Here is a 71,400-nt window from a genome sequence, read left to right as displayed (position 1 = left end):
TCCAACGCACTGACAAGCTTGCTCCAGGAGTCTTCCCCACAAGTGTGTACTTTCAGCAGCTGATAAAGAGAAATCAACCAGCCCTTGGCAAACCCTTTGAGGTAATGAATATATATTGGAAACTTCATAGGGTATGTATGTCATAAAGCGAGTCTGAGTCACCAAGATGTCATAAAAAATATCGTGGTCTTTTTTTTCCCCCTCTATAAAAGCAGAGGGGAATTTTTTTAATAATTAAATTTATATTATTTCAAAGCCTTCACAATTGAAAAATACTTTTAAAGCTTTGAGAGTAAATAGTCTTCCTTACGTAGTAAAATTTAGCAAACAAATTAGTTTCTCAAGAACTTGAACTAGTGATTTCATATTCTTCCTTTAAATCACTTGTCAAAATGGATTCTCAAACCTTGGGTTTTGATTTAATATCATATTGTAGGTACAAACACAAAAGCAGCCCACAGCCTGTAAACTTTACCGATAAAACCTTTGTACCCTGAAACATCTTGAGGCTTATTTTCCAGTCCCAAAGCTGGACGGCTGAATTAGCCTACCGCAGGGTTGCCGGCCAGTTCGCTACGGAAATGACCGCGCGATGCTGGCGTTTGGCCCAAAGGATGGCGGTGGGAGCGAAGTCAGGCCCCTCTCGTGACTTCAGCAGTAAATGACCCCAGCATTGGAACGAATGTGTCTTCCTTTGTTTGCCCATCCATCCAACTACCCGGGGAACCATTCGTCGATATTTATCAAACTCCTAATATTCCTTTTTTAGCATTCAGTTTTTTGGTGTTGTTACTGGAGGATATTTTTTCCATTGCTTTGTAGAGAGAGTGGAAGGGAAGGGGGGGGGAGAGAGAGAAACATCCATGTGAGAGAGAGACACATGGTGTCTGCCTCCCATATGAGCCCCGACCCGGGCCAGGTGTCAAACCTGCCACCCAGGTACGTGCTCTTGACCCGGATTGGAACCCAAGGCCCTTCAGTGTGGGGGCTGGATCTCTAAACACAGCCACAGCAGCATTCAATGTTTTCCACGTCTTTTTTAGCATGCTATCATACCTTTCTAATTTGATTCCCAGATGTTCTACTTTTTAAACATTAAAAATAAAAATCTACCCCTTCGGACTGCCTATGGAAAACAGGTCCAACTGCAAGCTCCGAGGTCAGACACGCGTGGCTTTCCTCCCGCTTACATTTCGAGATTTATCGCTGTTATTCCACGTATCTCAGATTTCATCCAAATCTTATCTACTCACCATCCCCTAACACCCTCTCGCTTCATGGGCGCTCTCCCTTTGCTTCCACTGTTCTCCTGCTACACAACGGCCCCTACCCCTGAGTTCCTCACACACTCAAAACACACCTCAGCTCTTACCTCCGTAGGAGACTGTCCTCCAGGGGACCGGAAACCACCGTTCTCTGAGGGACCATCCAGTGCCTTTTACTCCTAAGTGGCTGACATCATGGATCACTTTCTACTTAAAAAGAGATTCATCTGCATTCGTTTTATCCCCTCTTCCACGGAGAGGGGACTGGGACCTTGCATCTTCATCTTGGCATCTTGGAAGCTCTTATTACACTGTGTCCCGGTGCCCAACCGTGTCCACCTGACCGCCTGTGACCCGGAGGGAGTGCCTGTCCCCGGCGAAGCCTGAGCCCCCGTATCCCACACTCTCCTCCTCCCACCTCCTGTGGGTCTCCTGCCTCCGGCTCCTCTCCTCTCCTTTTTCATTGGCTTTTCCCATCAGCATATAGACATGCCGACGTCTCCCCTAAAGCCTTCTTTCAACCTGGTAGACTCTTTCCACTCTCACTCTCTCTCCCTAACAGCCGAACTTCTTGGGGGCGTTTCCCGCACACGCGGTTGCCACATCCACAGCTCCCACTCCCTCCTGGACCCTGTGGCCTGGTTTCCATCTCCGTCACTCGGGTGGAACTGTTCCCACAAGGGGCACCAACGGCCTCCTGGTAGCTAAGTCCAAGCAGACTTCCTGAGCCTTGCCTATTGGCCACTAGGCCCCACCTCACACTGTTGACCACTCTTTCCCCTTTCAAGGGCTCTTCCCTTGACCTTCTGTGACTCTGTTCCTGGATTTCTGCCCATCTCCTAAAATGCGGGCTCTGGTCCGCATCCTGTCCTTGGCTTCCTTCCACTGCAAGTCTGCACCCCTTCCCTGAATGTCACCTAACCCACAGCCACAGTGCCCTTAGAGTGGGACCCTTCTATCTACCTGTCTTATCTGCAGCCTCGATTTCCCTCCTGGCTTTACGCCCACATAATGCCACGCGCTGCTCTTCTCTGTTTGGACAGTGCACAGGCGCTCAAACTACAGGATGTCCCAAGACCGGCGTCACATTCTCTCCCTTCACTCCGACTGCTGCCTGTTGATCAGGTTTCCCAAGTCAGAAACCGGAGTTTCCTCCCCGGACTGCCCCAATCTCTTACTCCGCATGTCCAGGCAACACTGAGTTCAAGCTCAGCTGACACTGATATTGGAGCGTCATTCCCGTCGACCACACCGAGCTCCTGGGGAACCACTTTACTTCGTGCCGGACAGTCCTGGTCATTCACAGATCGAGGTGAATCCTTCAGCTAAGTTCACAGATTCACATCGAAGGTACCGTGTTTACCTGTCCGTATGGCTAACACATAAAATAAATAAATAGCTGTGCGCCTCAATCCTAGAAAGCGCTCGGTAGGGGTCCCCTTTTTCCCTTCCTTCATCACCAAGATGAGGAGCCAGCACCCTGAGAGGTCACCCCCATACAGAGCAGCTCGCCCATCGTTGGTGGGATCCCAGTGGGACCCACCGGCCACGCCTTCCCGCTGCTTTCCCGTCTCTGAGCCCCGGCCTGGCGCAGGAGGGACGGCGCTGTTTAGTGCGCGGTGCTCAATGCGGACGGCTCGGAGCCTTGCTCTGCACGGGACCGTCGAAAGTCCGCCCACCGGGGACAGAGCCTGCAGGTGGACCCACAGCTCAGAGCTCTGCCCGTCAGCTCCATCTTATAAAGGCAGACTTTTCGTCCCCGTAGTCCGTCTGCAGTCTGAGCACACGTCAGGCGGTGCGGTGGGACGGACGGGATAATTTAGGGGAGGAAAGCCTTGTTTTCAGCCTGCGCTCCAGCGGATCAGACACTGAGGGAGGCGGACATTCGCAGCCTCAGCTACTCATGGACAAGCGGCAGAGCCGGCCTCCTGGGCCTCACGGAGCGAGTGAAGGAAGTGAGAGCCACTGGAAGCTGTGAGGGAAACACAAATATGAACTAAGCGTGCAGTTGTTTCATTTTTATTTTGAGCAGGAGCTATATTAACTTTGTACAGAATTCAGAAAACACAGATTGGTAGGCATCGAAAGGCAGGCCCTCTCCGCTCCTGACCCCGGTCATTCAGATCCCCACGAGGGGCAGCAAATGTTATCATCTCCTGTTTATGTCCTTCATGGGTATTTAGATATTTAAACACAATCTATTATGTAGCTTTTTATAAAACTCTCCACCGGTCCCCACACCTTCCTCCTGCTTAAGGTCCCACTTAACCCCTTGAAGGCCAGCAACGTCCCAGGCCAACAGGATGCTACAGTTGGCCCACCTGCTCTGTTAACCGCATTTACTACTGAGACACCCCCAGTCACTGCGAAAGACTCTGTCACGAGTCCGACAAGTCCTCGTTCTCGGCACCCGAGTCCTCAGGGAGCACAGGCCCGGGGAAGGCCCAAGCTGTCCCATCTTCTGCTCAGAACCGTAGAAATAGATGGTCCCTGTTCTCACACATCCCAACCAAAGCTCTATCCATTGGAAATCAGGGGTTTCCTTTTATTTCCGACGTGCCTTTGCTCAATTTAGATGCATACAAATGATGTGGGCTTTCCCCCGTATTTGTCTGGAGCAAGTGCACTCGGACAGCCCTCCTTCGGCAAACTTACAGGCGTGATACTACGTCATATCATAGTCCGGAGAGTACTGGGCACAGTGACTAAAAGTGTCAACGTCGCCAAGCTTCTTTCACCTGTAGGTGACAGTCTGACTACAGGAAGTGTGTGGTTTTAATGTTAGAGTCTCTCTAACCTTCAACCACATCAAATGGGTGTGTGAGCCTTAGAACTTCTTCAGAACAGAATTTCTCTAAAGTCCTCTGGTAGGTGCATCCCGAACCGCAAGGGTCACACTTAAATGATCACGTTACTTCATCATCTAGGTTTCTCTTTAGTCGCTTTATTAACAGAATTTCTTCAGGAAGAATGGAGCCCATGTAAAATTTTGAATTTCTTTTCAAACAGGAAGCAGCATGCATCGGTCAGGGTCCAACCAGGAGACAGAAACCATATCTGTTCTTTAAACAAGAATTGAATATAACCAGGCACGGAGGGGGTAAAAGGCACACTAAGGGCGAGGGGGAGGAGCGAGGCCTCAGAGCAGCACTGAGAAGGCAGCGGGCTCCCCTGGGCACAGGGGGGAGGTGACAGTGTCCAACTGAGGATCCCAGGCTCGGAAGCGCGAGGAGCTCGGGGCAGCCGGGCCTCCGCCTCTGAGGACGGGACGGGGCTCACGCGGCTGTGTCCGAGCTGCGAGGGGCCCCGCTGTCCTCTGGCAGCCCACACCCCTGAGGACAGGAGGCCGCTGTCCCCCTGGGCTGGCTCTGCAGGCTTACCTGGGGTGCAGAGATCCCGTATGAAACCAAGGCATTCTGGGTTTGCTTTAGGTTAAAGTAAATTCGGTGGGCCTTGAATTCGGTGTTTCCCATGCCTAGTATAAAATGACTTTCCTGTAACAGACCTGGAGGTGCGCATGCACGTGTGTGCCTGACGACTCGGCTCCCGAGGCAGCTGGGAGCTCCAAGAAGACCCTCCCGGCACTGCCCTTCCACCCGACCTCATTCTGTAAAAGTCAACCCCACGCTTACTGCGTCGTCCGAAGAACATGGAAATGACATTCCAAATTAACATCCCCTCTTCTGGGCTGCGTTGATGACTCTCGGTTGAATTTTTCAGTCTGTGAGTATATGAGCTGAGATGGAAAAGAAATGGCCACAAGTTCTTTACAGTTCATCCATCCAGAAGGGGAGCCCACCCGGCACCCCTTGAATCTGGACTCTTTTGGGGAGTTCATCCCCAGGGGAGGCAGAAGCGAGAGTGCAGCCTTCCTGAAGGCCTCCAGGCCCCACCGCCTCCTCCCGGCCCCCTTCCTTCCAGGCCTCGGGTTCACTGCCCACTGCGTCCTGTGCTTCCTGCCCCCTTAGGGTCTGGGAGGAGCTTCCCCCACCTGGATCAGAGAGATCAGGAGGATCCCGCCTTCCTCAGCCCCCTGCGTGCAGGGCGGCAATGGCAGGAGGCGGGCCCACAGCAAATATTTTATTTATTTTAATGTGTAGGAGGAAGAAAAAACATAACCAGCACATGAAACAGATATTACTGTTTAGGTTGTTAATTTCCTTTTAAAATAAGCTATTTTAAAACAGAAGGTCTACAGTTTAAACAAATCAAGTAAGCAATCGTAGAGGCTGTGTTTAAATTTGGAAAACTGGGGAAATTCTGCTTTAAGGCTTTGGCTCAAATCCCACCCGGTGCCAATACCCAACCCAACGAACTCCCCCTCCTTCCCCCGAGAGGACCCCCTAACTCGGGATCCTTCCCGTTCAGTTTTCTATCACCTTTCCTTTCACTCAAACTGCCATGGAAATCAAGCAACTTTGGCGCTTTCCTCACTGGTAGTGACGTGGAACCCCTTGACACGGGCCACCCTGCCCCCGGTAAATGTCACCGCCCCTACTGCGTTTTGTTTCCTGGCCACGTGAACACTGGCTCTGGGCTGACACCTCTAGAGCTGGTGCCGAGGCTGGGACCCTCGACTCTGCTGTGCTCGCATCTCTTCATTTCCCTACCTCGTCGCTTCTCCATCCCTCAGGCTCCCAGCCCGGGCTGACCACCCATCCTTAACTCTGTCTCACTGCCTCGACTTCCCCGCCACCCTCCACTGCAAGTCCTTCCCCAGCCTCTCTCTCCCTTTCCCTCCTGACACCCCACGGCCGCTGCCTCCTTCCCGGCCTGTGTCCTGCTGGCCTGGCCTGGCCTGGCCCCCATGCATGAGAGGGGAGCCCGGGGGCTTGGAGTGTTTTGCTCCTGTGAAGATGGAGGGTCCATCTCAGCGCCTTGGAGGCTTCCTGCCCCTGGATCCTGCTTGGTTTGTAGCACTTACTCCCTTAGAAACAGTCTCACTCAAAATAAATTATAAAAAATCTGGTCTGGAATTAACTGTATTTTGGTCTGTACTTCGAGTTCTTGACGGAGACTCTTTGATTAACACAAGTGACATGTTCCACATAGGTCAGCGTGCGGTTCCCCACACAGAGAGGCCTCTGAAGAACTTCAAGATCAAAACCATCTTCCTGTTTTGACAGGCACAGGAATGAGTTTTCGGGGGGCTGGTGTTTTCAGTGACCTCGGCGCACCCACCTCTCTGAGTCATCACGATGGTCTTCTCCTCTCTCTGCAGAAAACTTCCAGCCCGAAGACCCGCAGCTTGTTCACCGCAGGCATTGCCTCCGCCTCGACGGAGGGGCGCAAGGTGTGTGGGGGGGTGACAGAGCACCGCTGTGGCGATCACATTAATAGAACTTTATGACTTAACTAGAGACAGAGCTACTAAGAAAATGCTAAGAAGACCAAAGAGAAAATTTCAAGGCTCCATATTGGTTATATTTTACGGAGAGCAAATGTCATAAGGATTAATCTGATATCAGCGAAAATCAAATTTTCCCTTTATGACACCAAGAGTATTCGGTCGCACCAGACTCCTTTGGAATGGAAGCTGTTTTCTCAAAATAGTTTCAATGATTCAATTAAGATCTATTATCCAGAAAAAGTGGCTTTACTCCTTTTAAATGACCCGAACTAAAGCAATTTTTTCTACAACAGACCATAATGAGGTTTGAGATGCTAGGCTCGGAAATGAGAACAGCCTCTGTTTCCCATTACCTTACACGTACAGATGTTGCATTTTATAGGGTAGTGACTCATATTTGATCTCGTTTTATAATAGAATCTGATGTGGCACAATGAAGTAAGTATTGGTCCATTTCTCCTGTAGACGTAGTGCTTAAAGGCAGAAATGTGACAAAACCCAGTGTTAACTGGTCCAATCCCATAAGGAACTTAATAGATCTGAGTCTGATAACACACACTGAGCTCAACAGAATTTTAAAATAATGTTGTTCTTCTACTCAGGAAAAGTTTATTTTCTCAGAGGGAAATTTTTTATACGCCAAAGTAGTAGGGAATAGTTAAAAATAGATGTTGATATGGCTGGGTTTGGCTCACTCCTGAATTCTTCAGTTCGTTCTGCACATCTGTGAGGGACTCCTACGAATCCATTCCAAAGGGGAGGAGACAGCGTCAGGGCAAAACCATCGCCTGGGTTCAGACTTCTTCTGGGCAAGAAATGCGGCCAGTGCCAACACCTCAGTGGCCTCATCTCTAAAATGGGATTCATGACAACAGCTACTGAAGATGGCTCTTGGGGGGGACTTGTGAGCAGTAACAGTGGCAGATGCGTAGAAATCGCTCAGTTGGTAACAGGGATTAAACAGTCAAAAGGTTAATAGGGGATCTTTTTTTTTTAAGTAATTGAGCTCTAGGGCGAACAAGTTCCTTGTAATGGAAACTGGCTGAAGCTAAGATACACGTAATCCTGTCTACTTTTTCTGAGCTGCACACGAGAAGATTTTTAAAATTATGCTAGCCCTCCTCTCCACACTATTTTTTTTTTATAGATAAGCTAATTCAGTATCTTCGGGAAAGGACACACACTACGTCAACAGGATGGAGTTAAATGCTTTCAGGTAAAGGCCTGGGGCAGCTAAATCCGTTTGGACCACCCTCCCTCCCTCCAGTTCAGTCTTCCAGACGTGGGACCTGAGCGGTCCTGGCTCCAGTGGATGAATTCGCACACTTTTGAGAAAACAGTATGTGTGGTTACATTTGCTCTTGTAAAGTGCCAACAAAGAGCCACCAAATTAAATCCTGTGGTGACACCCTCCTTTAAAAAGTGCCCATGAATATGACATCACTGAAAAGGGGGAAAGGGGATCCATGCAGATGCTTCGCGGAGATGTTCTGAGTAAGGCTCAGGGCCGCCTGCGGAGCTGGCTAAGAGCACAGGCCTCGGGAGGCTCAGCCCCCGGCCCGGCCTCTCGGGTCTCAGGCCTCAGTTTCCTCATCTGTGAAACGTGAAAAATTACGTCTTTTTCTCTGGATATTTAAGGAATAAACTAGACAAAATTTGTAAACGGAAGAGTATAAGATATAGTACATTTTGTCAAACACGAAATCACTCGTTTTGGTCATCCTCACGAGCAGGTTCCCAATGACTCCATTCATTTTATTTTTTTCACTTGCCGATGGTTTTCGGATTGGCAGGGACACACGTTTTATGAATTGGGCACTTTACATACTCAGAACAGTTTAATTCTGACAATGACCCTATAGGGAGAAAATTTATTATCCCCATTTTACAGATGAGAAAACAGAACCTCGGGGAAATAGGTCACTTTGCAAGTTCACACAGCCCCAGCGTTATTAGGCAACGAAGGAGACTGTGCCCGGGCCTCTGACTCAGAAGCTGGGTTCCTTCCACCCCATCCGACCCATCAGCTGCACAACACTGAAAAGAACCAGGCTCTGTGTGTGTGCTGCCCGAGGCGGATGATATCACAGGCTCTACCACCAGGCCCTCCGGCCAAATGCCCGCATGAAAGGGTTTTCTTCTCAGTCGTGCCCAAACCAGCCACGGGATGTGGAAAAGGGAGCGACTCTTAAATGATCCCAAGTCATAGGAACATATTAATCACCTCATCGCAGACTCCCTGCTTTCTCTAGGGGCACATTCTGTCCTGTTCCTTTGGGCCCTTTATTCTCGCTCCAGGCTGGCCCGAGCTCCCCGCATCTGGGGTTTCGTGCGCACAGGGCCTCCGCGCCCGGGTGCTGACCCCGCGGCCAGTGCGCCCGGGGTGCTGACCCCCGCAGCCCGCGCTGAGGCCAGAGGACCCCACGGGGCGCGGGAGGCTCACAGAAAACGTCGCATGGACGTGTTAAAAAAAATACGTTAGTTTCCCCATCACATAACTGACAAAGTGTAATATATCGATCAGTAAAAACGTTCACAGGAAATGCAGTGAGTGAGCAGACATGTACTTTGCAGGGAAACAAATAGGGGATTTCGTGTAAGGGGAACCATTGATTCTAATCAAAAGAATGCCTCTTTCACAAGCCCTCCCTCGGCGCCTGCTTCGTGTCTTACCCACTTCGGTTTCTTCCGTTGCCAACAGGGCGAAGCCCAAGCCCTCTTCTAACACGGTCACCCCAATCCGCCCAGCCTACGCACCCGATTTCTCTTTCCGCGTTGGTTACACTCGGGGAGCCCATCCCAGCCAAACTAGTCTCGTCTCTGCCCCTCAGTGCCCGGTGGTGTCCTCTCAGCCTTTCCCAGGGACGCTGCTGCGGGCTGGGTGCTCTTGCTCTCACCCACCCAAACTTCCCCCGTGTGGGGAAGTCCTGTCCCCTCACTTCCACTCTCCCTGGGCGATCGTCCCGTGGTGTGTGATGTTGGGGTGGCTCTTTGAAAGCCAGCTAGCTTGTCACTGTCGTGCTACACGCTCCGAGGGCAGGGGGAATATCTTGTCTTTTTAGTACCACATCCTAAGGCTGGGGCAGGTGACAGCACTTAGCAACTATGCACTGAGCGCCTAAGCGCAGGGAAGAATCCACGTGTGAACTCACCTCTCAGGCGTTTCCTGCAGACACTAAGCTGTCGACTGTTTTTATGTCTTTAGCACTGAGCTCAGTGCCTTGGACAAAGAAAGAATAAAACTTGTTTTTTTTCCAGTGCACTAAATTAACCTTTGGGAAGCCATGCAAAATTGTTTGAGGTTTCAAGTAAAATGTTAAATATTTTTAAAAATCCAACAATACTTTTGTAAGGTCATGGTAGTTCTGATTTACATTAAATATATTTCAATGTATGGTAGTGATTTTAAAATATCACATTCTACTTCTCAAACAAACTAAAACTACAGAAAATTATGTTGGTCTTATCTACACCTTTTAAATGAAGGCAAATTCCTATAGTAATGTGCTTTTTGGTAACATACCCTGAATATTTCATAGTCCATGCTGTTCGTGTTCCTTCAGATGCTTGTTGACTCCACAGCCCCAGCCTTCAATCCAAGACGACGGACCAGCCTCTGGGTCTCCGTTTAGATGTTCCTTTCCCCACGAATCCTCCTTGGTGCCCCACTCCCACCCTTCTCACGGGCTTGGGCAGTACCCCATTGTTTCCTTATTAAGTCAAGTGGCAGTTACCTAATTTGCCACCAGAATACAGATTCCCGAGAGCAAGGGCCCTGTTGACCTTTTATCCCAGCAGCTAGCGTAGTGCCTGGCATATAGCACGTGCTCAACAAATGTTTACGAAGTGAATCCACACCCTCAGAAGGATGAAAGTTGACAAAGGCCCACGGCTAACGCAGGTTCAGTAGGCAGGAGTCATCGCATTAGAGGTAATCATTAATTTCTAAGGGACTTGAGAGAGCTACTTCAGGAATTATGTGACAGCCTCTGCTGGGGAGGGGTGGGGTAGGGGAGGGACTGAAACTGAGCTAACAAACAAAAGAAGGCCCGGTGCTCCTGGCTCCGCAGAACACAAGCTTCAGGATTTATGTGCTGGCTCCCACCAGCTCCTTTGTCTGGTCCCCAGAGCAGAGATGTGGTAAGAACACATCTGGGTTTGGTACCTGTGGAGAAGCGTCTGTTTACATTGGTTCAAAATGAGAACCGGATTGTACAATGCAATTGAGGTGGCGGCCAGTCTGAGGGGCCGAATCCTCGCTAGGCCTCTGCGGATCTCTCAGCCTGTTTTCATGTTTGGGCCTATTCCACACGACGATCTTAAAATCCTCGAGGGCCCCGAGAAGCTTTTGTTTATGTGGGTTACTTCTATCAGTATTCATTCTACTAGGAATTAAAACAGAAATTTAAAAATTATTCATTCAGTTAAAAACTAGAGTAGCCCTAGACCGTTTGGCTCAGTGGTTAGAGTGTTGGTCCACAGACTGAAGGATCCCGGGTTCGATTCCAGCCAAGGGCACATACCTTGGTTGCAGGCTCGATCCCCGGCCCTGGTGTGTCTCTCTCACATCGATGTTTCTCTCTCTCCCCCTCACCCTTCCACTCTCTCTGGAAAGCAATGGAAAAACTATCCTCAGGTGAAGATTAAAAAAAACCCCAAGAATTAGAGTCTGTCTACTACATATTACCATAACTAACAGCATTTTCCTGAAACACCACTTGATGATATTTTCAAAAGAAAACAATTTAGTGAGCAGAATGGCCTTGTTTCACCTTTTTGCAAGTCTCCGACGTCTGCTGGGTAGATGACAGCTGGATTCTCGTACCTGTTTTCAATCTGCCGCATGTTGTTTTGTTTGAAGTCAATGAGGAATGTCTGATTTCACACAGATTTGTAGCTGGAGAACGAAGCAGCATTCTAACAACCCTTTCAAATACTTCTGGATAGTCCCCTTTTATGCTACACCAAAACTCACCCAATGTGACTTTCTTAAACCTTGCTGCAATGTGAACTGGGAAATCACACGTTAACTTTCATGCTCTGTTGCATTGCAATCCATTGGTCTAACTTGTACTTGGAAGGGATCTTTTAACCCTGGCGTGATTTTTTTCACATCCTACATTGTTGGTCATTTGGAAAATAAAGGTTCATCGAGTTACACAGAGCCTCCAAATTCCAATACTTTTCATCCCACAATATCAGAAAACCACCTTAATTAAAAAGGCTGCCATCTTACTAGAAAAGACTTTTTTATGGGGAAGCTGTCAAGCTCACGGTGCGGATACAAGTTTTCTAAACAATATATCTTATACTAGAAAGCTCTCAATGAAATGTTTTATTGACGATAAATCCTTCCAGTTGTTGACCTTGAAGTGATGGGCTCCCTTCATTTGTTTTGGAAAACAGCATCTGTCCAGTGACCAAGTGTGAATAACCAGCTTGTCTGTCAGTGGCTCTTTCAATAAAACTATGTTTCATGAAAAAAGTGGCCAGTTCAGCCCACAGCTCAGTTCCACCGGGGCTTGAGTTCAGGACAAACGCTGTACTTGGGGACACAGCAGAAAAGTTGTATGTGTGCCGCCCATTCTGCCACACAGAATATCAAAAGGACAGAATCGAGGGTTGGAATTTAATAAAATGAATAGGTTTTACTGCTCCATCAAAGATAATCCTAAGTGACCCTGACACCTGTGGCTGTGGAGGTTCCCTAGTGACCGGGAGAGCTGGGGCCACTGCCTTGATTTGTGCTAAGGTGCCAGCATTTTACCCACTACTCCCTTTGTACTAGCAGCGCAAATGTCAACACCGTGAGAAAGGCAAGTGACCATCTCAGAATTAACAGGATACTCGCTCTGGCCTTGCAGACCTCCCTGATAAAAGGGTGTCATGACACCCCCACCCCCACACACCGAGGACCCCACTCTGAGGGATGCTGCCTTAGACCCAGGCTTGAACTAGGACTTCCTAAAGAGACTTAAATTACTCTCTTAATTTTATAATAGGTTATTACTTATAACCGCCCCCAGTTGACATTTCATAGTTTAAAAGTAAATGCAGATATAGTCAAATCTCTGCCAAACACTTGAATATGACACAGTACCTAATCCTCGCAAAACATCTGTAAGTCAGCTATAATTTGTTCCATTTTTATACTTGGAAAAAAACAAAACACTGAAGCTCAGTGAGGTTAATCTATTTGTCTCACAGCAAATAATCATCAGTCTAGAATGAAATGCAAGTCTGTCTGACTAAATACTGCATGTTCTAGCCAATGTGGCGCGTTGCCCAAGTCTCTCAAAACACACTGAAGATATTTACACATATAAATATAAATATACGTGCTACCATTGGTTTTACCAATGGTATTTGTGTGTGTGGGGGGGGGGGGGGGGGGACAGGTATATTGATATATGCAAATCCTGATGTTCAGGGCTATTTTTAGGAACTTTCACAAAAACGTCCTTCACAGAGTTCTTACAGGACTTTCCCCATAGAGCTGGTAGATCACGAAATGGCTGAAGGAACAAGTCACTTGAAGTCTTTTGAGCTCAGTTTCTTCCTAATGGCAGTTAAGGAACCGTCTCAACCCTGGTCTACTGGAACTCCCCGCCGGCCTGTGAGATGAGGGGTAGATCCTGTTGAAATCACTGTGCAAAGGAGGGAACTGACCCTCTGAGACCCTCGACGACTTCAGCCTTTCCCTCCCCACCTGGTTTTCCCTCAGTATCATGCATTTAAGAGACAGAGTCTCACATAAGAAAAACAAAAGTACAACGACTGCAAAACCGCCTTTTCTTACAAGCCTCTCCTTCCCCCTCGGGGCCAAACTGCGAGGTGCGTGAGCTCCTGATCTGGGACCCCAGGCCGCCGCCTTCCCTACCTGCTCCTGTCTGGACCCTTCACACACAGGCCATAAACTGCGACTGCTTGGGTCAGGATCTCTGAGACATTTCCCAGGCCAGCAGTGGCTTTTCGCCTGGTTGCTGAGCCCTGCCACATTCCACCCCGGTCACCAGTCGCTGCCTGCGGTGGCTTCGTCACCCTGCTCTCTCCTGCGAGCTGGTCTGCATCTCTCAAAGGCTGCTCTGCCACCCACCCCAGCGTGCTGGTCTCCCACCGTGCGCGTCCTTCAGTCTTCTCTTCTTGGCCCTGCACCTCTGCGGGTTTCAGGAATGCTGGTTCCTGATGGGTGCCTCCGGCTGGGGTCTTCTCGGTCCTGCTGCCTCCACAGTGCTGCACTCAGGTGCCCCACGTGCACCCCCAACTCGACAGGTTTAAACAGCCCTCACTGCAGCCCTCCCAGAACGCTCCTATGCTGCTTCTCTTGGCAAATGGCCCCGTCGCCTGCCTTCTTGCGCCGGCCAGAGGCCTGGGAGCCCGTCTAGGCGCCTCCCCTCCATGGCCCACCAAACCCGGTCAGCCACGAGGCGCTGTCTATTGTATTTCCTCAGCATCTCTACAGCTGTCCCAGCCTCCCGCTGCCTCGGCGCGGACCTAATTTTCTCCTCTGGAAACCACCTCCTCACGCTCTCTCTTCCCTAATTGTCTTCCAGGGATACCAGGCGTAGCTTTCTAAAACTTATATCTGATGACATTTAAAAACCTTAAAATCTGTCCTTGTTTAAGAAGCTTAATAGTGTCCCAATCACGGAGCACCTTCAGGAAAGTTCTGGTTCCTCCGGCCCATAGAGCCTGGTGACACCCGGCCTTGCTGACTTCAGCTGCAAAGCGGCCACAGCTGACTTCCCCGTTCCCAGGACACGCCGTGCACTCTGACACTTTCCTAACCTTTCCCTTGCTTCTCTCTGCTGTGGAATGCCCTTCCCTCCCTGTCCCTATTTGCTGCCCTTCGGTCCCTCACCCTTCAGAGCACTTCTCTCCAAACTACACTAAAATCTCTGCCCACAGGGCCTTCTAAACAATGAGTTGCTTCCTTTCCCTGCTCCCAGGCTCCCAGAGAACAGGTAAAGACACTTATCGCAGCTCTAATCAACTTCCCATTCCTGCCTCTGTCTCCCCACCAGGCTGTGAGCTCCTTAAAGGTGAGCCCTATGTCTTACCTTGAAACCTCAGCACCAGGACAGACATTGTACACAGCAGGCACTTAATGTTACTCAATGCCCGAATGACCTGCTCCGGGTCACTTTCCAGATCTTCTGGGCAGAGATCCAGGGATCCCTTTTTCCCATGTCATTGCCTCATCTGCAAAAAGAAGTTTGCACAGTAATCTCAATGTCCCCTTTAGTGCTGAAAAATTCTATGGCTTTTACAAACAGATCCTGTGGGTACAAACGGTTTCATAAATCCAACTCCTGCTCTCTTCTCTTCAAGGAGCCACAAAGCTTCAGGTGTCTCATTGGACAGCCCGTGACCAGGTATTTCACAAAAAGGCCCTAGTTTTTAATATGCCTTTGGGAAGGCTGATTTTCGTCTTATTTATTGTCATTTTGCCGTGATAATGCGCAGAGGGCAAACAGTTTTCATGGTCTCAGTTTTTACACTGTATTTTAATAAACCATATATCCTGAGAAATTAAACTTTGAGAGTCTAAACAGCAGGTTTGCTAGAAACTAGGTTTGCAGTTGTGAAAATGAGATCACTAAATCACTCAGTACTTTTTCCCTTCGGTTTTCGGTTTTCCTGAGCCCAGGCCAGGTTGCTAATTAGGTAACTTCTTATCATAATTACCTAGTGGGCCTCAATGGCTTCACACATGCCACTCAGCGGCTCACAGGTCCTGTAGGACACTTTTCAATTTTTAAAACAGCTGCTGAGTTCCTGCCCAGGAGGCTGGGTGCTCCGGTTGGACGGTGGGCAGGCGGGAATTGGGGGGGGGGGGGCACGGGGGCAGCGGGACACGCAGGCACAGTGTGCACCCTCCTCCTTACTCCTCCTACCTCCTCCAGTTCGCTGGTCTCCCACCCCGTCCCCAAATCAATTCTGAGCCCCCCTTATTGTGCACCCGGGTCTCCGTGACGGGGCGGCGCTCCCGCGTCCGCGTCGCCCTGGGTTTTGTAGCTTGGAGAGGGGTCCCGACCGGCCTCGTCTCCTTCCCCCGGCCGCTGGAGGTAGGACCGCAATCTGCCCCCGCGGCGCTGCCCCCGAGGGCCCGGGTTTGGGGAGCGCGGGTCGCGGGGCGCCCGAGTGTGTGCTCGCGCGCGCGCACGGTGGCGCGCGGCGGGAGGGGGGAGGAGGGAGGAACCGGGAGGCAGCGGGCAGCAGGGGGAGGAGCGGGCGGGCGGGCAGCGCGGGGAGGGAGGCAGGGCTCGGGGCTCCGGCGGTGACACTCGGGAGCCAGCACACTCCCTGTTCGGAGCCGCCAAAGAGCGGAGCGAGCCGAGCCGCGCGCCCGCGCCCGCGCCGCCGCCCGTGCGCCCTGCTCCCCGCGCCCCGCCGCACCCGCGCCCGCCGGGCCGAGCACCTCCGCCGCCGCCCGCTCCACTTCGCTGCAACTTGGGCGGCCGCGCGCCGCAGCCTCGCCGCCTTTGAAGTTCGCAGCGCCGCCCGCAAAGTTGGGACGCGCGGGCGGCTGTTCTCTCCCGCTGTCCGCCGCCTGCGCCGTCCCGCGGGTCCCGAGCGCCGCGGGACCTGGACGTTCGGCGCCGACACCGCGGGGACGGAGCTTCCCTCCCCCAGGAAGAGCCAGCGGATTTTCCCCAGGTGAGCGGGGAGAGGAAACCCCCGACGCCCGGCGCCTCCACCCGCGCCCGGGACCCGCACTCGGGGCGCTGCCGCCCCCTGGGAGGGCCACGCGCGTCCCCTCACTGGGCCCGGGCGGGCGAGGGCGCCGGCTCCCGGGATCCGAGGGGCGCGGGCGGGTCTCTGCGGCGTCCCGGCCTCGCGAGGGGGCGGCCCGAGCCTCGTGGACAGGCTGGGACCGGGTCCGGGGAAGCCCCGACTCGGCCGGGACGCTCACTTGGCTCGCCCGCCGGCGGCGGCGGCTCCCTCCGCTCCCGCCCTCCGCGCGCCGTCTGCGGGCTGCCGGGCCGGCGCGTGCGCGGCGCGCGGGGTGCGGGCGGCGGGGCGGCGCGAGCTCCCGAGCGGGCAGCGGGCGCGGGGATCGGGGCTGCTCGGCCGGTCCTCCCCCGCCGCTCCGGCTCCGCGCTCGCCCTCTGCGCGGCGGGCGAGAGTCGTGGAAGTTCCCGAGCTGAGCCGGCGGCCGGGGACCGGTCCCGCTTTGCCGGGAGAGCCCCAGAGTCGCGGGACGGAGAATCGGGCGTCGCACCCAGCCTGGGCCCGGGCGCGAGGCGGGGTTCGCTCCAGCTGGCGAACCTGCAGGACAGAGCTGGGAGCAGCCCGGGCGCCCGGGAACCCAGACTAGCGGTTCGGTTCCAGCTGTGCCCTCCGGCACGTCGCAGGCTGCTGCGCCCGCCGCGCCCTCCTCCCCGCAGCCCGCCCGCCCGCAGCCCCGCGCCCGCGCCCGCGCCCGCTCCACGCGGTGGGCGCCTAGGTCCCCGCGCCCGGCCCAGCTGTCGTGCGGCGGGGTCGCAGTCTCCCTCCCGGTCCCCTTCGGGGCGCTGTCCATCTCCTGCTTTGGGTTCAAGGAGCTGCCTGAAACCAAGACCTTGAGCGGGAAATGAACCTGACCAAATGTCTCTGGGTTTTTTTTTGTGTGTGTGTTTTTAACTGAGTTTTGGAGCAACTTAGTTGGGTTGTTAAAATTTGTTTACTTATTTTCGACTCGGCTAAATCATAAAGAAGAATTTATTTCTTCGTGTAGCTGCTAATCTCGCTAAACACCCTGCCCCCCATCCTGCCGCCCCCGTCCTGCCCGCCCCCTCCCCGCGCCTGGATTCCAAACCCTTTCTCTTCGGAAGGGGGCTCCCCCACCCCTTCCTCTCCTCCCACCAGCCGGGCGCCGGGGGAGCCGGGCGCGTCCATGGAAATCAATAGGACCCGCTCGCTTCTCCGCCCCCCGCGCGGGGCTGGAGGCTCCCGAGCTGCAGCCTGCAGAGCTCGGCCCTCCCCCGGGGAGGTGGCGCGGGTGTGCGGGCCGGGAGGGTGCTATTATCCCGAAGATGGGAGGGACGGATGCCAGAGCAGACAGGCGTGCAGAGCCCAGCGCATTCAAGGCGATCGGTATTTGTTATGATTCATTATTGTTTGTTAAGAGTGATAATAAGGCCCTAACCCTGGCGGACGGCTGGGCTTACATTCGGCTTTGATTATTCGGTCCTCTTACTACAGTGGTTCCAGAAAGTGGAAACCCCGAAAGGGCATTAACTCCTCACACTCATTCAGTATATGCCATGAATCAGATGTCAAAAGATACTGTCATTTTATCAGTTTTAAGTCTTGAAATGTCCTCATTTGCCTCCTCCGTCTGGCTTCTTAAAGTTCAAAAAACTTGGCAACATAATTAATTATAGTCCCAATTCCCATTTTCAATCTAAAGGTATATTCAGGATTATATTAAAATATCACATCATTTATTCTTTAAAAGTGAGTCTGATGATTTTAAATTCTTGGGGCTGGGTCAGTTGGGACTGAGGGGCTCAGAAGTTAGAGAAATTAGTACTTTCAGAATACTCTAAAAAGCCCCAAGTTCTTCCTTAAAAGAAAGAAACGACAAGTGCTTCCTCGGCACAGCTCTTAGCTTCGGTGCGCCGCACACTCGGACGCAAGGGCTGGCAGCTTTGTCCGCGTTGTTGCTTTTTGTCAGGACGTTTTCTGCATTAAACTTGTGTGCTGACTTCGCAGGCTCAGCGTGGTGGGGACACTCTGTTTTAATTAGTAACTATCATAAAAAAGAAGCTAGAACTCTGTAATGGGCCTAAATTGCTATGAATTATGTGTGGTTTAAATTATGCCTTTATTTCAGCAGAAATGAAACCATGAGCATAAAACATCTCTTAATGACTTGCAGATACAGCTTTTATCTAAGATGTAACAACATATATAATTGAAAAATATTCTTCTGAGCACAAGGGCAGCCCCCACTGCCAGTTTATTTGTCCGGGGTCCTGTGAACACCCTGTAGTAAAGCGCGGACGGGAGACAGTAAAGAGAGCAAAGGTAGAGCCTCGGCCGTGGGGCCCAGCGCACGCTGCGTTCCTGCAGCCGCCGCGGCCAGCCTTCCCGAGACTTCACCAGTGACCTTTTCAGCTGCCGTCGTGGAGCTGGCCATTCAGATTTTGGTTTCCTCACTTGGATTTACTGACCGGACTCTGTGGATATGGGGGGGAAATATGTGTTGTAAAGCTAACAAATTATTTGAAATGAAAAGGGGAAAAGTGGAAATAAAAGATATCTGTCTCTTATCTTCCTGTGTTCATTTCTGTAGTGGTTTCATTCAGTCTTTATCCAGAGGTCAGAATTTTCATTCCAAAACCGATTGTGTTTTTGTTGTCATGGTAATTAAGACAGGACTGACTTTTTCATTTTGGTTGATGGATGAGTCGGTATTGGAAATGGAATGATTGTGCCCGAATAAACAGATGGCATAGGGGTAGTGTGAGCTGCACATTATTTGTGCTGATAAATATTATTTTAAACTTTCTTCCGTAGTTTTCCCAGCGGTGAGGTGGTTGATTGCAATGGCTAAGAAGTGCTCTCGCACTTTTTTTTGCTCCCTGTCTTCTTGTCAGGCCTTGCTTTGGGGAGCCGTGCACCCACAGTAGCCACCTGGTAATGGGTGAACCTTGCCGGTGTCCATTGCCACCAGCCAGTCACCAGGAACCCTATCCCATCATCATCTGTATTGGGTCAAAGCAAGCATAGCCTATACAAACCATTCAGATTATTCACTTGACCTTGAAACAATATCTAGAACCTCTAAATATTTATTTTGGAACGATGATTCTGAAGGACATGATTTATTCTTTCCTGTTGGCTCACAATCACTGAGTAGAAGCAACAGCTAAGTAAGTTATAATTGAACAGTAAATCCAGATTTTTGCTTTGAAAACCAGTTTCAAAAGCAAAGTCCTCCAATATTTACTCCATTTAGAAGCACTCTCATCTGTAGCCTGAAGTTAGGCTAAATTCTGCTGTTTTCCCACTTTATTACGAACGCAAAAGGACCCCCAGGATGCCTGCAGTCCCGCCTCCGCTGGCTAATTTTTGCTGCTGCTGTTATCGTTGTTGTTATGAAAGAGTCACATCATATGAATGGAGAAACAGAACGGCCGGTGTTTTATTGCTTCATGGAGTGGTGTGTTGACATACGTTCAGTTGTGTTTCTGGGGAAAACCACACCATCAGAGTGTGCCTCTGCGTTTGCGTGGATGTGGGAACAGATTCGAGCGTCTCTCACCACCTCCGAGCGGACGCCTGGCCTGTGCTGTTCTGCAGCCCGCCGGTCCCCAAGCCGGTGCCCGGAGCAGGTGTATTCTTCACAGCTTCCTTCCTAAACACGCTTCCTGACCCCAAGACGCAAGGCCCGCACCTTCCCCCGCCCTGCTGGTGTTTTACCAACAAATCCATGCATTGCAGCATTTTGAAAAATTTTGAAGACATGAAATATATGACATTAACTCACCCCAAATAAAAGAGGTATTGCTCTTACCGCACTTTAAAAATTAAGCGTAAGGTTTTAGGCCTGTATGGAATGAAGGAGAACTTGCAGTATTTTCTGCAGATTTTCGCCTTTGAGATGAAGAAACAGATTCCACCACAGAACAACTGGATATTGGGTCCAGTTACAATGTCAGTTTTTTAAAGAGCTCACTGAGCTCGACTTGATTTAAACTTCACTCTGAAATCCGCAGATCTTGAGGTCGTCGGTGCAGAAACTTTCCAGCCTCCCTGTCATCGTTCCCTCAGTGATTTCCGATCCTTTGGAAACGGATTTATTTTAGTAAGTTGGTGAATAGTTTTTGGTTTTCATTTGTTAATTTCTTCCTGCAGCAGATTTGAATGTGACACATATTCAATGCTTCATATATTTCTCTGAAGTATTTATTTTTAGTTTCACTTGTGAAAACTCTGGCTCTTTTCTTTAGAAAAGAAAAATGGCATAATGTATACCGTTAGCTTATCAAATGTCTCCTTTAATTATTCTTTTGAAAGAATTAGCTGCCTTTTATATAGTTATGAGAAAAGAAAAACATTTTTTAGAAATAATGGGGTTATATAAAGTTTGGAAGGAACTCAGTAAAAACATGATTCCGCATGATTGGAAATGAAGTTATTTGAGTGGAACTCTTAGCCCCTGCCTCTGCGGTGTGATGTTAAATATAATCGCCAAATAACAGAAAGTGAGCTAGCAACATGCCTGCCTTCTAGGGGGAGTGACTTCAGCCAGTGTCACACGTGGTGGTGACTGAGTGAAGGAGGGGGACTGGATGAGTTTCTGTCTGTTGCTGTTTTTTCTCCCTAACATGAAATCAAGGCCAACACCCGCTCCTGCCAGCTGTGTGCTCCGAGACCACCTACTCCACAGCCTAGAGACAGAGCCAAAAATAGGCACTATATTCAAAAAGGGGTTTTATCACAACTAAAATTCATCATAACTACATCTCGTTCTCCGAGGCAATGTCCCAGTATACACAGATCAAGATAGAATGTGAGGCTGAAATTTTTCAAACGAGTGGGAAAACTAAGCTCAGAAAGACTGACCACGGGTGGTGTCTTGTTCTTCAACCACCATGACTCTCTCCCAAGTTGTAACAGAAACTGAGCAAGCGTCGCGATAGGTAACCGCGTACGTATCTGGATAGCTGACAAGCAGAGTGGGGCAGCGCTGTGGGATTTACTTGAAAATATTACGTCTAAAAGGGAAAAGGTTCGCGTGCAAGGGCTCGATTTCTTTAGGATTCGTTTCTGCAACTTAGATGCCGCAGGAATCAGTGGCCTCCCGGGGTGTAGATGGTTACAGTTCACAGCACATGCGGCGAAGAGTAAACCAGAGCCACCCGCAGCCGCTCGCGCTCGCGCCCCTTCTCCAGGTCACATGTACTCAGCCCATAGGCACTGCCAAGTGTAACAACATGCATTTTATTCCCGTATTAAAATGTGTTTCTGATTAAATTATCAGTCCTTTTTTAAGACAAACACACACAAACATAAATGTACTTAACCCATTTTCGTTATATTGTTTAAAATACATTTAAAGACAAAAAAATAAATACACTTTACTCATAAGGATACACTAGATTTCAATCTAAATAATATTCATATGCTGATAGCGCTCAATAAATGCTGTAATTTCCTATTAAATTACATAAGTCACTGAAGTTCACTGATGTTATTAAAAGCGTCACATTGGGGAGGATTCTGAAGTAATGGATGCTGTCATTGAAGAGATTTGTTGTCAACAGTGGTGACAGAGACCAGACACAGCAGCGCCAGCAGCAACACCTGGCGAACCGAGAAAACAGCGCTCGTTTCCCTCCTGGCCTCCTGAGTCCCGGACAGCCCGTGCTGGGGGATCCCTCAGCCTTGCTTCAGTGGCTGGAAAGATGCATCCCCCTGCATAGGAGAATAAAACTGCCTCTCCAGTGGGAGATAACACGTAACACTCCAACGATCCAATGGCGGGATTGACGCACTGGGGGGTTGAACTCATAGGCGGGGCACATGAGCGATGGGTTGAGGGGTCTGGGGAAGCCGCTTCTTCCCCACCCTGTCACCAAGGTTTCTCCTGGTACTGAACCACCGCCTGCAAAAAGGTGACTTTTCATTTTCAAAGTTCGTTTTTGTTCTACAGTGCCCCCTAGAGATATGGAAATACCCCTGGATGAATGTCAGCTGATGTCATAAAGGTGTTAATCGCTGGATAAGCCAGGCTGGGTGAGGCGAGCTTACGGCAGAGTTCGAGAGAGGGCTGCCGGATGTCTTCAGGCCTCTCCTCCTTTGGACAGCCTGCCTCTAGTATCTACCTGCTTTTTGTTCCCTTCCTCAGATCACTGATTCTGTTTCTAGACTTGAGTATAAATTATACCCGGGGTGGCACGTAGAAAGCCCTGACCTAGCGGATGCTCTGTTGTTGCCGTCTTGAAATTCTTGATTTTTGAACAAGAGGTCTTCTTGCATGAGTCCCACAAATTATGTACCTCACCTTCATCCTACCTTGATGTGAATTTAAGACATCGAGTCTTGATGTTGAGGAGTCGGAAAGGACAGTTGAGAGTAACTTTGCAAAGTTAGGCCCAATGAATACTTGTCTTTTAAGGAAAGCGAAAGATACAGGTAGTCTTTTTAAGCAGTTGGGGTGGAGGTCTCCTGTTGCCTCTAACGTCATGCTGAACAGCTAGGCACCAGCTTCCGAGCGTGCCAGCCTGGCAGAGCAGAGGCCTCTGAACCCGACTGGCCTCTTGCTCCGTGATGGTGCGCAGACGTCTCATTAAGATGAAGGGAGCAAGCATCCGGAGGTCTACTTATATTTACTTTATGTATCGAGAAGGAAAAGGCTTGGTTAATATTATTTTATATATCTATTGACAAAGGCATTCTTGCCCAGATGATCAAGAACAATAAAAAATGGTAAAGGTGGCGGCTCCTGTAGAGTAAAATAATACTCTGATAAGGAGCCATCCCTGCCCACAGATTAACCAGAAGAAGATTTGAAATATACAGTTTCGTCCTCTGTAATAAACTATGATACTTGTTCTATTAGAGAGTGCTTTAAGTTATTTTATATATATCACACATATATAGGATATCCCAAAAAATGTATACACACACTTTGAACAACTATAAAAGCCTTGTTTATTAAAATACATTTCATTTTCACAGTTAAGCTATCAGTTGTTAAAGTGTGTATGCATTTTGGGGGAATACACACACACACACACACACACACGCACACATAAAACAATTCTAAGGGATTTGGAAACAACACGTTAGAGTCAGAGGTCTTGAAAGGAGGTGGACAGGAAGCTAGAAGGGCCCCCAGATAAATCAGTCACCATTGTCTTCAGGAGTGTTCTTAGTCATTTATATAAGAATTTCATAATTCTTCATTTACCAATACATAGATGCCACATTCCATTATGTTCTGAAAATTTCGGTATTCTAAGAATTAGAAAAAATGCTACCCAACCTTCTTATGCCCTCAAAAAATATATATTGTATTACATTTGAAATTTTTATTTGGAACTTTACTGATTTTCGGAGAGTTCTCAGTTATTCACTTACGTTGGAGATGTGTCTGTGCTTTGGATTTCACACTGTGAATGAAAGTGGTTCTGTTTATTAATAATGTTATAACTGTGTGTAGCCCTGCGTTGTTTACAAGGCTTTTCCACACCCGTCATCTTCCTTAATCTCCCCGGGAAGCCAATGAGGAAGATATTGCGCCCCTCCCTCCCCAGAAATGCCAGTCCCGGAATAAGAGACTCACCTGAACTCAGAAACCTGCAGAATAAAGTTGATAACGCTTTGATTTCAGAAGTAAAATGTATGGGAATGTCTAAATATTTTAAATTGAGATTGTCAAATTAATTTGCAAGGACACAATTCGCTTAGATTTTTTATAATTTAATGATTCAAAAATATCATTAATTTAGTCTAATTCCCCAAGACCTTAATCGTAGGCTGCTCATGTGCCAAGTGTTGTTTGTTTGTTTTGCTAATAGTGAACTTATTAGGGACTTCAGTATTTGAGGTCCTGCCTGAACAACTTGTCTCTGAGAGTGAAAATATTCTGGTTCAGAATAGCACAAAGGGCTACGTAATGCCCCCGCCTGCCCTGCGAGAAGGTTGAAGACGTTTTAAACAGGGGACCTGGTGAAAGTGACATGGGTATCAGTTTCTGAGTATCTCCAAGTCCTGATGTGAGCTCCACCCCAGCCACCATGCACGCAAATTCTACCCCATCACTAAAGGTAAACTAGTTTGTCACTTTGCTTTATTAAGTTTCCAGGTAGCCAGGGAATCAACTCTTGGAGGCAAATCTCTTCTCCTTTCTTTAGCCCTCCTCTTAATTAGTCCAGTGGACCCGCCGTTCAAACCTGGGTGTTCAGATGCCCTAAGACACACCATTTGTTGAGTGAGTGAGTGAGTGAGTGAGTGAGTGTGTGTGTGTGTGTGTGTGTGATAGATAAGCCATGAACACACTTTGGAGAGAAGTCGCCAGAAGAGAAAGTAATAAATCATATTTTCTTGGAAAAATGAGTTACAAGTTTGTTAGAGACAGAACCCATTATGGTTTTGAAACATATTCCAATTATGCTTGGTAGGCACCAAAGTAAAAAAGTCGGTGAGCTGCAAACTAGTAGTAATTCATAGTAATTCAGCTCTACAGTTATTCCGTCATTCCACTGATAAGTGGCATGTTGGGGTGGTAAGGTTTGAAGTTAGGTCAGTTCTGAGGTTTTTAAAATAAATGCTATTTTATTCACCCCCATATTGGATCACATTGTACATTTCAGTGGAATAATGAGAGAGATTATAGATACAGAGGATGTTTTATTCCAAATATTCTGAAAGTTTAAGGCCCTTTAAAACATAATTAGGAAAAAGTAAGTTTATATAGTGAAAGTGCCTATGTACACACACTGATGTTAACACTCCAGCCACCAAATCCATTCCGTTATGAAAAGATCTCCACATTTCAAGTTTATTCACACTTGCAAGGCAACGGCAACAAAGAGGCCGTTTGGAAACCTCCCCCTTGGCAGGCCCTGTCTCCGCAATGACCGCTGCTCACTGCTGCTCCAGCTGCAGCTTTTCCTTAATGCTTTTCTTACTTAAAAAGAACCAAAAAAACCCACTCCTAGCTGTATATCTTGCTTTTTTGGGGGAAAGGAGGCAATAACTGTGAGCCTGAATTCCCACGTGGGTCGGTGTTTTGTGGTTTGCCATCTATTTGTCATGGGTTTCTCTGCTCGTTTTATTTCACCCCCCTTTTCTAGGGACTCTTCATTAAACGTGACTGTGGGGTCTGTCTGTGTCGTCTGCACTTTGAGTGTCCTGTTCTTTAATCGTCTTTTAATCCAGACATAATCATGCAGAATGTCCCAGGAACTGAGCCTAATCCCCGGCTCTCTAATCTCAACACGTGCGTCAAATCCGCCGCTGGATCTGAGGCCTATGGAGCCTGAGCACACTCACCTCTGGACCAGCTTTCATCCTGTTTTGTTTATTAAACAATACCGATGTCCTCAGAGGTGGCACACCGTGGCGAACACAAAGGATAGTGAGAGTTTTCTACTGTTTAGGCAATTATTTTTAAAAACCCAACATTGTGGCCTTTCCCTTGTGTTTCTAGCCAGTCTCTAATTGAGTAGGGACCTAACGTTTCGCCTGGCAGAGTGGGTAAGTAAAGGTAAGAGAAGTCAGAGAAGGAGTTTCAGCTTCAGATTTTGGTGCTGAAACTCCTCTTACTTCTGAGAGCAAGTCAGAACCTGTGCCTTCTGCTGTTGAACAAAATTTTGCCACTACTTCGAGAAGCTGATTCATACTATTTGTAAATAAATAGGACCTTTTTTAATTCAAATTTTACAAGAGCATTCACATCCACTATTTTAATCTTACAACAGTCCTGGGGATAACTGTCTCCGTTTCGTAGATGAGAAAACTCAGACTCACAGAGATTAAGAGACTTGTACTAAGTATAAAGCCAGTGCCAGTCTAGAGAGAACTTGAACTCAGCCTTCCCAGGCCAGGTCCAGTGATCGTCTTCTGTTTCACTTTGGCAGCCTTTTAACTGTCCCCAAACTTGAATGAATGAATGAATGAATGGGTGAATGAATGCATACAAACATACGTCCATACACGCACACACATACATACATACACACACACATACACGAAAATCACATGACAGTAAAGGATAGAAAAGAGTAAAGAATAGGCCAGAAACTAGATTCAAGTGTTGGTGAGAAAATCCAGTTCTGAATTGACAGGAACCAAGACTTGGGAAGAGCTCACCTGAGTCGTGAGATCGGAGAGAGGCCGGAACAGGAAAGGAAAGGGAGGTGACGTGTTAACCCCCCTCCCACTGGCTTCTCCGAGCTACCAGAGTGTCAGCGCCCAGGGTCCTCAGAGGACATTGTCTCATCTCTCCAAGGACATGGCTCCTCTCAGCCTGAAGCTTGGTTTTGGCCGTGGATTTTATAAGAGGGACCAACATACTCAGAAACTGTTACTTTAACTTCCTTTTACAAGAACAACCACATACTCGAGCGCTTTCCCCTTTGTCTTCTTCCTGGAAATAAGAATCATTTAGGCTTTAACCATTTTAACTACTTAAGGCCCCTGGTATCTCTCACTCATCCGTCTTTGTATGTCTTGATTGGGGTTATTTTTAAATCACTGTTTTGATTTTTCCTGTGTTTGGCACTGGGGGCCACCTCAGATACTCTGAGGGCTGTCATATAAAGTAAGCGTCGGGGGGGGGGGCGGGAAGCTTTGGAACCAGCAGATATTTGGGACAATATGGCATTGGGTCCACCCACGGAATCAAACTCCGCTTCTTTGATCCATGGTAGTTGTTATTCTATAGTGATAATAAACGGTTTCTGGAGAGCACCTTACTTACCAGCATTGTATTTGCAAACTTCCCTTACGTATATAAACAAATGAGAAACTTTGGTGTCACTTTGAGTCTTGTCCCAGTCTCTTGATGGTCCACTCTACTATTACCAGCTTTAAGATAATCAGAGACATATTTCCCAAAGGGAATAAGTCTTCATGTCTTTTTTTTTTTTTATGTCGAGAAGGTAGAGAAAAAGAGAAAGCTGTGGAACCATGTGGATATAATAATAGTTCTCAAAGGAAAGAGAGAAAGGGTGTGGACAGTCGGTTTCACTCATGCTCCTCCCTACGCAGGTGTTGAAAAGATTAAACCTTGGTAATGAATGAAAATTAGAAACCAGAAAGTTCGAGCCATGGAAGCCCTAGAGATGAAAACAGTGCTGCTGTCACCAGATGGCTGGTCGCAGGACTGGAGACACAGCTAGTCCGAGTGCAGCCCGTGGGCCAGCAGCATCCAGCCCTGGGAGGCTGCCGGGAGGGGGAGGCGGGGGCCCCCCAGACCGGCTGAGTCGGAATCTGCGTCTCAGCGGGAAGCCGGCCCTGTGTGTGCACATTGGGGTTGGAGAAGCACCCCCTCTCCCATTCCCGTTCTCAGACCAGAACGTATCCCAGGCAAACCGGACTTCACGTGTCTTCAGAGGAAGGAGGCCCTACGCTGTTCTTACCAGGACATTTTCAGCTAAGGACAGAAAAAGGTTCATCCTTATACCAGCCCTGGGCCGCCCAGCACACCCTGGGGTCCACCCACGGCAGCCACGCCAATAGATGGCACGCTGCCCCCCTCTGAAGACACGCTTCCCAGCCGTTAGGCTTCACACCGTAGCTTACTATAAAAGTTGAACACTTCTGGATTATCAGGCATCTGCAACTTATTTCCCATTTAGCTCATGTTATCTCTCTCTTGTGAAACAAACTCATAAACCGGCAACAAGAGCCAAATTTTTCACTTATTCATTGCACACCCACAAAATGTGTCAGGGGCACCTGCCTGGTGTTGGGCTGTGTGACCTGCATTGTAACTGTTGCAGGTGAAGAGGGTTTCCTTTCCACTCCTTCCACTCCAGGATCTCAAGAATATGGACAGTTTGCATGGTCTTCAACAGAAGTATGAGCACAGCACAGCTGGGGTGGCTCAGCGGTTGAGCGTCGACCTAGGATCCAGGCGATCAGGGTTCAATTCCCGGTCAGGGCACATGCCCGGGTTGTGGGCTCAATCCCCAGTAGGGGGCGTGCAGGAGGCAGCCGATCAGTGACTCTCTCATCATTGATGTTTCGCTCTCTCTCCCTCTCCCTTCCTCTCTCTGAAATCAATAAACACATTTAAAAAAAAAGAAAGTATGAGCGTAGGAAGGTGCACAACCGAGTCTCCGCGTGGTTGGAGCTGCTTGAGTCGCGAAGGAGAGGAGTTTGCATCCAGAGAGGTGGCAGAGGCGGCCGGGCCAAGGAGGGAGCCTGGCCGAGGCCCGGGGGCCCTGCTGGGAACTCGGAGCAGAGAGGGGAGCTGTCAGATGTGAACCGCTGGAGTGAGTCGTGGTGGAGGGTGTGGGACCTCGTGTGCCATGAACTTCTTCCTCTAGTTCATGGGAAGCCATCTGACTTTTTTTCTTTTTTTGGAGAAGATTGGAACAGATTTTTGCCTGTAGGGCAACGATGTCAGTCCTGTGCAGAAGGGTGGGGGAGAGATGCGGGAGTGGGTGTGAGCAGTGAGTGACATATCGCATGGGCGTGCGGCTTGGGAAGAGGGGACCCGCTGGAGAGGTGGCGCGGCGGGTCGATGGACGGGATTTGGTGGTTGGGACATGGGATTGAAGGAGCGGATAACATTGAGGCGGTACAGGTGTGCGCGGATCCCCCAGCGTCGCAGGCAACCCTCACAGCCGTGCCAGGACTGGTGGCGCTCCTCCGTCGACAAACGGAAAGGGGCTCAGGGCCGTGGTCTGCCCACACTGCGTGGAGGATGGCGCTCTGACAGACGACGGGCCGATTCGGATCCCCGTCCTGAGCCCGGCCGGTGCGGGGCCAGGTGACACCCTGAGTGTTCGGTGCGAGGCAGGCGGAGGGCGGGGGTCTGCAGCTAAGAGCAGACAACCATCCCGGCTTCCTTGAATCCTCCGGAAATTTTAGGGATTTTTCTGATGGGAGAGATTTCCAATGACCTTACTCTTTCCTAAGCTTCTTGAAAGCAACCTAAAGTAAGTATTTATGTATTGCCAACTGTATGCAAGGACTTAGCAAGCCTACATGGGGATGTAAAGATAAGTACAGGTAATCTGTGTCTTCGGGACGCTTGTTTGTGAACCGGTGTTATGTAAGCCTCACAGAGAGCTTTCTCAGGGGCAAGAACAAATATAAAAATAGCTGCAATTCAAGTGAAATAAGAAAGTACCACGAACATCAAAGTGCCTGGTTCCCCCGGAGGACGGGCTCTGCCTTGTCTGCCTCTGGGGCCCCTGGCAGCTTGCAGTGGGCGCTTCATACACCAAGTTCACTCTGACCATGAGCGGACAGCCCTCAGACAGCAAGCCATCCGAGTGCACGCGCGGCCACAGCCCCCCCCGCCCCAGCATTGCCCTGACGTGCCCGCGCTCCTCTGGGGGTGGGTACCTCGCTCCAGCGTCAGGCAGCACCCTTCCTCCCTGAGAACACCTCCTGCTCGCTAACCTGCTCCTTTCCACGGGAAGGGCGCGGTCAGGTAAGTCTCTTCCTGGGCCCCCTGCCTCCCTGTCACCCGGGCCTCTGATCTGTCTTCCTCTGATCAGGGGCCAGAGGGCATCCGGTGTCCCTGCCCACCCAGGCGCTGGCTGAACCCTGGCTACTTGGTCCACACCGGTCAGGCCTTCTGTGACTTGGGGCCTGTCTTCAGTCTGTGGGGTGCCACTGTGTCCCCCTTGCGGGCTGAGGTTTGCAGTGAGCGAGCAGGCAGGTAGATTCTAGGTGTGAAGCCCAGCAGACCAAATCCATCCTTCCCCTCGGCCTCCCTCGGTTTCCTCATCTGTGAGGAGTCCCCGCCAGTCCCAGCACTCTGTGGGTGTCCAGGGCTCGCTCCTCTCCACGCACAGCCCTGCTGAAATGTCCCTCCTGACCACTGAGCCCGGAGGGCCCCTCCCTGTGCCCCCACCCTGTGGCTCCCTTCTGCCTCCCCCGGCCTCATCCTCTCCCTCGGCTGCTCCCTGGATTCCTCAGGGGCAGGGTCCCCCCAGCTCCCCCTCTCTTCTGCACCGACATGTGCATGGCCCGTGCATGGGACCATGGTTTACCACAGTGTTCCCAGAGCCCGGCAGCGCCTGTGGGGTGAATGCCCAGCCAAGGATCCCTGCGGCTCCATGGTGCCCGCTCTTTGAGAACAGGCCTCTGTTGCCCCTGCCTGTGGGTGAGGACCGCGTCTCCCTTAACCACCGGAAGCTCCTGACACAAGATTTCTTTCACCAGAACTTAATGGTCGGTGCAGCCCATGTGAGCAGCAGATGGAGCTGCCGGAGTCATCAGAGCCCTTTAAACCAGGTTGTCGTAAGAACAGGCCCGTCTTTGAGTTTGAATGATTTTAGCACCTGGTTTTTGTTGGTTAAGTGAGGAGAATTCTAAAAGCCTTTTGAAGTTCCTTTGCGAAGGTCGTAGGTAACCCTGAGGCCGGTGGGAAGGCGATGGGAGTCTGGTCGTTGCTGATGGACACGAGGATACTGATGGTTTTGGAGTCCTGCGTTCCTGCTCGGGAGTTTGGTTTCGCCTCAGTTTTAGCCTGGCTGTCTCTAGCACAGCTGCAGGGTTCAGTGTAGACGGTGCAGTGGTTACTCAGCGTGGTCTGTTGGTCCATCAGCATTTAGTGAACACAATGCGATTGTCACAGTGTCTGAAGATTGCTGCTTGTCTCTTCTGGAGTATGCAGCCTCAGAGCTTGGGTTCTGTCCTGACAACCCTGCGGGTCACCTCTTGGCTTTCTCAGCCTGATTTTCCAGCCGTTGCTGAGCTCACCGCTGTGTCTGGCCACGCCCGTGGGTCCACCTCATCGTCACAGTGGCCACTCCCCCAGGTTCCTCTCTTCCTGCTGTGTCCAGAGCAGTGCCCGGGAGCTTCAGTAATATGGCACTGGGCAGATGGGTGCACGGGGCCTCCGTAAGTTTCATTTAGCCTGTCTGGTCACCTGTGCCAAATTGTAATGTTTTCTTCTAAGATTTTCTTTATAACTTCTATACCTGTTTCTCTGGCTTCCATCAACAAGCCCTTACCTGGTCACTTCCCATCAACCAGCCTTTACCTTGTCACTTCCCATCAACAGGCCCTTACTAGAGCTAAAATATGGCTTTGGATGTCTCCTTCCAGCTGCTTTCAACAAATTAGTTGGCCTCAAATATTACACATCCCTTCAGTTGAAGTGTAAGTTCAAAGCAGCAACTCCTGGTGTGCTTGCACACGTGTGTGCATGTGTGCGCATGTGTATGCATGTCTGTGTGCACACTTAGCGCCTTTCCCTGGTACGTCTCATCCACCGTGACAATTGAAATCAATATTTTTGTTTTTCAACCCACATGCCTTTCTGCGTCCCACGGTGGCATGTGCTCCTCTGTTTCACAGCATGAAGGGAGTGACTCCCTTGTTCCTCTCCTCTAACACCTTACGTGAGTAAGAATTCACTCTAGAGACTGCATCTGGGACGGCCAGCAATTCATGAATTTCATGATGCACCTGCGAAGTCTGCCTAATTCCATTTCTCTCGGCTTTCCCCCGTCTCTTCGTTACTTACGCTTTGTGCGTTTACTGTGCCTGTTCCTATAACCGAGGTGTGATCTCTGATGCCGCCTTCCCTCACTTCCTGCCTCCAGCTCACCTGCACGTTCTGGAGACTGTGCAGAACACACCCCAGCTCTCCATTCCTCCCCTGTCCCCCATGAAGTTGAAGCGTCACCTGCCTGTGAGGACAGCTGCAGTACCCTTCATCTACTCTTTTCCCTTCTACAAAGATGACATTGTTTTTCCTTTTAATATTGTCCCTTTCCTAAAATCTATTTTCTACACAATCGACAGTTATTTGTAGGAAACACTGACCGTCAGTCCTTGGCCTGCCCTGCTGAGAGGACTTTCCGTCACACTCAGAATGGAATCCAGACGCCCAAAGAGGGTTTGCATTGCTCCCTGTGATCTGCCCTTTACCCTCTGCTCTGCCCTTGACTGACTCTGCTCCCCACTGACATCCTTTCCTTTCGGTGTGCCCCATGCCTGATGCTGCCTCAGGGCCTTTGCATGGGCTGTTTCTCTCCAAGAATGCTCTTCCCCTGACATCTGTTTCACTGGCTTCCTCTTGTTTGTATCTCAGAGTCAATGTCATTCGCTCCAAGGAGCCTTGAACTGTTTCACCTACAGTGGCCGTCGCCACACCCTTCCAGACAGCCCCGTTTCCCTTCTCTGCACAGCAGTGAATAGCAGTCCGTGGTGCTTTCTTATGATAGCACCTTATGATCATAAATACGTCAAGAAGAGAGGAAGTCTTGTTTTACTGGCACAATGTTCAGGGGCTAGCACGTAGAAGGTGCTCAGTTAACATTTGTTTAACTCTTACTGATGCAGTTCTGTCTCCGCCTCCGCTCCCTGACCTCTCCACCTCCATCTGCCTTCCCCAAACCTGGTTCTCCCTTCTCCCATTTTCTCTCCGAGTCCCGCTCTGTCTTCACCAGCTGTTGGCGAGTCTTCACTCCAACCCCCTTGAGCGCTCCTTATCCGAGCCACCCTTTCCTGTCCATACGGGCTGTCTTACACTGCAGGGCACTTATGCACGATGTCCACTCAGTGGCACTGTAAAGAACGTGGGTCCGTATTAAATATGTCTGTACTTTTAGTGTATTTTTGGCGTGTTCCACACTGCAGGGGCGCAGTATTTGTTGAGCGTGATAATTCCTGCCCCCCTCCTAGGCTGGCGTGCGCTGCTCGGTCCCGTTGGCGGGCTGCTTTAGTCACCCTTTGCAAACATGGAAAAGAGGATATTTCTGTATTTATAAGAATGGCCACACTCTGCAGTTGGACGGCCGCGCTGTGCAGTGAGTGCGGACCAGGAGCTCAGCGGGCACGGCGGGTAACTCCTCCTTCGGGCACATCTGTCGGAGCCCTTTGCTGCCACCTGCTTTAGTCACCCTTTGCAAACATGGAAAAGAGGATATTTCTGTATTTATAAGAATGACCAACTAATTTCAGTTAACATTTTCATTGTTTGCAAAAGATGAAACAAAACAGCTTCTGGGAATTCGGCTTTTTTATGGCTGAGCCTCTGGCTCGAGGGACGGCGTGTGCCAGCGGGCATTTTAGCGCAAGGCGCAGACAGAGCCCGGGCTCCAGAGCAGTCGGGCAGGCGGGGGCGGGGGGCCCCCAGAGCCACCCTTCTTCCTTTACACGAGGTCACGTGCTTCACAGTCACCATCAGATGTGGTATGGCTGATTCAACAAAAACAAATGCCCCTGAGTTTAAAAATAGGGCTAAAAGACTAAATATTTGCACTTAGAAAGGAAAAGAAAATAACAGAAATCTCTGCGGCGGACGACTCCTTGCAAGGATCCTAAGTTATAATCATGCACTTTCCACACTCTGTAATTAAACATCAGATTTCATTTATCCCAGATGCCTTTGCCTCAAGTCAGTTCAGAATCCTTCTTTCTGGTCATTGTAAATTTGTTTCATGTTTGTAGCCTAGACATGACTGGGGACATTGGATAGGTTTTAACTGAATCTCGATGACACTATGGTTTTTTAAAATTGTATAATTTGTGTGGCATATTTATACTGATGACGCTGACCGTGGGAAGTTATAGAACATGCAGTGTCTATGAAGGCTCGGTGACATTTTTATATATCTGTTCGTGTGTTTCTGCAAGGCTCCTGAGGACCTTGGTGGCCACTGGAGAGGGACGGAGGTTAGCTTTGGTCACGTGATGCTCGGGTAGGCACAGCTGTGGGCTGCTGTTCTGAGGGCTGGACAGTGCTGGCAGAGGTCATCAGGCCCTGAATTCGGGAGACACCTACTCAGGGAGCCTTGGACAGTTACATGAAACCCCCCGAAAGAACTTTGTATTCGCCAGATTTACAAATTCCTTACTTTAATGAGATCATGTAACTAAACAGCAGTCTGTATATGTATTAAAGGCAAGCTTTTCAGTGGTGGAAATCTTTCCCTACTCTGAAGAGTCTCAGTTAGGATTTGTGGTTAAATTCATTTAATACATTTTTAAAGAAGCAAATTAACTGGATCCATTTACCTGTTGTCATTGTTCACATAATTTCAAATAATAGTTTTTTATTTTCACTAATCTAACCAGCAGATATTAGCCTACGTGGTAAATCGACTAGCCGACCTTATACAATTAAAGATAAATTTTGCACAGCGACAGTGATATGGCTGCTGCAGACACCCTGGGGCGGGTTTTATTTGCTTTGAGGCATCTTGTGTTTTCTGAGGCTAGAGGTCACCTGGGGAGTTGGTTGATACACTGGTAAATTGTTCCAACTTCCTTTAATTTTTTTCTTGCCATTTTCCAGTTCTCTAACATTTCCTTGGGTTTGTGGGGAAAGGATACCCCAGCTCGGTTTGACTATTTATTTTAGCTACACTACAGGCTGCATAGAATAAAAAGCTCAAGTTAATGCGGAGAGTCTGAGAGTTACTTGTATGCTTTCAGTTGTCCATCAGCTCCCTTTGGGGAGCAATAAAAATGCTCCCGGTGTCTTCATTGCTCTCTCTTTACAGTGTCTTCAGCTTGTCCCTGTAATCCATATGTGTCCACTTTTCCCCGTGGAGTGGTGGGCAGAGAGCACAGTGGAGAAGGTGATGGGTTGAGCGGGAGCAGCAGCCAGTCCTCGCAGTCCCCAAACATTCCCAACAAAACCCTCTCCACGCCTCTTGAGCTGGGTGTTTGCCCACTCACCAGAGGGGGCAACACATAGAAAAATGGACATGCATGTAAAAGGGTCTTTGGGGCCCACTGCTCAGTTACCTTTTTTCTAACATCAACTCATTGGACTCATATAACGTTTCTAAATGGTTTGACCTTAAATGTGTGTGTGTATCATATAAACGAATTACATTTAAAATTATTTACTCTTCAGTGCCCAACCTCTCTCTCCTTCTGTACCTGCAGGCCACATGGTCAACCCACAGACAATTATATTTCACAAGCAGCTTCTCTTTAATCTAAGATGCATTGGCATTCTAAAGGCTAAAACTGACTCACATCACCAATACTCTAGATTATTAACCATCTAGATTAAAGACTGAGGTGTCACACCATGGTCCTTTCCCCCTTCTCACTTCTGTCTCAGCAGGATCTGAGGGTATGTGTCCACCGTGACAGCCTCCGAGCACAGGAACAAAGTCAGTGTGAGGTCAGCACCTGTGGACTCGACTCATCAGAATGTCCCAGCTGAAACTGTCAGTCTTCTCGGTACAAGAGAACACTGCCTAGATTTTCCCTTTCTGGGCCGGTGACTCCATTGATCCACCCAGCAAATTAAAATATTTGGAATCATCCTAGCAACTTTGTACTTCTGTGGGGACTGGAGCCTTGATTGTAGAAAGATAGCAGGATTTCCTGCTCTGCAGACGCATTTCCTAGATTGTCCACCAGGAGCCTGGAGAAAAGAAATAATGCTGAAAAGGAAGCCCTGAGAAGAGTTACTTAATTTAAACTTCAGACCTAAATAAGCTCTGGGCTCCTAGAAGTCACAAAAAGAAATGAGAGGAAACATTAAGCCATTAGAGGGCACTTTTGCAATCTCAGAATAAAAGTCTGCTCTATGGACTGGCTTACCCAAGGCTTACACTTAGGAATGTATTTTCAGTTATTTATTTACACTGACTCATCCTTAAGCTGAATGTCTGAGAGAAAATATTTTATTGGCCTGGAAATAAAATGTATAAAATCTTAAAACCGTCTTTAGAATATACAAGTAAATAGATATTGCATCACTGAATATAAGTTGTAAAAATAGGTACAATATGTCTGCATAGTAGTTTTTCGATTAGCTATATTCAATGCTGCTTTTAAATACATTTTGTTAAAAAAAAATTTGGCCTGGCTGAGCATGCCTCAGCAGTTGAGCATCGATCGAGGATCCAGGAGGTCGCAGTTCGATTCCCGGTCAGGGCACAGGCCCAGGTTGCTGGCTCGATCCCCAGTCAGGGGACGTGCAGGAGGCAGCTGATCCATGACTCTCTCATCATTGATGTTTCTCTCTCTCTCCCTCTCCTTTCCTCTCTCTGAAATCAATAAAGATATATTTTAAAAAAAAATTTCCCCGTAAACTGATCACATGGAATAAGTGATTAACTTCCCTTAATACCTGACTACATTTTTTCACCAATAAGTGAACGTTATTTGGTAACATTTTGGAAAATATACTCCTACAGGGTATGAAGTCCTGTGTATTGGGATTATACCAATTCTTCTTGGAGTTTTATTGAAAAGTAATTGACGTACATCACTGTATCAGTTCAAGGTGTACAGCATGATGGTTTGACTTACAATATTGTAAAATGGTTACTACAGTAGGTTCAGCTAACACGCATCTTCTCCTTTAGATACAATAAAAAGAAAATAGAGAAGAAAAGTAAAAAGGAATCATACTTTTCTCTTGAAGACATCTATTTTGCCCATAATTAATGGAACAATTAAAATGGTTAAAATTGTTTCAGAAACAAAAAGTGTGAACTGATAGGCTTTTAGCCAGGGAAAGCTGATGTTTTATATAAAGAAAGCAAAAGATAAAGTTGAGTTTATTCCCTACTGGTGGTAATCTAAATTAAAATGTCTACTGAGCCAGTAAAGTTGATAAGCTAGTAAAAAACTTAGTAAGTCAGTGCTTAGTGTCAAGAGCTAGGAGATTTGAGATTTTTATCCTACTTGAAAGCTAATGAGTTGGCCTGCCATCGTTTTCTGAGTGCTGGATGGCACAGGACTCCTGGGTCAGAGATAAAGGACTTCCTTATCAGAGCAACAGCAGGGCCCACAGTATCATCATTTTCTCCCATTGGCTCCCTGACCTCCAATTCTCACAGGATGGCGCAAAGAGGGCCAGATAGCACCAGCCCATGCAGTGGGGTTTATTACAAGAGAGGAGCCCTGAGCCCAGGGAACCCACACCTTTTATAACGGGTAGTGATCATGCCCGCTGTTTGCTCCGAAGGCTTTATCTCCCAAGGCTGTTCACTACACAGACATCCCTGGAAAGATCATCTCAAACAAACACAGCTGTTCCTCTGCTCCCAGGAGATGCAAAACCTGCACAGAGACCCCTAGGGAACTTTCTCAGCACTTCCTCTGCATAATCTTATCATCCGAAGTTGTTCAGCTTGCTAAATATTAAATTGCAGGGTAGCTGATGAGGGGAATATATAATAATCATATTTACATTTTTAAAGTCACTCATGATAAATAGGTCATAGTTCTCACATTCTATTCACTCTGGAGTCTTATCTGTCTATGCTACAGTTTGACCATTTTGGAAAGGGGACAAATAGCAGTGCCTGCACCAGAGGGTTGTTGCCAGCATCACATGAGATCACGTGTGTAAAACACCTAGGAGATTGCCTGGCATGCAGCATGTACGCAACAAAATTTACTGATGTTATTCAAAATCCATCTCATAATGATAAAGAGAAAGTATTTCCCACAGCAGCTGAGGATGCTGGGAAATTCCTCACCAGTCAGAACTAGCTGGCTGTCTAACTCAGGCTGACCTGCATACCCCAGATGTCCTGGGGCTCTGGCAGCTTGTCCTGCTCTGCTGTACAGGGTACTAAGTGCTTGTGCTAAGTGCTTGACAGCTTCATGGACCAACACAGGGCCTAATGAGGCTTCTTTGCCATGAGTGGTTCTAGGGCAAATACGCCTGCATATGTCACACTCAAGCGGTGCCATGTGGCATGTGCCCTCCAAGTTCCTAATGAGTGTTGGAAGCCAAATTCTCACCACTTCTAAAAGGGCTTATTTCATGGTCTGGCCTCTTCTGCTCTCAGGAGGCAGAGTTTCAGAGATGTTCCTCCATAGTGCTCGGAATATGATTTCTTATGCTGAAATAATAATTTATTTTTTTTTTAAGTTTTTTTTTTTTTTTTTTAAATATATCTTTATTGATTTCAGAGAGAGGAAGGGAGAGGTAGAGAGAAGGATAGAAACATCAATGATGAGAGAGTCATTGATTGGCTGCAGCCCGCAACCTGGGCATGTGCCCTGACGGGGAATCGAACCCCGATCTCCTGGATCCTAGGTCGATGCTCAGCCGCTGAGCCACGCCCGGCCGGGCTGAAATAATAAGAATTTCCTAACAGAGGCAGTGTATCAAATTCTATCCAGATCGAGGGCCATCAGAGGGGAGGGGTCCCATCCACTTTGGTTCCTGTTTGTTTCAAGTAGGTTCTCTGAGTTTTAATTTTTATTCATCCGGCCACCTTTTGTCGATACAGCCCTTATCTGCTGGTAGAAACTCACCTGAGCCACTCCTGCCCTTGGATTTCATCTTGACAGTCATCTGGGTAGCTGAGGGACAGATCATTGGAGGGTATTTACGGAGGCCTGGTCTTATTCCTAAACTGCTAACTAGTTGGGGAGGAGATTAGTATTGTCAAATCATCATTCATTTTCAGAGTTCAGAGGTCATCTACCCAAATTCTTCAGAAAAATGAAGTCTAGAGTGGTTAAGTGCATTGCCTAAAATGCCACATCCAGGTAGGAGCTGAAACTAAAACGTCAGGTTTCTTAGCTGTTGTCAGGTTTTCATTCCATTACAGTGCCGTGGAGGAGGAAGGTGGCATTCAGAGCCTTTGGTAAGAAATTGTAGCGGATAAACAGTTAGGCTGTGCAGTCAGATCCACCTGGATTTATACCTTTTCTCTGCCCATGTAAAGGGGGGCATAGTTTTGTATAAGACTAGTACCCACTCCGCGAGGTTACCGTGAACTGGGCCCGCTCTGCGCGGTAACTCAGGAACTGGAGAGGTTTCTGTGGAGAGCTGCAGGGCACCTGGCAGAAACAGCCGCTGGGGAAGAAGTTAAGAACTTCTTGAGCAAGCTCGCTATGAAAGCTGCTTCTCACACCTCATAAAAAAGAAGAGTTTATTCCCTTCAAAAATTATTTTAGTTGTATGGGTCTATTTTTAATAGCCTTCAAAGAAAGATAAAATTAAAGTCAAAAGATGGCTTAAGTCCAGGTGCCCTCGCAGCTACAGTAATGACTCTTTAGAAACAAAACTGGCCTTCACTGCATTATAAATGATGGAAAATATTTGCATTTGACTTTCTCACTATTTAAATTTCTTACATGTAAAACACTCTATTTCCCTAATGCTCCAGTTCCCTGATGCACAAAGTCAGAGAAATAAGGTGAAACACTTGACCTGGAAAGAACTTGCCTCAGTGGGGACACTGAGTCATGTAGAAGTTGGCGTCCTTGCCAGCATCCCTGCAGCAGTGGGCAGTAGACAGTGATCCATAATGACTTCTAGGGCCTCTGATGAGAGCCAGTGGTGAATGCCACAGTATAACTCAACGACAAGAAATGACCAAGCTACACAACTACTGTGCCGTGGTCTCACTTGATCTGAGAGAGGGAATCCAAGCCCTCTTTCTAGTACAGCAAAGGCTTCTCTCTAAAGGTTGTATCGAAGAGCCTGGTATTCTGTAATACTTAGACATCAGCAAAGAGCTCGCCTTGTGATTTCGGACAAAGTGCTTAATCTCTGAGCAAGTTAAACCTTACACTCTCCAGCACTCTCTGGTGCGTGGAAATCTGATTTTGGGAATCAGAACACTGCTGTACATGTATAACGCTGGGTCGGGTTTTGAGGAGTAGAAACAACTGTGCAGTGCCCTGGCCCATGTGGCTCAGATGATTGGAGGTGGGTCCCATACACCAAGAGGGTGGTGGATTCCATCCCCAGCAGGGCACATCCCCGGGTTGCGGGTTCAATCCTGGTCGGGATGCATGCAGAGGCAACCAACTGACGCCTCTCTCTCCCCTTCCCCCCTTCCTCTCTTTCTCTCTCTCTGTCTCCCCTTCTTCCTTCCTCCCTCCCTCCCTAAAATCAATAAAAAAATAAGCAAATAATTGTGCAGTGGTTCATTTCAGGCCCTCAGCGGGTCTCTTGGACTCACTAAGGTTCAAACTCTGAGACATTCGCGTGCAGGCACCTACAGTGACCACGCCGGCTCCTGGACTATGAAGTGGGGTTTCCTCTCGGAACACCCAGGGAGGCCAGTGCTCCAGGACCCCTTTCCTTTCAACACCTTTTTACTCTGAAATTCTAGTGAATTCATTATCAACTCTGTGATAAAATTTTGGGGAAGGAAAAAAAACACACAAAGTTTTCAGCATCATGTGCGTGATCCAAAATACGTAAGGCAGCTCTGACCTGTCAAAACTGCAATCGCGTGACCCCCATAGAAAACGTGCGGCTTCCCCGGTGCCTGCAGGACTGACAGAATGCTTCCTGTCCCCCAGGATGGCGCCCCTGCGGTGGTGGCTGCTGTGGCTGCTGCTCCCGCTCAGCTCGTGGGCCCAGAAGCTGCCCACCCGCGACGAGGAGCTCTTCCAGATGCAGGTCCGCGACAAGGCCTTCTTCCACGACTCCTCGGTGATCCCGGACGGAGCTGAGGTCAGCAGTTACCTCTTCCGAGACACACCTAAGAGGTACTCTCCCCACAGCCCTTTCTTTACCCACAGGCTCAGCGGGGTGCCCCGGAAAAAGGCCGCCCCTTACACTGGGCCTCGATGCTCTGCAGTTGACCTGGGTGACCTTGCCTCTTTTCTCTAAGTAGGAAGAGACGGCGGAGCCACTGCTCATCCTCACGGGAGGCTCTGGGTCTTGCTCACTGTGATCTTTGGGTGGAAAGGGCGATTTTCGCATTTCTTACATTCTGGAATGACTACTTTCTTCAGGATAGAGGGAGATTGCTAAGAAAGACTCTCAAGGATTAAAATGAAATTCATTGAATACATACGCTTCCTCAAAGGGTTGCATTTAGCCTTAGAAGGGTAGTGTTTCTGTGACCAATGTGGTCAGATTCCGATAGAATCAAACGGAACAGTGATAAAAACTGTCCGTTTACCTTCACGCCAACACCAGTAAGTTCTGCTCACACAGTGCTTCTAACTATTTTGACCTTTAAAAGTGACCTGTTTGTTCTGTAATTAAGTATGGATGTGTTTGCCTTTCCTATAAGCCGATTCCATGTAAAGTTAGTTACCTTGCATTTCCCAAACCCCTCTCAACCATACTTCAAAAGCAGTTTCTCCTCCTAGCATTCCGAAGAGTGAAACTATCTCCCACCATCGATGGTACACTTTCCAAAGACCGAGGTGCAGCAAGTCGTTCCAAAGACCAAGTCGTTGGGGCATCTTTCTCTCATCGCTTCAGTTTTGATCGACAGTAATAATGGGAGGTGGTTCCCTCCCGCCATGGCCCACATGTCACCTTCTGGTAGCAGGGGGTCAGTTTTCCTAGCTTGACGGACGTGACCTGTGGTTTGGGCATGCAGCCCTGCCTGAATGAAGTTACCTGTTAGAATGAATGTGATAGATTAGGAATTAAACTGTCAGTAACGTGTAAAATAATCACGAATCTCTCAATGACAGTCGTAAGAGTGAAGGCACCAAATGCAAGGACAGTGACATTGAAAGGACCCGATGTCCTTCTGCTCACAGGCTCAGTCTATGGCGGCAGGGAAGGGCGTAAGAGGCAGTCTAATCATTCAGCTGCATTAATCTCAGAGGAATTCTTGCTGGACACGTGCTTCTCGTATTATTTCGTCTGGAAATTTTTGAGCGAATCGCAGTTTTTCTTTAAAAATGACTCTGATTTCCCAAATGCACCTGTGTCCTGCTCTGAGGTGTTCTTTCCATACAGCTTTTCACATGGCTGCTCCTATCACTGAGTCACGTGAGTAGCTTACCCGTGATCCTCCGGTCTCTCAACATTAAATGTTTGGTCCTAAGAGTTGTCTTAAAAATTAGATTGCATTTTTTTCTTTGAAACAGTGTGTATTTCTTTCAACACATCTGAAACAGTGAGCACATGCTCCTCTCCTCCCTGGGTTTCTGTTTCTTTCATTTTTGTTCATTCTGTCTGTCCAGTTGTTCAGGTTTATTCAGATTGCCTTCCATCCCTAACTGCACGTGCTTCCCCATGAACCTGCCGGCTCGGAGGGACTCCCTGCTGTTTTGTATGTGCGGTGATTACCTGTGCAACGCGAGCCTCGTTTTATTCAGTATTGGTCGCCTATGGCCTGTACCTAGTTACTGAGACACAGTTGCTTATTTTGAGAAGTAAACACCTTTCTTGTTTGAAATGAGAACAGAAGGTAATAGGTGAACTTGCACACTGATTTCTGCTGCAGAGTGGTTAGGTTTGCTACCGACATAAAAACCAAAAACAAACAAAAACGGAGCGTTTGCATACTTTGTTACCTACATGATGCCAAATAAATTATTTTGCGATAGCTATTTCTTTGTAATATTAATAGGTTCGGTTGTGTTTATGTGGTTAACACCTCCTTGCGATCTGGCCAAGGCAACAAAATGCTACTTTCCAAAAGTAGCCGGAATTGAAATTAAGCCCTCTGGCACCTGTCTTCCGGGATGCTCGTGGTACATAAATTTCGGTACAGTAGGCAGTTCAGTCATCTGGTTATTTTGTCTGGGTGGCTGCCTAAATTTATTGTTTTACAAACAAGTTATCTTTGCTATTATAGTTGTTTTTGCTATCATCTCCCAGCTCCATCTCCAGCCTCTAACTCCTAATTTCTGGTTGAATAGTGGGGAAGGGGGCACATGTATTTTCTTTTTTTTTTTAAAGATATCTTTTATTGATTCCAGAGAGAGGAAAGGAAAGGGGGAGAGAGAGAGATAGAAACATCAACGATGAGAGATTCATTGATCGAGGCCACAACCCGGGCATGTGCCCTGACCGGGAATCGAACCCCGATCTCCTGGATCCCAGGTCAACGCTCAACCGCTGAGCCACGCCCAGCCGGGCTTTTTTTTTTTCAATCATATTTATATCTGCAGATGGAAACAGACACGAGGTGCAAGTAAGCTCCGGCTACAACTATAAGGTTATTGTTGAGATTCTTGGGTTCCAGTCATTCTCTTAGTAATTCATTCATTAAGAAATGCTTATCAAGCACCTACCACATGCAGAAATCTGTGCTAAATGCTGGGAATACTGTGACTGAGAAATGAACCCTAAGTGGGCCCTCGTGGGGAAAGACATTAATCTAGTTATAATATAAATATATAGCCACTGATCGCAGTAGTGCCCAAGGTGAAAAGTGAAGGATGCTCTGAGGGTGTGCAAGAGAACCGGACCCTGAATGAGTGGTCAGGAAAGGCATCCCTGGAGACATGAAATACCAGTGAGGGCAGAGCGTGCATTTCAGGCAGAGAAAGCAGCCTCGGTGTGGCTCTGAGCCGGGGGGCGCCGGGAAGCCAGGGAAGCCGTGTGTGGCTGGATCACAAAAGGCAGAAGGCAGTGAGGGAGGCAGGCGAGGCCCCGCACCCAGAAGGTGTCAGACACTGCGAACGATGCAGGACTGTCCCCCCGAAGCTAAAATCTAAACCCAGTCATCATTTCATCCAACAGGTGCTTGAGAATTATTTTAGTGTCTAAATCTTCATCAAGGAATCGACTGCCCTACCCTCTCGTAGCTTTTATTCCGATTGTGAGAAATGGAAAAACACAAAAGTGAGCGAAGGGGTATTTGCTCCGCCAGGTAGTGACAGTGCTTTGAGGAAGAGCGGAGGTGAGGGAAGGGCTCCTCGGGCAGGAGGGTGATATCTTCCGTGAGGGCTGAGGCGGGCCCGAGCGGAGAGCCGGCGAAGGGACCGCGCACCAAGGCCCCGCCTGGAGGAGGAGCGGCTCGGGCACGCGGGGCGCCTGCGGAGGCCCAGGCAGCTGTGCCGGGACCGCGAGGGGCTCAGGGAAGGAGGCGCGTGGGTTTAGAGACTTGGTTGGGGACCCAAGTCATTGCAAGGCCTGTGGCTTTTACTCTGAATGAAACAAGAAGCTCTTGGGGCGTTGGAGCCAGGGGTAGTGGCCTGTGCTCACTTAGGTGTACAAGGATCGTTCCACCTGGAAGGGAATAGACTAAGGGGGTCCAGGGGGCAACGAGGAGACCAGTGGAAGGCATTGTAGTGCTCAGGCAAGAAGTGGTGATGGCTTGGATGGGACGGTGACACGGAAGGTGGGGCAGAGTGATGGGTTCCGGATATATTTTAAAGGTAGGGCCAGCAGTGTTTGCCGATTCCGTGGACGTGGAGTGGCAGAGAAAGAAGTCGGCAACAACTCTAAACTTTTTATCCTGAGCAACTGGAAGGTCGGGGTGTCATTCACCGAGCAGATGGGCTGCAGGAGAAGCTGATTTGGGGGCAAGAGTTAGAAGTTTGGATTCGATACCTTAAGTTTAAATTCCCAGTAACATCTAAGTGGAGATGGCAGAAGATAGTTGTACCTAAAATTGAGGTCAGAGCGCAGGCTGGCAGTGTAGACCTGGGAGTGGTTGACGTAGCAGAGGGGGAAGCCGTGAGCCCAGGTGAGGTCATGCAGGAGGGGGCGCAGGGAGAGAGGAGGCGGGCAGGCACAGGCCCCTGCCCATCCCTGGTCCCCAGGCGACAGCTTGGAAGGTGGAAGGAACCACAGGGAAGACGGATGGAGTAGAAGACCATGGTGGTCCCTTAGCAGAGGGTGTTGGGGTGGCTACGGAGAGAACACGGAGGAAAGAGGCTCCCAGGAGGTACAATGCACAGGAGGTAAAACCCACGTAAGCTTTGCCGTGGAGCCAGCGAGCAGCTCTGGGCTTGCTAGAACCGAACCCAGCGGGTCCTCGTGGCAAGATTATAAGCTTTGAAAGCCCATTAAATGAGATCATCTGAGTTACCCAGAGGAAGAATATACAGCATTGTTACAGTTAGGCAATGTTTTCTTCTTCAAGAGTCTTTTGAGGCACTGTAAAAAAATCTGAGGGGAAAGGATAGAGCAGGATGTTTTGATTTTTTTAAATTTGTTTTAAAATCGCTAGGTTACTTAATTCCAACAGAAAGTCTTAGTGATGGAGAAACGAGTCTTTGCACTGATCGAAACCGTGATCTTTACTTTAAAAAAATATCCTCAAATGGGATTAGATACCTCCATCCAAACAGGTGTGGACTGGCAGAGCTGCGAGTAACAGTCGCTAACGTGAGAGCTGAAGACAGCGCCGTGTTGCCAGAGACCAGCACGCCTTCTAGGAGTCCGCTGCCGGGGAAACAAGCTCTTGAAATAGTGGGTGGCTCTGTCAGGGTTCCCTTGGGGTAACTTACAAATTTATGGAAAACGGTACCTGTAGGTCAGTATACCCAGAAATTTCCTTTGGTCATGACTTGCTTTGCAATGGCAGGGCCCGTGTTAGTTAAATAACACCCCAAAATAGCTAAGTGTTGGTTCTTCACGCAGATAATCCCCGTATTACACATGTCGGTTCAGCATCTTTTATTTCACACTGTGCTGTTGGTAAATCTGGTTGCAGACCTTGGGGTGGTGGACAATCACAGTTAACGCTGGACGTGTCATGATTTGTGTCAAAGAGTCAGTTTTGGTCTCTGTTAAATGACTACAAGTGAAGCCGCGTGGGTTTTCCAGTGAGTCTTGGCTGCACGGGTCAGAATGAATTACCTCGGTCTCAACGGGCCCTCTCCCCCACAGGTACTTCTTTGTGGTGGAAGAAGACAACACCCCGCTGTCAGTGACAGTGACGCCCTGCGACACGCCTCTGGAGTGGAAGCTGAGCCTGCAGGAGCTGCCAGAGGAGGCGAGCGGGCAGGGCTCAGGTGAGCAGCCGCAGGCCCGGGCCCAGCCTCCGCGCGGGGGCCGCGGGCTCAGGAAACACGCGGCCTTTCCCCAGTGAGGAGAATCAGCAGGATGCACAGGTGAAGGTGGAGACTCTCCACGGAGATGAGGAAACTGACGGGGTGGCATCAGCTCACGGTGATCTCGGTGACATGGGCGGTTAGGAGGGCAGGTGTGGGGCTGAAGGACTGAGGAAAGGGTGCAGCTGGGACTCGCCTCTCTGGCTGTGGTTTGTGATCCTCCCTGAATGTTGGAGTCGCCACTCGGGGCTTAAAGAAAACTGCCGTCTGGATTCTGTCCTCGGAGGGTCTGATGAATTGCCCTGGGGTGGTCTGGACCTTGGGACTGTCACCAGCTCCCCGCAGTGATTCTGACAGGCAGCCAAGGTTAAGCACCTCTGGTCTCTGGGAAATAAGGGTGGAAACAGGAGAGGGGCAGAAGGGTGCTTAGCACCCTGAGTGTAGGACAAGTAGAAAGTCACAGGAGGCGCGGGGTTGGCATTTAGAGAAGGTGCCGGTGATGGAAAGCAAGGTACAAAGAAACAAGAAGAGCCTGCAGGAGGCCCTGGGATGACGGTGCTAAGGGGCGAAGGCATCATAGCTCGAAGGATGCCGCGCTCAGAGTCACGAGGGACGGTTGTAATTAGAAAGATACTGACCTAAGGGCAGTGGTGAGGCTGAGAGAGAAAATTTATGGCCATGTGATGGCTGTTGATCTTGTGGTTTAAGTAAGAAACCCTGTATGCTTTGGGGTGAGCTGGAAAAGGGGGGTCCCCACTAGGTACCCAGTCCTTTCCTGGGTCCCCTAAACTCGTCCCCACACTGATCTCCGTGTGATAGCTGATACTCACAGGGACAAAAGACGGAAAGCATTGTTTTCAGTATCTCCTGGACCCGCGTTCCATCCGTTGAACACGGGGCTCTTACTGGGCCTTTCCAGTCTACATTTTAAGGAGACTGTCCTGCTAACAAAAGTGAGGTTAGTGAAACAGCTGGCCATCCAATTGCAACGGATGGAACCTGCTCGGTAAGCAGATTGGCAGGAGGGGTAATCTCTAAAAGGACTGCAGTCTTTGACCTAAAAATTCCACTGATTGGAGTCTCTCCTGAAAAAAGAATTTAAAATCAGAACAGCCTTACACATATGTAACAGCACTGTTTATAGTGGTCAGAAACTAACCAATAGTATTATTTTTATGCTATAATCTTAAGTGAGAAAAGCAGGATTAAAAAATGCAGGTTTGTCTAGGTACATGCATGAAAGAAGAATGTTATTAAGTTACAAAGAAAAATGAGAGAGGATACTATCAGTAGCGTAAAAATATGTAAAAAATAAATGAAAGACTAGATGGAGATAACCCAAAATCTTTATAAAGGGCTGTTTCAGGACCATGACTATGTGTGATTTTTTAAAAATCCTCACTTGAGGATAGCTTTCGTTGATTTTTTGTTTTTAGGGAGAGGGAGAGGGGGAGAGAGCGAAACATCAACCACTTGCCTCCCATACCTGCCCTGACTGAGAATTGAACCCACAACCTTTCCGTGTGCAGGACGACCTGCAACCAGCTGGGGCACCGGCCAGGGCGACTTTTTTTATCTGTCCTCTGTTTCCCAGTTTTCTGCTGGGAACAGTGTTTTTTTAAATTTAACTTAATTTTTAAAAAATATATCTTTATTGATTTCAGAGAGAGGAAGGGAGAGGAGGAGAGAGAGAGAAACATCAATGATGACAGAGTCATTGATCGGCTGCCCCCAACTGGGGATCGAGCCCACAACCTGGGGCATGTGCCCTGACCGGGAATCGAACCCCGATCGCCTGGATCCTAGGTCGACGCTCAACCGCTGAGCCAGGCTGGCCAGGCGGGAATAGTGTTATTCTGACAGCGGCGATGGGCGCAGGGAGCCCAAGCAGGCAGCTGAGCTCGCCCAGTGCGGCCTGGGCCTGACGCGCCTCGCGGTCTGTCTTCCAGGTGAGCCCGAGCCCTTGGAGCAGCAGAAGCAGCAGGTCACGAACGAGGACGGCACGGAGCTGTTCTCCTACAAGGGCAACGACGTGGAGTCCTTCGCGTCGTCCAGCTCCCCCTCCGGCTTGTACCGGCTGGAGCTCCTGTCCACAGAGAAGGACACGCACTTCAAAGTGTACGCCACCACGACACCAGAGTCCGACCAGCCCTACCCAGAGTTACCCTACGACCCCAGAGTGGACGTCACCTCCCTGGGACGCACCACGGTCACCCTGGCCTGGAAACCCAGCCCCACGGCCTCTCTGCTGAAGCAGCCCATCCAGTACTGCGTGGTCATCAACCGAGAGCACAACTTCAAAAGCCTCTGTGCGGTGGAGGCGAAGCTGAGCGTGGACGATGCCTTCATGGTGGCACCGAAACCGGGCCTGGACTTCAGCCCCTTCGACTTCGCCCACTTTGGATTCCCTCCGGAGAAGCCGGGCAAAGAACGCAGCTTCCTGGCCAAGCCGCCGGCAAAGCTGGGCCGCCCCGTCTACCCGCGGCCCAGGGCCGACATCCAGAAGATCTGCATAGGAAACAAGAACATCTTCACCGTTTCGGACCTCAAGCCCGACACGCAGTACTACTTCGATGTCTTCGTGGCCAACAGCCGCAGCAACATGAGCACCGCCTACGTGGGCACCTTCGCCAGGACCAGGGAGGAGGCCAAGCAGAAGACGGTGGAGCTGAAGGACGGGAAAGTGACGGACGTCTTTGTGAAAAGGAAGGGAGCCAAGTTTCTGCGGTTCGCTCCCGTCTCCTCTCACCAGAAAGTCACCTTCTTTGTCCACTCTTGTCTGGACGCTGTGCAGATCCAGGTGAGAAGGGATGGGAAACTGATTCTGTCCCAGAACGTGGAAGGCATCCGGCAGTTCCTGCTCAGGGGAAAGCCCAAGGCCAAGTATCTCATCCGGCTGAAGGGAAACAAGAAGGGAGCGTCGATGCTGAAAATCCTGGCGAGCACGCGGCCCGGCAAGCACGCCTTCCCCTCCCTGCCCGAGGACACGCGGATCAAAGCCTTCGACAAGCTCCGCACCTGCTCGTCCGCCACCGTGGCCTGGCTGGGCACCCAGGAGAGGAACAAGTTCTGCATCTACAAGAAGGAGGTGGGTGACAGCTACAGTGACGACCAGAAGAAAAGGGAACAGAACCAGTGTCTGGGGCCAGATACAAGGAAGAAATCAGAGAAGGTCCTGTGCAAGTACTTCCACAGCCAGAACCTGCAGAAAGCGGTGACCACAGAGACAATCAAGGGTCTTCAGCCTGGCAAAGCTTACCTGCTGGACGTTTACGCCATAGGACACGGCGGGCACTCTGTGAAGTACCAGAGTAAAGTCGTGAAGACCAGGAAGTTCTGTTAGTGACCCGGCGGGCAGGTGCGGCCGCGGGACTCGGGGGCCACCGCAGGTGCTCCGCAGCTGGGAGAAGGCGCGCCTGTGCCTGGCGGGGAAGGAAGGCCTCGGCGCGTTTGTGGATGCTGGCGCAGTCACTGCTGGAGGGGACTTGTTCTCGTGGGCCCCGAGGTGCCTGCTGTGCTGACGTCACAGATGGGACATCCTGAAGGAACTGCCACCCCTTGCTTTGACCACTGCATGAACTGCTCCTAAATTATTTTATTACCTAAAAGTTTAAAATATGCCGTTCATTGCACACATCCACAAAATGCAAGTCATCCCTCTCTATAGATGCTAGGATATATCTATATAAATTATTTTATAAAGTCTTGTTTTAAATGTCAGTGTTTCTATGATCGTAAACTATTAAAGTCTCTTCCTGTTAAATACAGATCTAATCTAAGCGTATGAAGTGGACAGCCCTCTAGTCAGTATATTGTAAATTCTTATCTGTTGGGTAAAGTGTTTAAATGCTGTATGTATCTCATGTACAGAGTTGACACATTATATTCGTGTACATAAAATTAAAGATATTAGATTATATTCTTCTCATTCTCCCAAGCAGCTACCTTGGTGTATTCAATTAATATTCTGTCCCCCAAACTGCGCCTTTATGTGCTTTGGAACCAGAACTGACCCTTTCTCATAGTTAAAAGACATGCTCTTCTCCCTGAAGTTACTATGGCAGTAGAGACGGCTATTCCAGTTCGCATTTTGACATTAAACAGCTCACTGTTGTGAGAAGAGAGGGCGCCGATGGATTTGTTTCCATAGAACAAGACGAGCCAAACACTGCAGCTCCCTAGTGTCCAACAGATCGTCCTTAACAACCCAAACTACGCCACCTTGATTTTAAAAATAAGTATCTACTGTAAGTACAAAATTGGGATAATTCCAGTGTTTTCCACGTGACAGTGGTTAGTAATGAGAAAACAACGGAAGCTGCTGTGTTGTAACATGGACAGTCTGATATTTTTTCACTTTGATTTTTCATGAATTTTTAAAAAATAATTTAGGTGTAGGAATCGGGGCCACAAGTAACAACGACCATGTGTCAGAGGCTGTGGGAGGACAGTCCTAGGCCGTTCGCTCTCGCGGGCTCTGTAGCTGGGTGTGATGAGAACACCGGAGCAGGATGCAGAAGGGACAGAACTTGCAGTCACCTGAGCTGTGTGACTTCAGGACACTCCGTTGTCCCCCTTCCCGTTTATAAAATTGGGGGTTATCAGATTTGGATAAGATGACATTACAGGATACCTTCTATCATAAGGCATAGTCTTTGGTAGAAGAACTCTGAGATTCTCAATTACAAAGTGTTTCTGGAGCTACAGATGGGGACAGGTATGACCTCACCTCTCCATTGGCCCTGACCTGCTGGCTCCAGCCGTCCCGTGGGGCAAGCACGGCTAGTGTTCTGTGGCGGCACCTCGCTGTGGCCCAGGTAGTGTCAGTGATGGTCCTCACAACAGCTGCTCTGCCCCCCTGAGGAGGAAGTATCTCCCGTCAAAGTGTGCCATCCAGCGCATCAGCGTTGAGACCAAATCCAAATGTGTCACCCCCGTCTGTACAAAACAGCAGTGACACCTGAAAAAATTTTTAATAAGAGTGTGTATGTAACTAACCAAGGAAAACTTTGTTGGTTGACAGTAAACCTTTAGAATGGACAACGTCCCAGAGATGTTCTCTCCCGAGTTATAAACGCGGCGACTTCGGAAGGGGACACGCTTCCTCCCATTCCTCGCAGATACGCTGTTACACAGCCATGCGCTAAACTCGCTCCGGCAAATCCGAGCTTCCGAAGGTGGTGGCCCCCGTGCTCGGAAATCCTGGGAACCCGGCCAAGTCAGTTTAACTGAGCTTTCACTTCCCAGCCGGCTGCGATGGGGGTTTCTACATTCTCTGGATAAGTCTGAGATTTCTTTCATGCGCCAGTGAAATTTGCCTTTTAAAAATTATAAGAAAATTAAAGACACATTGAGAAACTTCTGTCATAAAGAAGGAGAGAAACCTGTTAAAAATAAACTCCCTTATTTACTAATGTGTTTATGTTTTAGGAGCATCCAGGTGAACTGAGGACAGGAAAGAAAAATTTGTTCTTAATTAACGAACTAGAAAGTAGCTCCTAGGAAAAGGCAACACCTCGTGTCCGTGAAGCCGCAGGAGTCTGAGAACGGCGCCGGGAGCCCCCGGCCGGCCGTGCATCGGCGAGGGCCGTCTGCACGCGTGTAGCCCACGTGCGCTGTCTTCATTTTTCAGGTGCAAAAAGAAAGTGAAGACTAGAGAAATAAAAATAGAGCTCTCAGAGTCAAAACAGATACGCGGGGGCACTGCCCAGACTCCAAAGTCCTTACCGGAATGTAAATGACCAATTCTTAGAAAGGGGAAAAGTCACGTGTGGATCATTTTCTGAAAAGAAATAAACTTTTCGCTTTATTGGTGATTTCAAAGCAACTTATTCTTAAAGGCCATTCAGATTTCTTTAAGAACGGGTGTATAATCTATAACCCATAACTCCAAACTTGTAAGAAAAAAATGGCACGATTGTTTTTAGAGAGAGAGTATTCTAATCTAGGCTTGTATTCACACACACACTTGAGGCGGTAAGATCATCAGGCAGTTGCTTAAATGATTCAGAATCTATAAAAATTGTAGCAGATGACTTTCTTGGTTCAGTCACTTTATAGTCAATGTCTAGATGAACTTTCAAACGTGCATTAAAGGATTAGTGCTGGAAAAGACCTAGGCACCCTTATTTTTGCTATTCAGAAAACATTTGAAAAATTATGATTTTGGGGGATCTTGAAAAGCAAAACTAAGTGACTTCAATAAGATCATCACTTAGATGCACTTTAGGGTTCGAAATCAGCTTAGTGACTCTTAAAAGTTTGGGAGGTCCAGACACCTTCAATGAAAACACACGGTTTTGCGCACAACTCATGGGTTTTGATGGACCTGTAACCAATCAGAATGTCAGTGCCAGCCAGCCCCTCAGAGACCACTGGTTCACGGCTTCATTTAATACGTGAGGAACCTGAGGCCCAGTTGCAAGCAGAACCCAGATTCCTGTGCCCCCCATTTAACCTTCGCTCCAGAGCCACAGCGACTCACCCGGGTGCACCTCTGTCTGTTCACGGGCTGGCGCCGAAGCAACAGCCGATGACACCTAGCACCTAGGACGAGGCCCCTGGAGCTCCTGCAGCCGCTCCCTTCCCTCTCGGATGAGTGCGACGGAGAGAAATCAGCTGGGAGCTGGCCTTGGGTCCGTCCCTGCCCAGTGATGTGACCGCTGGCGAGCTTCAGTGGCCCTGTGTGTGCTTGTCCGCAGGACCTGGGCGCTCCAGGGACACTCACCACTCTGTTCTCCCCAGAGAGTCTGGCCATAAAATTAACTGTGGTTCACTTGGGCCTTTTTTGTTATTTTGAAGGTGAAAAGTGGGAGAGGGAGGCAGAGTGAGGAGATGGAGAAAAGTATAGCTGTATCTCATTTCATTCTCTAATGTAGCTGAATTTTATTATGTTTTGCGATTCTATCCTACAGGCAACCTTACCCTGGAAAATTTGACCTTGAGCACCATCTAGTAATCAACGGCAGGGGAGCTCGGTTGGCTGGGCATCGTCTTGTGCACTGGAAGGTCGAGGGTTCAATTCCCGGTCAGGGCACATACCTAGGTTGTGGGTTTGGTCCCCAGTCAGGGCTCTAGGGGAGGCAACCGACTGATGTTTCTCTCTCTCCCTCCCTCCCTCCCTCCCTCCCCTTCTCCCCCTTCTCTCCCTTCTTCTCTGCCTAAAATCAGTAAACATATTCTCAAGTGAGGGTTTTAAAAAAGTGAATAATTATAATTGTATCCCACCGTGAGACACCCTCATCTCCTGGGAACAGTGGGTCGTGGATCTGGGTAAATTTTCCTTCATTTGTTTATTTACTCTCCTCAACCGTTGAGAAACAAACTTAGTAATCAAAGTTTAGAGAGGAAGTTAATTAGAGCGGCTTTTCATCTCCATCTTTATACTTCTTTTAAAGATATTTTAAAATATTCATTCAACTTGTAAAAGAAATGGAAGGCTCTTGGTGGCCACCACAGGAAAAGAACTGGTTCCAAGACTGAGGAGTCCAAGGCCGTAAGTGTGGCCCCGGGCTGCACTGTCACTGGTCAGATACTGATAAAGACGGGGTGGTGTCAGCGATCCCAGGGTGTTCGACGGGGGAGCTTAGTGCAGAGAGGGACATTGGGTCCTAGTAAAAGACCCATTAAAAACAGAAATAGGAGCCAGTGTGGCTCACCACCCCATTATGCGACAGGGAAGCACTTTCAGGAAAGTGAAAGATGTCTTGAAACTTGTTAGAAATGTCGAGCCTAGAGGCTTTGAGCAAGGGACACGTTGAGCCTCCTCGGATATGAATGTGTCCCAAGACTTCAGACTTTGGAACAATTATTTGAATTGAGACTAGGGTGTAAAACAGAGACGTCGGAGCTGGTGGGTTCTTGCTATGGGGGATGAGAGCCAGTCAGAACTGTTTAGAAAAAAATAACCGTCTTACAGCTAAGAGATGGGATGAATGTGCTGCTTTGAGTCCAGAATTATTGTCAGAAACTGGTGAACTTTCAGCAGCAATTTAAAAATATTTGTCGTCTCTTCTTGTGTAAATAACCTGTCCAGATTAATATCCAATCAGATGGCCATAATTTGGAAATAAGCAAATATCCATTTCTTGTCTACAGTTAGTTCCTTGTGCAATCCTTCCAACTTAAATAAATAGGGCGGCACAGGATAATATAAACGGTTGTTTTAAGATATATGTACTTGACAAGACCCCAAAATGTCCATATTTAGTTATAACTCTGAGGGGGTTTTGCCCCTGAGAGAAAATGTTTGTAATCAACAGAACCAAGTATATTAGTACAGGGTAGGGCTAGAGGTTTGACCCTCCCGTCTCATTCCCTCCGATGACACAACTCAGACCTACGGAAGGAGGTGGCACCTTCCATGCCGCAGGCTGGAGGGGCTGCGCTCGCCCCAGCGAGCAGTTTCTGGAAGCAGCGCGTTACCCTGGAGCACCTGGGGGGCTGCCAGGCCTCTGCGCCCGCCCGGTCTGCGGGGCTGACAGGCCGCGGCCTCGCCACTTACAGTCACAGCTGCAGGCACGCGCTGGGCCCGGGGCTGCTGCTCACCAGGGTGGCCCGTTTCCAGGGCCTGCGTGTCCGTGTGGCGTGGCAGCCACAAGTAGCCTTAGCGACGTGTAACGGTTCCGGCTCTTTCTGGATGTAGCAAGAACTTGACTTGAGACAGGTAAGGAGGCAAGTGAGACAAATGAGAGAGACAAACAAGTATACATCTATTTCTTAACTATCCATGTAAAATTCAACCCGTTTTGATGCAGTAAAACTTCATTTTAAAAACCATGTTTTTAAAGAAATCACAGACTCTTTCTTGGCTGGTTATTTTTATGTGGTAGTATTGAATATCTCCTTCCTGTCAAATAAAGCTTAACATTTTTCCTCGACCGAAGGGGCCAACATCTAAATTACAGGTTGCTGAATTTTGCTTTTTTTCGTCACGCACATGACCACGGGTTCTCACGGGTGATCCTCGGGTGGGTATGGAAAAAGATGACAAAGCTACGAAACCGGGGTAAGATCACAGCACTAACATTTAAATTTCTGTGTTTGTCACGTTCCGTTGACTAACGGCGGGGAGCTGTGTGCTGAGCGAACTTGACGGCTCCCAACACCGGCCGCCAGTCCCGGGCAAGCGTCCCGGGAGCGCGGGGCTGGAGCTGCAGATAAATACTCCGATCTGGGGTTTCTGGCGCCAAAGCACACAGGATGCTTATGTTCTGCTGTGGAAATCTTGGAGGAGCAGAACTTCTGTTTTTAATATCTCCGAGGACTTAGACTACTTATTGCCTTTCATAAAACTCACTCCTACTTTCCAAGCGTCTTGGTGGCTCACCTGTGATAAAAAGAGGGAAAGAATACTCCTTGATTCCGCTGAGTTATCTCTTCTCTACTGAAGTCACAAGCTAACAGGGGCCCCCATGGGAAGGCCGTGGAGAGTGCAGATGTAGGACCTGGGGCGTGTGTGCTTTCAACTTCTGTGACCTGAGCAATCTCATTCTTAAAACCAGAGGGGCGATGATGGCTGAGATGCCTTTTGGAAAAGTAGGGAAACTAGGACTTTCAGCAGACAGGCCTCTCAAATACAGCTACTGAATCCTAAGGACTCTGAAATGAAGACATCATGTTATTTTCATTGGACAGACGCAGAACACAAAGCACAAAGAAATCACATCTGTGCTCAAGGCCACCAGGTGACTAGGAAGCGGGTACCTGGCTCCCAAGGTGTAATTTCTCCGCCTCTACCTGCATGGTCGTGGGCTCTAGTGCTTATCTGGGAAGCAGAGATTCCCCACAAAAGAGCACATGAGGGGCAGATCAGCAAAAATGGGGGGAAATTAAAATATTTTAATATTTTAAAATATTAAAATATCCAGCAGGCGTGGATAAGTGTGGAGGGCCAGAGGCAGAATCAATCATTCATAGTCTGTAAGTTCCTCTGACTGTGCGGATTTTCATTTTAAAGGTGTCTTGTGCTATATACCACAACAGCCTTGCTTGGTATTTGCTTATCACATAGAATTTGCTGTAATGCTCACATACAATATAATGTATTTGTAATATGATGCCAATAAACCTTTATTTCGTGCTTTTGTGTTTTCTGGTTTTGTTTCCTTTTTGCTATTGTTTTGCCTTCTTTTGTTATAGTTTTTTAATAGCAGGTAGTTACTAAGGCTTCATTATGATCTGAGCTGAGTTATATCCTAACCTGAGGCACTGTGCTGTTAATCCACAGGACAACCTTACAAGGTTGATGCTACTATTTTCCACATTTTACCGATGAAGACACCAAATGTCAGAGAGGTTAAGTAACTTCCTTAATATCACACAGCTAATCAGGGGTGCAGCCCAGGGTCCAGCCCAGGGTTGTAGGGATGATCTCACTCCCTGCCTTTGGGACAGGGCCTCAGGCTGTGCTCCTCGTGGTATCTGTGGGCACAAGTTTACCTTTACAGTTTGTTGGACTTGTGCTCACTCTTTTTTTCATTGCTTTTCAGAGAGAGTGAAAGGGAGGGAGGGAGGGAAAGAGAGAGAGAGAGAGAAATATCGATGTGAGAGAGACACATCAACTGGTTGCTGTTGGCTGCCTCCCCCATAAGCCCTGACTGGGGATGGGGAATGAACCAGCAACCCAAGAACGTGCCCTTGATGGGAATCGGACCCGAGACCCTTTGGCGTGGCTCTAACCACTGAGCACACCAGCCAGGGCTGTGCTCACTCTTTTAAGCACTTGCTTGCTGGCATGTTAAGTACTTGCTGTTGATATTTTTCTGATTCCCTTTATGACACCTTTGTTCCCATATAAATTCTTCCTCCGTCCTTGGCATTTAGGAAGCTCATCCAGCCGTTGCCGGAGTCCCTGCTGCACGCTGGTGAACCTCGAGCCTTGCGTGGGGCAAGGACACTGATGGCAGGACTCAGGCGTCACCTTGGAGGCCGGTGAGTCAGCCGCCGTGACTGCCATGGTTGATCTCTTTCCTTGCTGGGCCGGGCTAAGGGGGGATTAGGGCCCTGGTGTCCCTCCTCCACTTTAAAAATACTTTTTCCTAATTCCTAAAGTAATGTTATTTAAAAACTACATGAGTAAAACACATAACATGAAGCTTGAACCTTCACGCTAATTCCACTCCCCAAAGGAAACTCTGACAATCTGTTTACATTCCAACACCCCTTCCCTATACATAATCTAGTATTTATTATCATTCGTATTGATCAGATATGGAATTACACTAAATACAGTTTTACAACTGGCCTTTTTTCATTGAACTTGCTGTTTTGGCCCATAGTCTGTCACACTTGACCTCGTTTTTTTAAAACATTGTTTCTTCCTGAACATTCTCTCCAATGTGCAAAGTGTGTCAGTGTGATCCATGGTGACGGCCTCTGTCGGTTACACGTGAAACCACCCTCAGATCCCTGCGGACTGTCCCCTGCCTCTCTTGCTGTCACTGTTGCCACAAGCTTCCTCTGTGACCCATCGAGGCCTGGATCGCCAGGCCACCCCCCCGCCCCTCGCTGGGCCGCTGCCCAACTGGAGCCGGAATCCTGGTGAGTCAGTTTAGCCAGAATCCCCACCTTGGGGAGCTGGTAACTCTCCACATCTGACCAAACTCTGCGCCCCTTCCCACCGCCAGGGACTCTGTCCTCACCTGCCTGCTTCAGCACGGAGCCTGCCCGGTCAGCTCAGCGAGGACGGCCAGACTCTCCTACGCAGCTCTGTCCACTGACCCACCTCCACCCTGCTCTGGGCCCAGAAACCCCCACTTTTTTTTTGGTGCTGGAGTTGAGGCAGACCTGTCCCCCCTCCTGCAGAGCCCATTGCAGTGTCCCTCCCCTGCAGCACCCGTGCCCATTGCCTTGGCCTCGCTGGGGCCGCAGGTGTCAGAACAGCCCCTTCTTTCCACCGTCAGATGCTTCCAGACTCTGTCCTCTGCCTCCTCAGCATCCGCCTGGGAGGGCTCACCCCAAAATAGAGAACTTTGCTTAGGGATTAATGCACATGTGTTCTAAGAATCAGGTAACTTTATTCCAGTGTAAGTTCACAGAAAACCTCTCTAAAGCCAGTTGGAGCGATTTTTCTGTCAACATTTCTAATCAACACCGTTTGGGATGACCTGTTTCTGCTCCACGCCAATCAAGTTGGCGTTTGGCGAGTAGAGCTGACATTCTATGTAGAAATTGTCCCTGAGTCCACGTGACACAGAGGCTGAGTTAAAGCAGGTCATCCCTGGCTTCTCTTTTCCTCTCCGCATTGGAAACCTGTCCTCACCCACGGGATCCAACAAGGGCGGGGACCAAGGCCCTTCCATCAGCTCCTCTCTCCGCCTGGGTCTTGAGCCCCAGTAGGCGCCCTGTTCAAGTGGGAGCAGTGGGGAGGGAAAGGCCCACCTCCCCGCCCGGCGCTCCCCAATAATGCTGGCCCTGGGGAAGGGGACAGCCACCTCAGGCTGCCCGGGGCAGTCACAGAAGGGGGCGCAGACTCCGCCTCAGGACCTGGGTGTGCCATCAGGCGGGGGCTTAAATGTCATGACACTTCCCTGAAGGGCCCCTGAGCAAACACCTTTCAAATTCCCATTTTGTGCTCATTCCAAACTCTGGTTACACGAAATGACCGTAAAAAGGTAAAATGAAACTACTCGCAAGGGGTCTATAGAGGACCAAACTATGAATTGAAAAGTATTTTTAAAGAGTATATGATAAAAAATGGTATTGCAATCTGCATTTTGGGTAAGCTAAAAAATATACAGTTAATACCAACATCTGGTTTGTTGTACAAGCCCTGATTTTATATACATTTACAAAAAAATTATATGTATTTTATATAAATACAAAGAGAATATAAAGTTATTTACAAAACCATATATAGACTATAACCATGAAATATTTGTTTTGGATTTATGCTCTCATGATCCAGAATGAGAATTCGTTCTAGTTTTTTTTCTTTTTTTAAAGATTTTTTTAATTTTTAGAGAGAAAGGAAGGGAGAGGGAGAGACAGAGACACTGATGTGCAAGTGCAACATCGATTGGTTGCCTCCCAAACACCCCCAGCGGGGATGGAGCCAAAACCACGCCTGTGCCCTGACCCAGAATCGAACTGGCAACACTTTGGTGCACCGGGCGACGCCCGGCCAGCCGAGCCACACAGGGCAGGGCCTGGTCTTTCTTTCTCTCACTGCCTTTGTCCACTTTTCTTATTACAGTTGTCTTTGCCTCACAGACTTAGTTAGGGAGCTTTCCTTCTTTCTACCACACCCAGACATAATTTGTGTAATATTGTCCGTTTCTTGAATATTTGACAAAACTCACCTGAGAACCATGTGGTTTACTATCCTTTGGAACACTATGATGCTTTATTCTATTTATTTACTGATCCTATGCTACTCAGGTTTTCTACTGCTTCTTGAGTCAAAATTTTAATTCATATTTTTCTTTAAAATTTATCATTTGACTTAAATTTTCAAGTGCACTGCTCCAAACTTGTTCATAGTATTAGGTTGTAGTCTTTAAAGATTCTACACCTTTATAGTTTAATTTCCTTTATTATTTAAAAAAAATTATTTATGTCTTATTTTCTTAAAATCTTCCCAGGAACTTGGCTAATATTACAAGGGGATTCTGGAAAATAAAAAAGACATTAGGCAAAAACTAAAGAAATATCAGTAAAATATGGGCTTTGGTTAATAATAATGTATGAATTTTGGTTCTTTTATTTTAACAAATGTACCATACTAACATAGGATGCTACTAATAAGGGAAACTGGGTGTGGGGTGATGGGAACCCTCTATACTATCTCCACAAATTTTCTGTAAATCTAAAGCAGTTCTGGAAAATAAAATATATGAAAAGAAGTAGATGTTGCCCTGGCCAGTAGCTCAGTTGGTTAGAGCGTCATCCCCATACGCCAAGGTTGTGGGTTCATCCCCAGTCAGGACACATACAAGAGTCAACCAATGAATGCAGAAATAAGTGGAAAACAAATTGATGTTTCTCTCTCTCCCTCGCTCTCTCTAATCAGTAAAATGTTTTTAAAATTAAAAAAAAAAGAAACAGATGTTGCCTAAAGGCCTTAGGAAAATCTCAAAAACACTGTCAGCACATGTCTAGTGTTGAAAAATATAGTTCTCTAGGCACCAGAATGTTCTATGTGTCTAAATGAATGTGTCCACCATACAAGGCTAATGGGTATTTGCTGAATGAACGAGTGTGTATATGAACCATTCAGAAACTCAAGTTGCCGGTTCTTCATTCATTCATTCATTCATTCATTCATTCATTCACTCCACAAACACTGAGTGCTTCCCAGGAATTCTAGTCGAGTGGACACTAAACCATTCTTTCCGAGAACCAGGTTGAGGCAGAGGCCTGCGGCTGCCGGCCCAGCAGCAGCCACGTAGAGCCGACAGAGAGAGGCCCCAACGTTTTCTGAGTCTCCAATATTTTAGCTCGGGAAGACAGAAAGAAGAAAGCCCCGGTTCTTTAGAAGCCGTTTCAATCATTAAGGGATAAAGTAAAGTAAGAAGAGGGAGTAAAATGAACGGATAGAACGTAACCCTGTTTTCAAGGACCTGGTGGCCTGGTCCTGACTCTGAAGCTGGCACACAGGTTAGAAGGTAGAAGCTCTTTCTCTCTGCACCCCTCGAGGGCCTGGCAGACAGCAGAGCCTGGGTCGTGGGAGCAGGTGGAGCTGCAGACAGCAGGGCCGCGGAACAGAGTCACGGCCAGGAGCTGTGGCGTCGCAGAGCCATCCCTTTACGAAGCAAGCGCTGCCAGAATTTCACAAGCATTCAGGAAGGAAGTGGAAGCCTTCTAGTGAAATCCGTACGCGTCTAAACCACTGCTATTGACTACATGTGAGCAAGCCTCTTCACCAAGAAAATAAACCTTCAGTGAGCACAAGCTCAAAGCCAGACATCTCAGGTTCCAACGCCGGCTGCTCCAAACAAGGTCGCCTTGGGCATGCTGCTCGGTTAAGCAAACCCAGGCTCAGAAAGGTTACGCAAACTGCCTGCTTCGCCAGCTGAGCCTGGAGCTCAGGCCCGGCTCCAGCGCACAGGGCCTGTCCACTTCCCAGTGCTGCCGTCCTGAGCTGAGAGCCCTGGGGGCCTGGGCAGTCTCTCCATCCCTGGACAGCGGCCCATCCCCAAGAAAGGAAGGCCCAGAGTGAGTCGCCACACTCCTCCTGGGTGAACTAACGTGCTAGTTCCTTCCCTCCACAGGAGTTGACTGTCTCTCATTTTCAATGTGTAATAGGACGTTCACAGAGTGGGCCAAGCATATCAATCATTCACATAAACAATAGAAGTGGTAACGAAAGCTCAGGGTTTCTGCCAGTCACAAAGGCTGAGAAAGGTTCTCGTGTCCTTTGGATTTTGCATTATTTTACTGTCGAACCCGTTTGAGAAAACCTGTGACATTCTTGGTTGACGCAGCGGTATTTCAGGCACTTGGCTGCATACTTGGACTTACTCTGAGTGGGTTGATTAGCCGGAGCACGTTTTCAGAAATTTATCTAATGTTATAACCTTCCTATAGAAAGGGGGGGAAGAGAAAAAGCTATCAGCCCTCTTACACTGAGAAAAAAATTGTATTTCAAATATTCTGCATAAACTGAGCCATACATAAAACCCACTGAGATAAAGAACAATCCTACAGTGGGTCACAGAGTCCAGAGAACATTCACTTTCCCACGTGGAGAAAGCAGGTGAGAGCTTGTGAGGCTCTGAGCAGGCCCTCAGCCTGCTTTCCGGACCTGTGACGGGCGGGCAGTTTGTGTGGAAGATTATTTTCCCATCTGATCAGGGATTGCAAGGATTGGCACGCTCCCTGGAATCAGACCCTACAAAGTCTGGGATCAGTGCACTTCAAATTAGAGGCTGTGTGTTTCCCCTCGTGTGTGGCTGTTGATTGCTTGGAAAGCCAATATTTCCAGGCCATTTACTTTAACTTCGTTCCACTCCGAGGTGTGATTCTGCATGGCCAGCACTCCTGTGTTCCCCCTGGCACGGCTGCTGACTTGTCTGTAATTAAAATCCTTGTGGGGAGAGCAGAAAGCCGGCCTTTTACACCGTTTTCTCATTAGTTTGGTTTTTCACTCCTATTGGGTCACTGTTTAGGTTTGTCGCAGGGAAAATTTCATTAGGGTCTTTTGGCTGCCGAGTTGTTTTCACAAAGCGAATGGAATTCAGAAACCCAAACAAACAGCTCATCATCGTTTTTGGCTGATGAAAGACACTACAAAGCAGAATAACCTTTCTTAAGGGTATTATTTCAGCTATATTTAATGTTTCATCTTTGAGTTTTGGTAGACTATCGTTTAAGAAAATTTTGCTAATGTAAAGTCAAAATTGTAGGGGAGTGCGTTGAGCTTTCTACTCGATTTGGAATCTAAGTGCCAGAAACTCCAGGACGTGGGAACACCCGGTGTCGCTGGCTTTCTTCCCGTGGCTGTGGCGTGAGTCTTCCCTGCAGACTCCAAGGTACACCTGAAAATTGCTGCTCTGGGGCCACTGCAATATTTTTTATTTTTACTCTTTTTGACCTCAGCCATCTCTTCCCAACTCAGCTCACCAGCCTGGATTGGAATGCCTACTTAGGTGTCCATTTTTGGCGCTATAAAAGGCACGTCCTTATAGCCACCGCTACACTTTCCTGTGCTGGAGAAGCGCCTGGGAACGCGGGCTGCGCGCACGGTTGCTAGGTTGTCGCTGGGCCACAGGAACAGAGCGGAGCTCGCTGCTTCCCTGTCCGGGCGGCTCTCACTGACCTTTATCGCTGCCGCATTCAGGGAGGCCTGGTACCAGGCTTCACAGGGGCCCGATTATTCCGAGGAGCCATAAATAAAACCCCGAGGTTGCTGACACCAGTGCAAACATCGGGATCAAAAGAGGAAATTGCCTTGAGACGAAACCCAACTTCAGATAAGAAAATCTTAGCCTTCAAAGTTTTTCTCTTTTGTCGACATGAGTTTTACTCCCAGAACGGAGCCAGTGGAAAACCCAGCTGTGACAGGGTCTGGGAACGCACATGCTTTTAGAAACTGTAAAAACTCAATGACTTCCCATGGCCTGTATCAGAAAATAACCGGAGAGTTTATCACTTTAATGAAGGGGAAAAAATTGTGTGTTAATAATGACCTATGCACAAGGAGCTGGCAAAGCCCGCCACTTAAATGTATTATCCAAACATTACCCTCTGCCAACTAAAAATGACTGCAGTAGAGGGGAAATGCCCCTCGTTGGGTCTGCTTAATGTTACGACGTGAGCTTCTGCGATTAGTGTCTTCAACACAGGCTTGTTCTGAGAAGCTTCTGTAATGGTCCTGCGGTTCTGTCCTAACTTGTTAAAAACACTCTGACCCTCCTCATTTCAGTATGGACAGTGTGGGTGCTGCAGGGCTGTCAGTCTTCCTCGTTACAAAGCAGATGGGCTCAAACAGGAGAAATGGACAATGTGCCTTGTCAGCAATTCAGAAACCGAAGGAAAACAATCTCCCCCTCCACACCGAGTAATTTCTAGCAAGTCATAAAACCACGGAGATAGAGGCGTGCAGATAATTACTCCTGGAGGAGCTCCCGGCCAACCCAGCCACACACTCAGTCTAAGGTGAAGCAGACCGTCTCCGAGCGAAGCCACCGGTTGCCCAGGGTGGCACAGGCTGTTCCTTGATTTCTGCTCAAAAGCTTTTTTTACAATATTTTCCTCGCGCTCCTCCATTCAATTTCAAACTTAAAGTTTGACCTGATAGTCACAGTGACTTTCCTGCAGTATTTTCAAAGATCAAAACTCCAGACCAATATAAGCTTCAGCTGTAAATGGTAGAAGTGATGGGCAGGGGCGCCTACTGATCGTCCACGTTCCCAGCTCACCAGGACACCGATCGTGACCAACCCTTCCATGGGCCTTTGCTTTAGAAACACGTTCTCCGGTTTGCAATAAGGACATTAAATGAGGGGCCGGCCTGTAAAGCAGCTCTGGGTCCCGCTGCACTTTAAGACGCCGGGCGCGCGGAGCCTGTTCTCCGGGTGAGCCGGGCCTGGCCGCTCTCCCCAGGAGCCGCCCCATTAATAACAACTGTGTGAAGCTTACGAGGTGCCTGTTGTTTGCGAGCCTCAGGTGGAGGAACCACCGCTCGGCCGAGCGGGAGGCGGAGGGGGCTCGTAAACGCCGAGCTGGCCTGCAGACAGCAACTCTGCCTCCTGCGGGCTTCACGGTGAGAGCAGGCCCGGGACACACAGCAGGGGCAGGGTGGCCTCGTGGAGGACCTGCTGGGCTCTGTCGCATGTTCCCCGGGAAGCCAGCCCCGTGGGGGGCAGCAGGTGATGTCAGCCAGCCCTTTGGTGGTCAGACGGATGTGGGGGGGGGGTGGTGAAATGGGGACAGGGAATATAGTTAGTAATATTGGGATACGTTTGCTCGGGGACAGATGATTACTAGAATTAGTAGAGTGATCACAGTGTCTAAAATATGCATTATTTTACTAATGTTGAACCCATTTGAGGAAACCTGTGACATTCTTGGTTGACACAGTATATCTGGACAACCAGAGCACGGTGTAAGTAATTTATCAAAATATAACTAAAATTACTACCGCACCCATAACACTCAAAGAGGAAAAACCTTGGAGGGACTCAAAGATAATTACCAAAGATAAGCCCGTGATTCGGAGAGAAAACTGGGAGGGAGAAGGCAAGCTGCTTGAAGAAAATGTCATGTGCACAAAACTTGCCTGGTCAGACAGATAATCCTGTGGCTCTTAAAAAAAAAGCTTCATTATTTTGCCCAAAACAACACACTTAAATTGGCTGTGATATTCGACCATCATTGGCTGGGTAGTTTTAAGAGGATTGCCAAGGATGTTTCCAGTGCGGGTCTAACTCACCAGCCACACAGTCCTGGCAAGACTCTCCCAATGGGCCGTGGGTAGGAATCAAAGACTCAGCCCTCCTCTGATGCCTCCCCACCCAGTCGCCCCAAAAGTGGGCAGTGAGTGTCGCCTGGTCATCGTTTGCTTAACCTCAGGACATGCTGAGACATTTTGCTGCTGGGAAGAAAGACACTGATGGTCCTGAAAATGTGTTGGACATTTTTGTTTCTGCTGTGGGGAAATGTAACCCATCTCTCCAGTGGCAGGGCACACACCTCACTGGGATCCTTCTCAGCGAGCTCTGCAAGGCCTTGGCTTTTACTAGCAAAGCTTCCTCCGCAGTCTTCAGGAAACGGAGAGCACATAAATGAGATTCTAAAACTACCATGAGCAATGCTTTCAGAGGAACTCAGCTTCCCTTGGCCTGCGGTGTGTAACTAGCTGGAATGAGACAATGAAATCAGCTGCTTGGGGATACCTCAGCTTTCCCCTTACAAATTAAGAAGAGGCCACTCCAGGTATTTAGGATTTCACCTTCAATCCCCGTTGCAAGCTCATGTGGTCAAGGACCGAAATGGACTCCTGCTCATACCCATTCTGACCATCAACAAAGCAGCCCCCCCGAGCATCCCGTCCTACGAAGAGGCTCTGCACATTGGGAAACGAAGAGATTTCATCGTCTAGAAGAAGGCTGCCCGCAAACTGACATAAAAAAGACCTTACAGATAGTGGTACCAATGGTACCATAGTAAGCACCTAGGCACTCATCCTTGAATTCATGTTGTCTAATTTAAAGAACACAAGTCATCTTCCCTAGACCATCAGACATCCATTTCATCAGGAGACCCAAACCACGGATTCTGAAGAATCCTCCAGAGACGGACGCTCGGAGCAAGGTTGTTAGCCCGAGATCTTTAGGTCAAGCTGATGATGGTGCACAGTGGGCGGCTTCCACCTCTGACGATGCCACCAGATTATTTTTCTGGTACCGTTGCTGTGCTATCTACCCTTTCTTTTTTCTTTTTTTAATCCTTACCAGAGGATATTTTTTCCCATTGCTTTTTAGAGAGGGTGGAAGGGAGACGGGGGGAGGGACATCGATGTGAGAGAGATACATCAATTGGTTGCCTCCTGCACTCACCCCGACTAGGACCAGGGATCGAGCCTGCAACCAATGTGCATGCCCTTGGCTGGAATCAAACCCGGGACCGTTCAGTCCATGGGCCTACGCTTTCTTTATTGGGGCTATCCTTTTTTTATTAGTAATCTTAGTAGTTACTTTACTTTGGTGACTGCTAGAATTGCCCCCCAAATCGTTTATTAATATGGTGTCACACGTGTACATCATTTCCAGAAGTCTCACCTGTCCTAGCTCTTCTGTACCACCCGAGAGGAGAGAATCTAATGGATCACTGGGTTTGTCATCCCCCTCCCCCCATCTGATCCTACTAACAAAAATTTGATAGCTCTTCAGTTAAAACATCAGAAGGCATAGTGCCTTTCACTGGTCCTTTTGGGTACTTGAGTTCACCAAACATTATGAAGCCAGTCTTCAGCATTCAGGAAAGACTTCTGACATCCATACCGCCGTGTCAGAGGTGTTGACCTCGTTAGAGTTGAGAAAGATACTGGATCTATCATTCTGGCTGTAGTAGTCTGTTATTTGTTTTGTTTTTTAGATTTTCCAGCCAACTTTGCAAGAACTATTTAATTCCACTCGAGGAATCTGCCAACCAGTGGTGAGGATTAGTGCTTGACTGACTCCTACTATGGTCATCTGTACCCTACTAAGACACTGCTCCTCAGGTGGCCACCAGGCTTGTAATTCCTTAGCATACACAAAACTCTCTTGTGTTTAGAACGTGACAGCTAGAGACGTTCAGAGTTACCTCCAACATGAGTACTGTAAGGACTCCTGAGAACTACATGGAGGGGTGCGTGAGGGAGCCAGGCTCCCACTCCCTGTCGAGGGCATGGACTGTTATTCCAACAGTAGGCATAATTGAATTGGGGGAAAGAAATGAACCAACTGTGTTTCTAACCCAGGAAGAAGTTATTAGTAACACTGCAAGTTCTCTTGAAGTCCCCCCAAAACTAATTTGAGTTCATTAGCAAGGATTACCATGGGTAATCATACAGCCTCGGTTTTTCTTGGCTCGGTGAGGGGTGGAATGTGTCATAACTAACACTCTGCTGCACCTGTGTAAATACCGCTCGTCAGGTAGGAAAGTCTGTGGCCAGAATTTAAGAACATTCCACCTGTTTTTCTAGAACAGACCCAGCTGCATTATGAGTCTTGTTTTCATGGCCTGGATGTAGCCACCTGGCTTCCTGACTTCTCAGTCATTTGCAGTGAATGATGATAATTTTGGCTCTGGTTACTGTGTTCCAGGGAGCTGACGAAACCTGTCCTGAGTCTTAGCTGCTGCAGGACAACCTGTAACATCAGATGATCCAACAGCTCAGCAAAAGGAATGGAAGCGATGGCCTCGTTCCGGGCAGGAAAGGACTGTCTTTCGCCCTTTTTGGATGAGTCGTCATCTCTCGTTCCTTTAAGGGGAGCAGTTGGAGTTGTACTTTGCAATCAACCATCTATCCTTCAATATAAGAATTTTCCACACATTTAAAGCTCTGGCCACTGTAACCGATACATTTATACTGTGACCAGTATCCATATGCATGTGTGTAGAACTGAAAAGGAATTCTATAAAATAACATTTACCCTTGCCATGCATGATGTCTTCTATTCTGTTTTACTTTTAAATTATATTTTATTATTATTTAAAGAATAGAAGAGGGGGGGGAGAGAGACAGAGAGACAGAGACATCGAAGTGAGAGAGACACATCAATTGGTTACCTCCAGAACACTCCCCTACCAGGGCCAGAGATTGAACCTGGAACCCAGGCCCATGCCCTTGACTGGGGAATCGAATCCGAAACCCTTCAGTGCGAGGGTTGACACTCTAACCACTGAGCAACACCAGCCAGGGCTTATTTTATTTTTTTCCATCACCATGAATCCCCTCTATGCCTTCTTCCACCCACTCCCCTCGCCATCGCCACACCGTTGCCCACGCCCACAAGTTCTCTCTCTCAGTTTTGAAAAGGCCAGATGCAGCACGGTTCATTGAGGGCTCACTCATGGGTTGCAACCCAAGGTTACCCCATGTGAAGTTTTAATAATATATATTCAGTTGTAAAAAATTTGCTTTTTAAACATTTTTCTACAAGGTCTTCTCTACCACATCCTGCCACCCACCCTAATGGTAGAATGTAAGATCAAGGAGTCCCACTTCTTAGGCATTCGCAGTTCAGGCTGAGTTGCTTTTTGCTGCCTAGAACCCCCCTGACTTACAGGTATTTTTGCAAAGCATCGTGGCATCGGAGGGGGGCATTTGTCTCCCATAATGAACTCACCTCTGTGGGACCATGTCCTGTCTGTAGCTCAGGGGGCGGTGCCTCTCCTCATGGAGCGGAACTGAGACATCAGTGCCCCCGATTCCTTGCTTACGCAGGGTAGGGGGTGTCCAGGCCCCCCTGTCGATGCGCCGGTTTCACTGTGCTCTTCTGTGCTGTGTTGACGCCAGGAAAAGTCTGAGGTTGCTTTTCAGCCCCAAGTTCATCCAGGACAAATTCATCTCGTCTCAGATACTCAACTTGCCTCAACATCCCAAACTCGATCCCAGAGCTGGGGTAGCTCATGCTGAGATCCACCGAAAACAAACCTCCTTGCCTTATTTTCCATGTCTCCTTTTCTCATCCCAGCTCTAGAGACATTTTTGTTCCATTTTTAGTCACAAAATGAATTCACGTCATTGTGTAGTTTTTCAAAAATACCCTTTATAGAGTGAACTTTGAGCTGTTGATTCACGCGATTCCAGCTTTTTACCCTTACAAACCTTTCCTTCTAAGCTATTATCTCAGGGCAGGGTTTGCAAAGTCTATTTAGAATTCAAGAGCCAAGTGTTGCCTCCTGTGTGTTTTATTGCTTTTTGTTCTGCCATAACTGACTTTCTCTGAAGAAGTAACTTTCTCAACCTTACATCCTAACACAGGAGCACAGAAAATGACTGTCAATTTAAGTACGTGGCCCGCCGCCCTTAGGACTCCCCGCCTTTAGTGAAATGAAGCCCTGGTAGCCTCACAGTGTGACGTGGCTCATTCTCGGCGGCTCCTCTTGACTTCACAATGGATAAAGGACGTCAAGTCTCAAGTGTGTGTGTACACGGACCTTGGCCACGTCTACTGTAACACAACTGAGCACACCACGTGCTTATAATGGGTAAGCCAGACATACCGTTCAACCTTACAACTCTTATAAGGTTTATTTTGACTAGGATGGTCTATGATTATATACCTGTCACATGCAACATATCAGAGGCTTCCTGTGATAGACCCATGGAAGTGAAGTATATCCTACCTCCAGATTGGTTCCAAATTTAAGGGAGAATTAATTAGTTCATCGGTGAGTGATTTAAAAAAAATAAATGAAATAAAGGAAGGGCCATCGAAATGGGGACGTCCTAGCAGCTCATTCATTTAGATGACAACTTGAATCCACTGGTTGGCATGAAAAAGGTTTCCATGGAAGGGTTGGGTTTTGAACACAGAGAGCAGAGACTGTGTGTGTGGAGAGACCAGCATAGGATGGGCCAGGAGGGAAAACTGACGAAAGTGAGTAAGCGAGCTCGAGGCTGGATTCACAGCACCCGCAGGTCAAAGGGCACACTGGCAGGGCAAGGAAGGAGAAACAGCAGCGAGAGGGTGCAGAGGGCAGGGGTGGTCCACAGAGCTGCAGAGAAGATGAGCATTTAAAAATATTTCTTTTACATCATTATTGGATATTGTTTCCCTTGAAAAATACTTCAGCCCGCCAGGTGGGGCTCAGTGGGATGGGCATCATCCCATCGATGTTTCGCTCTCTTTCTCCCTCTCCTTTCCTCTCTCTCTAAAAATCAATAAAAACATATTTGAAAAACAACAACTTTAGAGTAGGAGTGGGAGTGGGAGGTGATTACAGCAAGGTAGGAGAGAGGAGCAAGGACATGAAGGCCGCGATGGTAAAGAATTGTGCAGAAGTAGGGCTTGGGATGAGGGAGGCTAAGGATTGGCAAGAAAAGGCTCTTCCGTGTTTGCTTGTTCCTGTGGCACGTGCTGGGCAGAAATATGTTGCTGTGGAAAGAAACAGAACCCGGAGAAAGGATGGCATTAAGGTACAAGCCCATGGGGACCGCCACGGATAAGCGGCTCAGGGACCGCGGCAGGAACGAGGTGACGAATGTGAGAGGCAGGATCAGCTATTTCTGAGACATGGGCTATTTGCCCAATGATGAGAATGAAGGAATTTGTGCGCATGGAGAGCAGAGGTGAAAGGATGAGTGAGTTACATAGTCTCTTCTGTGCACAAAGTATTTCACAGCTATGAGCTCATGTTAGCATCGCCAGTAACTCTTAATTTGCAGCGTAACGAATTCAAGTTTAACGGCGTCGAGAGTGGCCGAAGTTGACACAATGAGCAGCGACCCGGCGTGCGTGAGATCCCGCTCACCTTGGCCATTTGAGGGTCCTCAGCCCGTGAGCCTCCTCAATATCAGGGCATTAAAAATGTAAAGTCATCGAGGAGGAGAGAAAGCATATTCAGAAATATGGAATGTTCGGTGTGTTTGCTAAGAAAACTCAGGAAACTTTCCTTAGGTATGAAGACACCCTGGTAATAACGTCAACAAATGTAAAGAACATAAACGGGTGTCCTGGCCGGTGTGGCTCAATTGGTTGAGTGTCACCTCAGGCACCACAAGGTCACAGTTTCAATTCCCGGTCAGGCCACAGGCCCCGGTTGTGGGCTGCATCTGATCTCCATTAGGGGGTGTGCAGGAGGCCGCCGATCAATGATTGTCTTTCACATTGATGTTTCTCTCTCCCTCTCCCTTCCCCTCTCTCTAAAATCAATAAAAACATGTTCATTTGTTTTAAAAAAGGAACCGTGGGATTGAAAAGAGTGTACAGGCCTTAGGTTTTGTGTGTGTTTTTTCTCTTTATGGTTTTCTTTATGATTTTTTCTCTTTATAGGTTGTGGTCCTGAAAAGTCCCTTTTTACCCTGAGATCATAAGGATATTCTTCTCTTACTATGAAATTTTTAAAATTTTTCCTTTGTATTAGGTCATAATATAAAACTGAATAAATTAATATATTTTATTAATATAAAGCTGGATAAAACCAGCAACCAGATATTTTCCCTTTCGATTAACTTCATTAAGAGATAATTAACAAGTAATAAAATGCACCCACTTAAAGCACTCAATTCTACAAGTTGCAGAAAAACAACACACCCCTGTACCCACCACCACAGTGAAGACATAGAACATTCCATCACCCCAGGAATTCCGTCTCCCTTTCCCCCAGGCCAGGCAACCAAGGGCTGCTTTCTTTCACTCCAGGTTAGATTTCTCACCTCTTGGGTTTTCTGTGAAAAAAAAGCCATAGAGGGTGCACTCTTTCCTGCTGGGCTTTTGCTCAGGATCATGTTTTTGAAATCTGCCCACGTTACCATAGGGATCAGTGCCCCGATCGATCCTTCTTACTGCCGAGCAGTAACCGAGCGTGTGAATACACCACAGATCTCTTCACCCGCTG

General features: G+C 48.4%; 1 protein-coding gene across 2 annotated transcripts; it reads left to right on the top strand.

Annotated features, from left to right (window-relative positions):
• The first annotated feature begins 15,651 nt into the window (after positions 1-15,651).
• On the top strand, positions 15,652-55,982 carry NDNF (neuron derived neurotrophic factor). 2 transcript variants are annotated; one of them, XM_081134692.1, is made up of 4 exons: positions 15,652-15,683; positions 40,507-40,695; positions 45,743-45,867; positions 47,856-55,982. In XM_081134692.1, the coding sequence occupies exons 2-4, from the start codon at positions 40,508-40,510 to the stop codon at positions 49,247-49,249; spliced, it is 1,707 nt and encodes a 568-aa protein (XP_080990818.1). In that variant the 5' UTR covers positions 15,652-15,683; position 40,507; the 3' UTR covers positions 49,250-55,982. The 2 variants fall into 2 exon arrangements, with proteins under 2 accessions (XP_080990818.1, XP_080990819.1); XM_081134693.1 differs by lacking the exon at positions 15,652-15,683 and adding an exon at positions 15,929-16,275.
• The last annotated feature ends 15,418 nt before the right edge of the window (positions 55,983-71,400 follow it).

Source organism: Miniopterus schreibersii, assembly GCF_964146895.1.
Source record: "Miniopterus schreibersii genome assembly, chromosome: 4".
Taxonomy (NCBI): Eukaryota; Metazoa; Chordata; class Mammalia; order Chiroptera; family Miniopteridae; genus Miniopterus; species Miniopterus schreibersii.
This window is presented reverse-complemented; position numbering and strand designations above follow the sequence as displayed.

Coding starts and splice junctions, on each gene's coding strand:
- NDNF (XM_081134692.1), top strand. CDS start 40,508: ATGGCGCCCCTGCGGTGGTGGCTGCTGTGGCTGCTGCTCCCGCTCAGC. Junction 40,696..45,742: donor TTCCGAGACACACCTAAGAG/GTACTCTCCCCA, acceptor TCTCCCCCACAG/GTACTTCTTTGTGGTGGAAG. Junction 45,868..47,855: donor GGCGAGCGGGCAGGGCTCAG/GTGAGCAGCCGC, acceptor TCTGTCTTCCAG/GTGAGCCCGAGCCCTTGGAG.